The sequence below is a fragment of the Scyliorhinus canicula genome, chromosome 7 (assembly GCF_902713615.1).
Source record: "Scyliorhinus canicula chromosome 7, sScyCan1.1, whole genome shotgun sequence".
Lineage (NCBI taxonomy): Eukaryota > Metazoa > Chordata > Chondrichthyes > Carcharhiniformes > Scyliorhinidae > Scyliorhinus > Scyliorhinus canicula.
The window spans coordinates 27782860-27854948 of NC_052152.1; the positions used below are offsets into that span (position 1 = coordinate 27782860).

The 72089-nt window shown below is 47.6% G+C and overlaps 1 long non-coding RNA gene across 1 annotated transcript; it reads left to right on the forward strand.

Annotated features, from left to right (window-relative positions):
- Positions 1-21513: 21513 nt before the first annotated feature.
- On the forward strand, positions 21514-44747 carry LOC119968593. Its single transcript, XR_005461145.1, has 2 exons — positions 21514-21656; positions 44320-44747. It is a non-coding gene; the product is annotated as an uncharacterized LOC119968593 (long non-coding RNA).
- Positions 44748-72089: the final 27342 nt, after the last annotated feature.

Below are 72089 nucleotides of genomic sequence, written 5' to 3' on the forward strand. Positions count from 1 at the left end.
CCGTGATTTTCCCACCCGGCGTGGGGAGCGGAGAATCGCGCCCGTGAATCCTCAATTCCACTTTCCCACCTTGGCCACGATTCTCCCAAAGGGAGACAAACAGCTGACGCCGGACTGAAACCCGGAGTGTTTCAATCCGGCGCGGAGGCCACTCCTCGCCCCCTATTCACCCCCTCCCCCCCGGGGTCTAGGAGCGGCTGCGCGTGAATCTCGGGCGCTGGGCCTTGACGCTTGCGTCAAAGCGGCGCGCCGGGAATGACGCGGCCGGCGGCGCCTAAGTGACGTCAGCCGCGCATGCACAGGTTGGCCGGCGCCAAGCCGCGCATGCGCAGGTTGGCCGGCGCCAACCCGTGCATGCACGGTTGCCGTCTTCCCCTCCGCTGCCCCGCAAGACATGGTGGCTTGACCTTGCGGGGCGGCGGAGGGAAAAGAGTCTGTCTTTTAGAGACGCCGGCCCGACGATTGGTGGGCACCGATCGCGGGCCAGACATCTCATGACCACGCCCGTGGTGCTCGATCCTCCCTCCGCCCCCCACAGGCCCCAAACAAAGAGGTCGCGCGCTGTTCACGCCGGCAGCGACCAGGTATGGTTGGCGCCAGCGTGAACCGGTCGGGTTCGGCAGGCCGCTCGGCCCATTCGGGCCGGAGAATCGCCGGTCGCCGTGAGAAACGGCGAGCGTCGATTCTCCGAGCGGCCTGTCGAAAAACGCGACACACCATTTTGGGGGGGGGTGGGAGAATTGCGGGGGGTGCCAGGGCGGTGCGTCGTGATTCGCCCGGCCCTCCCGCGATTTCCCCCCCCCCGACGTGGGGTGCGGAGAATCGCGCCCCTTATCTCCACAACCCTTGATTTCCAAGTAGATTAATAATCTGTCTATCTCAGCCTTGAACATGCTCAACATCCCAGCCTCTACAGCCCTCTGTTGTAAAGATTGCCACAGATTCACTCCCCTCGAAGAGAAGAAATTCCTCCTCATCCCTGTATGAAATGGGTGATCCCTTACACTGAGATTATGCATTCTGGTCCGAGGAAACAACCTCCAGCATCTACCCTATCAAGCCCCGTGAGAATCCTATATTTCTCAAAAACGTTACCTTTCATTCTTCTAATCTCCAATGAGAACAGGCCCAACTTACTCAACCTCTTCTCATAAGACGATCGCTCTATGGTGAACTTTCTCTGGCATGCCTCCAGTATATTTTTTCTTAGATAAGGGAATTAAAGCTGCTCACAGCATCCCAGGTGTGGACTAACTAGTGCCCCTTGTATTGTTTTAGCAAGACGTCCCTATTTGTATACCCAATTCCTTTGAAATAAAGGCCATTTGCTTTACCAATTACCTGGTGAACTTGCATGCGAGCTTTTTGCGATTTACACACGAGGACCCCCAAATCCCCAGCTTTCTGCAGTCTGTCCCCATCTAAATATAATCCAGCTCCTTTATTCTTCCTACCAAAGTTCATAACTTCACATTTTCTTACATTTTATTCCATCTGTCGCGTATTGGCCGCTTAACCTGTCAATATTCCTCAGTAGACTCTTTGTGACATCCTCAGCACTTGCCTTCCCACCTATTTCTGTTCAACGAGAAGGAATATTAATGGAGAGGAGGAGTTAATGGAAGAGTGGGGGTGGACCAGATGACTCATGTGGCAAAAAAAATCAGTCCTATTTTATGGATTGAATGGTCTGTTCCTGTTGCCCAGTTCTCATTTTCAGAGGTATGGCCTGACTGGTTGCAAATGATAGATTCATTTTTTTTGGTAAACAGAAGCTACATCTTTCCACAATAGCAATAACCATGAGTAATTACTGCAGGGAGCCTGCCTATTTTGAACCCTAAGTGTTGGAAACCGCCCCCAAATGTTTAATCCTGTTGAATATTTTCTCATTAAAGCAACCCAGCAGCTAACGTCCCTCCCGTTAAGATTTTGTCTGAATAATGACAGGCAACAAAGATATCAATAAGCAGGATCATTAATAACGATCAGCTCAAACTGGAGATTAATAGTCATTTTCTCATGAGTGTTCAATGTTTAATTTAATGTTCATCCACGTCTCTACAAGTCGCCCTTACACCGCTGATCTGTTCAGTTAGCCTCTGCGGTAGCTTTTGTGGTTGCTGCTAATACTGCGGAGAAGTCATATTGCACAGTCAGCAGTTTGACATTGCAAAAGTTATGCGGGTGAAGAGCATAAACAGCTCAGAACGTGATCACATTCCAGTTGCCCACCAATAGTAATGTAAAAGAGGACACTGTTCAAAGCCGCAGCCGATTACCACTTGAGACAACAACACATTTAACATAGTAAATTGTCCCAAGGTAATTAGGCCAATGGAAAAAAATACTTGTTAGCTCCCTGTTAAAAAACAATCACGAGAAATTCTTGCAGAGTTTTGGACGGAGAAGCATAGCCGAAAGATAATAGGCGAGATTCTCTGTCCTGCCGCACCCGTTTTCTGGTGTGGCTCACTCCTACCGGCAGTGGGATTCTCCGTCCCTGCAGGCGGCCAATGGGGTTTCCCATTGTGGGCACCCCCATGGCGTCGGGAAATCTGTGGGCGTGAGTGCGCTCCTGGCAAAACGGGGGGTCCCACCGACGGAGGATCCAGCCCAAGGATTTAGAATTCCTCCGTGAGTACATCTGTGCGGAGAGTTTTATGGTTCCCCTGCAGGGTGGGTTTTCAGCTGGGGACAGGGAGGGTGTAAAATTCTCCAGGTGGCCTTCCCGCCCCTGACCTGTCTGCGATTTTATGTTGGGCAGACATGGTTGAGTGTGGCATGCCCGCTCGCCCACACCCTGAATGAGGCCCTCAAGTGACCAATTATTGGAAGAACATGTTGACATGTTCAATAAATGGAATTTACAGCATGGTCATAAATATTTAGACATCTGTTGGGTAAGGCTACCTACGAAGAGCAGATTTTGTCCAACTTGATGGGCTGGATTAAGGCAGACAGGCAACCAATATCTGGTTTAATTTTCTTGTTGCAATGCTTGATGGGTTTTAATATACTCAGAGGGAGGAGACTGTCATTCCTGGATTGGGTCCATATTAAGGCATCTCTCAAGGCAATTAGAAAGAGCATGATCAAACAAAACTTGACACGAGGACACATGAAAATATTTGGACAAGTGACCAAAAAGGTATATTTTAAGGAGCGTTTTGAAATGAAATGAAATGAAAATCGCTTATTGTCACGAGTAGGCTTCAATGAAGTTACTGTGAAAAGCCCCTAGTCGCCACATTCCGGCGCCTGTCCGGGGAGGCTGGTACGGGAATCGAACCGTGCTGCTGGCCTGCTTGGTCTGCTTTAAAAGCCAGCGATTTAGCCGAGTGAGCTAAACCAGCCCCCAGTTTTAAAACCAGTTTTAAAGATTAACAGAGAGATGGATTGGTTTCTGGAGGGAATACCTGTGCTTAGTACTGTGGTGGCAGTAGGCATGGCTGCCAATGGCAAAGAGATTAAAACCATGGATGTGCAAGGGGCCTTTATTTGAACCAAATTCAGGAATAACAGTTTCCTCCCTCTGACTGTAGCGAAACCCATCAAGCAACTGGAATAAGAAGGTTAAACTAGATTCTGGATGTCTGTCTGCCTAAATCCAGTCCATGAAATACGCTCTTTGTCAGCAGCCTTACCCACCAGATGTCCAAGTGTTTACGCCCATGCTATAAATGATATTTGTTTAACATGACAACATCTACGTCCAATAATTGGCCACTTCAGGACCTCAATCAAGGTGAGGATGAGCATATCACCCTTGGCATCACCTGCCCCACATAAAATTGCAGACAGGTCAGAGGCAGGAAGGCTACCCCAAAAATCCCGCAAACCCACCAGAGGGGGAACAATCAAATTCTGCGCACAGAATTGCTCATTAGCCCATGCAGCAACCCCAGCCCCCTTACCTTTCAACTATGCTCTCCTGTTAAACTTCAGCAGGAATTTCTCCTGACTTTTTCTTTTAACAGGGAGCTCACGAGTGGTTTTTTTTTTCTTTTACCTAATTTCACTGGGTCCATTGATTACATCGGAGCTGCACCACACACAGAAAAATAATCCGCCGATGCTTCTAATCATCACCGTAACACCGCTTCACACATCTTCTATCAATAATAATTGCTGGTGAAAAAAAAGAAGTCCTTTGAGATAAGCCCAACACATTTCATGTAAAATCGTTATTCATTTAAATACTCCGCGCTATGAAAGAGAAAAGCTGATCAATTTCCAGACCTGACCTGTCAGGCCACCCCCTTCCCCATCTCCCGCTTGCTTGCCCTATTGCTGGTTTGTTTTCAGATAACAGAATTGTTAACCCTTGGCTTAATAATTTACACTAATTGGTCACAGACCTTTATCACTGGGGATAGGGTGACAAAGGCCATGCACAGATTACCCAACTACTGCAAGAAGCGACCACATGTGGAGACTAGGGGCTTTTCACAGTAACTTCATTTGAAGCCTACTTGTGACAATAAGCCATTTTCATTTCATTTCATTCACCAGAGATGTAGCTGAAAATGAACCTGGTGTGAAAGGCTGGATGATGCACAGAGATGGGTAACCTAGGTTAATTGTGCTGCCTCTTAGAATAAGGCAAAGCACCTTCAAAAGTATTCCAAACAACATGAATGCTGCTTTCAATTTTTTTCTGTGTGACTATGTTGGTAGCCAACCCCCTCACCCCCAAAGCAGGATTCAGCAGATGCACTCGGCAGACATTAATCCAGACCATCAGCTCGGGAGCTATGGCTGCTGGGCCCACTTAATCACGGGAGAGGCCCTGCATCAGTCTACCAGCGGCAGCAAACGCTCCCCTGATTACGAGGGATGGTGGAAGGGGCTGACATGGGATTCATGGCCACTAGTGGCGGGTTGTCAATTCGGCTCACTCATGAACCAATTGATACCCATTGTTGCTGAGCCTACGACAATTCAGTGGTGTCTCAGTGGGATTAATGGAGCATAGCACGCCATTCCTACGCCTCCTGAAAGCCACCCATAACACCCTGTTGGGCACTTTGTGACACTGCTGCCGAATATGGGAGCTGCGAAGCTGTGGATACTACCATGAAGCTATATAACCACCTCTTTGGGCAATTGGACTGAATTGAATATATACATAACACAAGGCTTTTTACCTTGCTCCACACTGACTATCAAGAATCAAATGAATACACAGTAATAACAAGGCTACACAACCTGCTTAATGGAAAGCAGCAATTATTACTGTGTTCCCCCAGGTTCGTTCCCGGCTCTGGGTTACAGTCCGGGTGGAGTTTGCACATTCTCCCCGTGTTTGTGTGGGTTTCGCCCCCACAACCCAAAGATGTGCAGGTTCGGTGGATTGGCCATGCTTAGTGTCTTGGGATGTGCAGATTAAGTCATGGGGTTACGTGGATAGGGCGGGGGGGAGTGGGTAAGGGTACATTTGAATGTTCCGTGCAGACCTTATTCTGCACTGTAGGGTTTCTATGATTCTATGAATTAGCTGGAATCAAACTTTTAAACATTCATTTTTAAGAAAATCAACTAATTCAATGAATCGAGTAACAGGTACTGAAAACACTGCGAGACTTGCTCAAGTATCAAGAGATATTGTCAGGAAATAAATAGATTTATGTAAGTAATATTTGTATGTCTGGGAATAAGATTTGGCTTTAAGTTTAAGCTTAATTTATATTTGTGTAATTATGTGTTAAGGAAACTGGAGTTTTAGCTTCACTTTAAAAGGTTCCTGCATTTTACTGAGGTTATACGATGTTTAAAGTTGGAAAACTATGTTGTTGCCTAGCAATCAGGAGCACACAGAGAGAGTAAAAGTAGTTTGTTCAGTTGAACAGAAGGTGGCCCAGCTGGAAGCAGTTTACCCACAGAAACTGCTGGAGTGGGCATGAAGGGCGATTGCAGAGAAGAGGTGCCAAACTAAACAGAAACCTCCCAAAACCAGGGAGAGGGACAGAAGGAAGTCTCAAGAGTATCTTCTATTCAAAGGAAAAGAGCGAGAATCTGGAAAAGGTCCTGTTAAGTGAAGTTAAGAGTTAGGAGCAGAGGTTCCAAGCGAAAAGACAGGGCTGCAAAGTGCAGCCCCGAAATAATGTGGGCTTGTGAAAAGCCGGAGGTCCAAGGAGACCCAAAGGTTTGTGACTCCTTCTTGCAGGCCTGTGAAGCAGTGGTGTTCTGTTGGCATAGCTGGGTATCTGAAAGATTGCACGGAAGGTGAGGCATTCCAGAGGAAATAAACATCAGAAGGAGAGGTTGAAACTCTAGAGGTGGTTCCTTGGTGTAGACATCCAAGAGAAAGCATAACTTGGGAGAAGATTCCAAGACACGTTCTTCGAGAGCAGGGATCGGAAACCCTCGTGTGAAAGACAGAGTTCTCGTGCGACCAGTTGGCTCACAGTGTCACAAGCGTCCAAAGAAGTTGTTTTGGTTAACATTTGGTACTTGATTTCAGAGACAGAATTTCATGCTACACATGCAACCATGGCGGGAAGAACCAGAAGAGGCTGTTTTTGCCCGCTTCAGATCAATTCAAATCATGACATTACATTGACTGTCCACTTAAGTGGCAGCCAGTGTGATTTGTTTCCAGATCGGGTCAGCGGGATGAGCAGGGGCATCTGTGTGGCAGGCGCCGGGTCTAATGACGGCCTAGCACAAAGTTTAAAGGCGACGCCCAGAGGCCACTAAAGATAACGGAGGCGCCAGAGGAGCTAATGGTGGCAGCAGGAAGACATACCGGGTGGGAGGGAAGCTCAGGAAGATAGCAGTCTGCAAACCCTGGAGGAGGAGGTGACAGTCAGGAGAGATATCCTCATGCCAGGGAATGGAGGGAGGAGGCCGCCCCACCTCACCAAGAAAGCCTGGGAAGAGGTGGAGGCTGAAGTTCGCTGATGAGGAATTGTCTGGCAGATCTGATCCCGTGCTGGAAATGGTTCAATGATCTTCTGAGCTCAGCAAGGGCAAGTCCTGAGTGATGTCATGTGAGTGTCCCTTTAAGAAAGGTTTTTGTCTTATCACATGGCTTCAGTGATGTCATTGTGTGGGTGGGGCTGGGCTGTTGCTCTGTGAGTTTTTACTTTCGCTTTGAGTTTGGACTGGTTTTGAACTGCACAGGTTGAAAAAAGTGTCTCTCGATCTTCATTTAAAAAGCTGTTTCCAGACTACTTTTTAACTGAAAAGAAATAATTGCTTTCTGAAAGGAATTCAAACCTGCTGTTTGAAAAGGGTAACAGAGATTCAATAACAAGTCTTATACCAGTAAGTGTGCTGGGCCACACCTTTGAAAAGGGGTTTCTGGTTTTACTTGGATTTTGTTATTGAATTGGAACAGTTAAGGGGGAATTCATTATACAGATTACATAGATACATAGATTAGTGTAGCTGCCTGGTATCTCTATGTTTGTAGTTGAGAAAAATTCTTACTGTGTGTGTTTATACAAATGTTAACTAAATTTGTAGACTAAAGCTTGTTTTTTGATTAAAAGCACCTAGAAGTCTGTTGAATAATGAAATGAAATGAAATGAAAATTGTTTATTGTCACAAGTAGGCTTCAAACAAAGTTACTGTGAAAAGCCCCTAGTCACCACATTCCAGCGCCTGTTCGGGGAGGCTGGTACGGGAATTGAACCGTGTTGCTGGTCTGCCTTGGTCTGCTTTGAAAGCCAGCGATTTAGCCCTGTGCTAAACCCCTGAAAGGCAGGCTCTTGAGCTCATCGTAACCAAAATCAATAAACAATTATAGGTCAGGTGAACACCATAATATACTTTGGAGTTTTCTAAACCCTGGCCCATAACAGTGGGCATTGCCCAGTGTGAGGGACTGAGGAAGGCTGCCTGTTCATTGTTGCAATCAAGTAGCTGGGTGTCAAAAAGTCTCTGGCGCACACCTGTCCATGCGTCTCAAGGCTGGAGAGAAGATCCAAACCCCTGGGTCCATCAAAGGGGCAGGTGGCCAAAGGAGTGGGAATATTCTCAAGCCTATAGAGGGTGATCTGAGTTGAGGATCTGATCCCTTGCTGTATGGAATGTCGCTGAAGTTGGAGGGTTGAGTACTCAATGGAGCTTTGCATTTACCTGCAGGAGAAACAGAGACATAACAATAAGGAGAGATCCGCCACTGTGGCGGGCTGCCTAACCTGGCGCTCCTCACCAGTCAGGTGCTGGGAGCCCTGGAGTTCAAGTGCGAACGAGGAAGAGGTTATCAGGTCCAGAGAGGATGGGTGTCTCTGAGGAAGGGAAGAACCCAATGGGCTGAAGTGTGACAGGCTGAGAGTGAAAATAATGTACGGGTGTCCCATCCCTCATAAGGATGTCAGTGATGTGATGCCCCAATCGCTGAGCCCAATCAGCACAGAGTACCAGCACAGACACTGGCATAATGGGGGGAAATAGCACGTTGGTTCAGTTGATGGTGCGCAGTGGTGAGGACGCATCTCGCTCATTTGTGTGGAGGCAAGGAGTGCCTACGGTGTCACCAGTTGGAGGACTGCTGGGTACAAGGACCATGCTGAGCCCAAGGTGGATGATGAGCCTCTGGGGTCGTCAATCAGGTGACAACTGTTGGATGCCAGTGGGATGTGGTGGGAGATCCGGCGGAGATTCCTGTGGGTCTGTGTGCCACGGTCTCCGTCATGGAAGAGTCCCAGTGGAGCATGAGCACTGTGGTGACCCTGAGCTCAGAGTGCATAGCCTCATCCATTGAGAGAGTTGTGACTGTCATGGAGAGGCAGCTCCAGGAACCCACTGAGGGGTTCATGGGGCTGTATTCGGACCTGCAAACCCTCACACTGCCAGTGTGGGAGACGGATGGGGGCACCCAGTCTCTCCAATGGGTGCCCATCCTTCATTGGTTAGCAGGGTGGTGAGGGCAAACCTCACACTGACAGACAATGACAGACAAGCTGGCTGTTGTGTGTCACGGTGCCCCAGACTAGGGCAGCAGCTCCTTGGCCTCTCGGCCAGTCACTGTGCCATCTTCCAAGTCCATGATGACTGAGGAGTGCCAGGCCATGAAGCTGAGCGCACTCTCCCAGGCGCTGGCCAAGGGATGACCCCCAAGATCATCTGCGCCAGCAGGGTATCACAGTCAGCAACCCACCTCTAATGCCGCTGTCAGCGAGGGGGATGGCACCTAGATATAGCACCCGCAAACTTAAGCTTAAGACACAGTGAACAAAGCCATGAGTTTGCTCTTACTTGCCCCCCCTCAGAGAGCAAAACCATGTTGAGCACAGCGAACAATAACACTGAGCGACACTTGCTCAGATGGATACTAAAGGGCACCGCCGGATTGGTGCAGGCATCGGACTTATCTTCACCAGGACAATGGTCCTCTCCACCACCGCCTTTGTGGATACATGGCAATGATTCTATCTCTCCTCTGCCTCTGACCACAGGTGCCTGAGAGGTGTCATAAGCCATGTTTTCAAAGGATAACCTTGTCACCAATCAACCAACCATCGAGATGGGCTGGAGCCTTGACGCTTGTGAATGACATAGAATGTAGGCATTGTGGGAGCTCCCACGGTACCTTGTACAGATCTATAGAATCTGGGTCTTGTGGTCACAAACTATCTGAATGTTCATGGAGTCTAACACCTTCCTGTTGACAAAAGTGTCAATGGTTGGACCCATGGATACAATCAATGGCACCCTGGATCCGGGGGAACCTGCATCTGCCGCAAAGTCTCTGCCCGCTCAGCCAGGCTGACTGGCTCTCTGTCCTGAGATGAATGAATGTTCTCACCCGCCTGAACAGTGCGTCAGTCACCAGCTTCGTACAGCTGACTTTGAGACTCCGCAAAGATCACCCATTGACCCCTGGAATGATCCAGAGGCATAACGTTTTAGTGCCACATTGCCTTTGAGAGCCACTGGCATTGGGTGTCCACCCACACAATTAGAGGCTACCTCTGGCAGGTGGTCATGACAACGTCTCTTGAAAATAATAGCCTCCTGTGGCACTAAACCGCGGTCATGTTCAAGTAGTTGGTTCACTGCCTGTACACCCTGGCTGCTGGGTGGTGGTGTCTTCCTCCTTGCCCTCCCTGCTGGCCGTGAGTACCCTGTGCCCACTCCTCTGTCCAGCTGATGCCTGAGACCCCCTGGCCTGCTCTCTCTTTCTCCTCATGGGATGTGCTCCCTGCTGAGTACACTGTACCCATCTGTAGGGATGCAAATGGGACTGACTTGTGTATGGAGGGTAAGGGAGGATCCCAAATCTCTGATGTGAGATGTCAGCAATATCTTGAAAACTCCAGGCTACGCCAACCCCCCCCCCCCCCAACAGAATGCAGTGTTAATGCTGAAGATGCTCACAGCTAACCACTTACCTTGCTTCCAAAACCCCCTAACTCCTCAATCCTCCTTTGCTACAGCCTCCTTTTGTCCCGCCCTTGTATGAAAAAGATGCTAAAATGGATTGGCCTCTTGTCCATGTTGCCCATGAGACAACCTAAAAATTGCATGGACAGTGTAATACTGTGGCTGATTGGAGAGATAATGCACTCAAGGGGCTCCATGATTGCCGATGTACATGGTGACATTGGGATGCACACCCAATATCATCGCACACTATTTCACGTGCTTCTGGGTTGGGGGTACATGTGCCCACCTGGGACGCATAAAATTCTGCCGAAGTGTGGGGTGTCTGAGCCCATTGGTTTACACAGCCTGTGTCCTTACTGGGAACATCACAACATCAGATAGCTTTTGAAAATGTATTGTCCTGACATACCTGTCCATATCTGTAAAAGTATAGCTGGGGTGAAGGAGAATTGTAAAATAGTTCATCTTTTCTTGCTTAACAAATGTTTTATTCTTTTGTCAAAAGTTCATCAGCAGACTCCTGTGACTCTGTTCAGTTGCCACCCTCCACGTTACTAAACAAAAAAATAAAAGTTAGGATACAACAAACTCAATTCCACCCTGGGGTTTGACTTGTGCGGTAGTAAAAATATTTGTCATCTGATACGTGTTATTTATTAAAACAATTAAAACCGATTGCATTTCTACCATTTCCTATTTCTGATGAGGGATCGCCAACCTGAAATATTAACTCTCTCTTCACAGGTCGGATCTTTATTGTCTATAATTGAATACTGCTTATGGATTATTATTCTCCCGTTATTAGAACATAGAACAGTACAGCACAGAACAGGCCCTTCAGCCCTCGATGTTGTGCCAAACAATGATCACCCTACTCAACCCCACACCCATAACCCAACAACCCCCCCCTAACCTTACTTTTAAGGACACTACAGGCAATTTAGCATGGCCAATCCACCTAACCAGCACATCTTTGGACTGTGGGAGGAAACTGGAACACCCGGAGGAAACCCATGCACACACGGGGAGGACGTGCAGACTCCGCACAGACAGTGACCAAGCCGGGAACCGAACCTGGAACCCTGGAGCTGTGAAGCATTTATGCTAACCACCATGCTACCGTGCGGCCCAGAGAAACAGAGAATTCCTTCCTTGCATGATGGTGAACCTGACCCGAGTATACATTTTGCTAATCACTGTTCTGGCGGACTTGAGCAGACTCTCCTGCAATCCACATTTTAAAGCATGGAGGTTGGCCATTTCACATCGAATCATCAAAGCTCGCAGAAAGAAAGAGTTTTTGTGTTTTCGGTCAACTTAGATTCAGGTTCTGGATGTTTAGCATGAATCTGCCACATTGGTCAATTCGGACATATATTTTTTGCATTGTGTCGGTGGATCCGGTGATATTTTATTGGTATGGTGTCGATGCTTGGGGTGAGTTAATGGTCCTACGACAGCTCAGAAACAATAGGCTCTGAAATTTCTGCAGGATGAGAAATGAGGGGCTGGTTTAGCTCACTGAGCTAAATCGTTGGCTTTTAAAGCAGACCAAGCAGGCCAGCAGCACGGTTCGATTCCCGTACCAGCCTCCCCGGACAGGCGCCGGAATGTGGCGACTAGGGGCTTTTCACAGTAACTTCATTGAAGCCTACTCGTGACAAAAAGCAATTTTCATTTCATTTCATTTCATTTCATTTCAAATCAGGTAAAGTGATTCTTGGAGTTTAGAATTTGTCTTTATTAAAACAATCCAAAAAGTAACAAATAATCAACAATGATGTTGATTTGTGCTGTTTAATTGCCTCCTCTTCTGCATCAGGACATGGTAAATTGGGTAGCTTACAAGAAACTACATTGGCACCATTGTCGCTTTATGGATGAGGAGAGCGTTGGGCCATCAATTTCAGAAACAAATCAGTACTGGCTTCAGAAATCAGCCAATGTCAATTTCATTAAGGTGCATCAATGACCTTACTACCATAATTAGTATAATCAGTACCTCTCAATCTCTATTAATCGACTCGAGAAACACAGGCACACTTGACTCTTTAGACACTGTTGTTGTAGTAACATTCCTCTTTAGATCAAAAGACAAAGAGATCTCAGTATCTCAGGTAATTTCCAGAATAATGTGAATCTGTGCTTTTACCTGTTTCTCTATTGACGTTCCTGAATCACAGTTCAGTCTGGAAATTGCACTAAACTATACCCCATTGTTAATCAGAATTCCAAAGTGCCGCTTCATTGCAGGAGGGCTGGGGGTGGGGGGAGTTGAATGAGCATTTGCCCACGGGTTTCTGAGCAAAGCTATGGTAGTTTCCCACAGTTAGGAGGAAAGAGAATGAAAACACAAATCACTGTGTGTCGGTTCCAGGCACTTTCAAACAGCCAATTAAAACATATGATGTGGCAATGCCGGAGTTGGACTGGGTGAGCACAGTATGAAGTCTTACAACACCAGGTTAAAGGCCAACAGCTTTGTTTCGAATCACTAGCTTTTGGAGTACTGCTCCTTCCTCAGGTGAATGAAGAGGTATTTTCCAGAAACATATATATAGACAAAGTCAAAGATGCAATACGATACTTTGAATGCAAGTCTTTGCAGGTAATTAAGTCTGCAGGCCCAGGCAGAGCAACTGGAGAGGAGGATAATCACAGATTAAAGAGGTGTGAATTGTCTCAAACCAGGACAGTTGATAGGATTTCGCAAGCCCAGGCCAGATGGTGGGGGGTGAATGTAATGCGACATGAATCCAAGTTCCCGGTTGAGGCCGTATTCATGTGTGCGGAACTTGGCAATACGTTTCTGCTCGGCGATTCTGTGTTGTCGCGTATCCTGAAGGCCACTTTGGAGAACACTTACCCGAAAATCAGAGGCTGAATGCCCTTAACTACTGAAGTGTTCCCCGACTGGAAGGGAACATTCTTGCCTGGCGATTGTCACGTGATATCCTTTAATCCGTAGTCGCAGTGTCTTTATGGTCTCGCCAATGCACCACACTTCAGGACATCCTTTCCTGCAGCGTATGAGGTAGACAACGTTGGCCGAGTCGCACAAGTATGTACCACGTACCTGGTGGGTGGTGTTCTCACGTGTAATGGTGGTACCCATGTCGATGATCTGGCACGTCTTGCAGAGATTTCCATGGCAGGGTTGTGTGGTGTCGTAGTGGCTGTTCTGAAGACTGGGTAGTTTGCTGCAAACAATGGTTTGTTTGAGGTTGCGCGGTTGTTTGAAGGCAAGTAGTGGGGGTGTGGGGATGACCTTGGCAAGATGTCTATCTTCACCACTGACGTGTTGATGGCTGCAAAGAAGATGTCGTAGTTTCTCCGTTCTGGGGAAGTACTGGATGACGAAGGGTACTCTCTCGGTTGTGTCCCATATTTGTATTCTGAGAAGGTCGGTGCGGTTTTTTGCTGTGGCGCGTTGGAACTGTCGATTGATGAGTCGAGCGCCAAATCCCATTCATACGAGGGCATCTTTCAGCGTCTGTAGATGTCTGTTATGCTCCTCCTCGTCTGAGCAGATCCTGTGTGTACAGAGGGCTTGCCCATAGGGGATGTCTTCTTTAACGTGTTCAGGGTGGAAGCTGTAGAAGTGGAGCATTGTGAGGTTATCCGTGGGCTTGCGGTAAAGCGAAGTGTTGAGGTGACCGTCCTTGACGGAGATGAGTGTGTCCAAGAATGCAACCAATTCTGGAGAGTAGTCCATGGTGAGTCTGATGGTGGGATGGAACTTATTGATGTCATCGTGTAGTCGTTTTAGTAATTCTTCACCGTAGGTCCAAAGGAAAAAAATGTAATTGATGTATCTGGTGTATAACTTTGGTTGAAGGTCCTGTGCGGTGAGGAGGTCTTGTTCAAACTTGTGCATGAAGATGTTGGCATATTGAGGTGCGAATTTGGTCCCCATGGCTGTTCCGTGTGTCTGGATGAAGAACTTGTTGTCAAAGGTGAAGACGTTGTGATCCAGAATGAAGCGGATGAGTTGCAGAATTGCGTCTGGAGATTGGCAGTTGTTGGTGTTGAGTACTGAGGCTGTTGCAGCAATGCCGTCATCATGGGGGATGCTGGTGTAGAGTGCCGAGGCGTCCATTGTAACGAGGAATGTTTCTGGTTCAACTGGTCCATGGGTGCTGAGTTTCTGTAAGAAGACTTTTGTATCACGACAGAAGCTGTGCGTTCCTTCTATGATGGGTTTCAAGATGCCAGAGAGGTTCACATACAGGGTCCAATTGCCTGATACAATGGACAGCATGGTGTGTTGGCCTTGTATATTTTCAGGAGGCAATAGAAATCTCCAATGCGGGGAGTACATGGGGTGAGAGCACGCAGGGTGCTCTGAAGGTCTGGATCCATGGTCTTGATCAGTCTGTTGAGTTGGCGGGTGTGTTTCTTGGTCAGATCTGTGGGTAATTGGCTGCACTGTTCCTGGTTGTTGAGTTGTCAGTACACTTCTTAGCAGTACTCCGTTCTGTTCAGTATGACGGTGGCCCCTCCTTTGTCTGCTGGTTTGATGACGATGTTGCGGTTGGTCTTGAGAGCGCGGATGGCGTTGTGTTGTGCTTGGGTGATGTTCGGGGCTGTCTTGTGAATGCGACTCATGAATCTGGCATTGACGCAACTCCTGACGGCTTGAGCATACATATTGAGTCTAGGGCAGCGGCTTTTTGGAGGGGTCCAATTCGACTCTTTCCTCTTCAGTTGCCGCACTGCACATCTCTCTCTCTCTGCTGTTCTGGTTCATTGGTTGCCTCATTAGGTTCGCTGTCAGCCTCTTGTGGTCTGTGGAAGAACTCCCGGAGCCTCATTCGCCTGATGTATTCCTCCGTGTCTGCCGCAAGACTGATGGGGTCCATTTTGGTGGTGGTGGTGCAGAAATTGAGCCCTCTGGTGAGGACTCAATTACGTCTGGTTAAGGGTGTAGTCCGGCAAGTTGACAATAGATTTCCCTGTATTGTTTTCTGCTGTGATACCGGGGGTGGCTTGGTTGCTGCTGGTGGTGATGCTGAGTTTCTCAAGCTTCCTGTTCTTGGTGTTGTAGCCACCTGGGGTGGCCACTGCCCAACACAAAATGGAAGATTGCAAGGAATGCAGGGAAATTGGACATGTTGTAAAGCAAGCAGCTTGCAAAGCGCTTGTATATTCAGACTACTGCAGAAACCAGTTTTGACTGCTGCAGAAACCAGACAGCACTATGAAAAGAAAACAGTTAACATATTAATGAGGCGATACCGGGCGATCCCCAGGTACAATAGAAACAAGTTAACACTAATCGATACATTCAATGGAAGACCAGACCTTTCGGCGCCAAAGAAGCCCAAAACAACAAGTTCCAAGAACCGCCCCAGTGATCGAGATACTGTCCCTTTATTGGGGAATTCAAATCAATCGATTGGGAAGAGACCCAATCGATTGCGAGAGTATAGAGGGTCCGCCCAGGTGGGCGCGAGACCCTGAGAGGAGTATAAAACAGAGACCCCGACCCCAGCTCGCTCTCTCTGTCAGCCTCTCCTTGACCAGCCAGCCCTCCCAGCAGAACACCGTTGCAGCAGAAGAACCTTGTGGAGGAGAGGTCTGGACAGCAGCCGCCAACAAGTAAGTCACAATGCACGCTACGGGAATAAACACTCCTGACCCCTTTAGACCATAACTACTAGAAGCCTGCGGACCCAGGACAAAGCTAGAAGCCATTGTTCCCTGATCCGGCAGTCCCCTTATCCAGATAAGTATTTGGCCTATTAGTGGTAGGATTAGCCTAGTCTTATAGTTTTATATGCATGATTAGTAGATTACTGTAATATAATAAACGTGTCTTGTTTGAACTTACTAATTGGTGTATGGATTTATTGCTTTGAACTTGACCTTGAAACTTGTGGCAGTATCTTAACGATACCTGGCGACTCCAAAGCTAAGTAACGAAACAGAGCCAAATTGAGTGTTAAGCACACTCACCCAGAACGAGCAACAGTGTGCATATAGGTGGTGTAGCATTATTGTCTCATCTGTTTGGCGGTGTTCCGCAGCTGGTCTGCTGCGTCCTGAGCGCAAGTTGAGAATATGGATTCTAGCTTGGTTTCCAGGTTGCGGCATCTGCTGTAGAGCTGGTGTACGAGGTGGTTGAGGAGTGTGAGAGAGGTGCGACGGCAGATTCTCTCAGCTTGGTCTGTGTTGTAGGTCAACTTGAGTGGGTTTGTGATCTGTAGCCCTTTCGGGATCGTGTCTGCTTTCTTGCACCTTTGCAGAAACTTAATGTCAGTGTCTACATGCACGATCTTCTTGGAGATGCTCTCCAAGAATTAAATACGGTTTTGGGCAGCAATAAGGATAGCAATTGAATCTTGGAAGCAGGGACACACCTGCTGGTTGAAGAACTAACGGTTATCCTGTGTTCCCTCCGTTCAGCTAGGCCCAATGGAATTAACTGCCGGTCAGGCATTTGAGTGGACAGCATTGGGCCTTCCCTGTGACCCAGGACCCGGGGTCGGAAATCCCACCCATCAAGTGTTTCCGACCAATCAGAGGGCAGCAGCACTCCATTGGCCGCAGCACCATTGGCAGCAATGGCTTCTGTCCGCAAAGAACCCAGAGAGATGGCCAGGGCCGCTGAGGGAGCCAGGCCGCAGGTGAGTGAGGGTTGGATGGGTGTCATGGGGTGGAGACCACCAACTAATAGGGGGAAAGGAGGTCAAAAGAAAGGGCAAGGGTGGCTTTTAGTGTGCCCCTTCACCTCTTCCAGATATCATGTTCCTTGATTAAGCAATAAATGACTTTCAGTGAGGGACTCCCTGGGAGGAGGCAAGCAACTCTGAAATAAATATTCTCACCTTTCTGTCCTCGGCCTACTGCACTACAATGAAGTACAACGTAAGCTGGGGGAACGCACCACATTTTAACCTTTACACACCTCACAGCCTTCAGGACTCAACATTGAGTTCAGGAATTTCAGACAAAATACTTGGTGTCCGTCTTGTTTCCTTTCCTTTTCATATTCCGTTTTTTCCATTATGAGTTGCTTGCAGTCAGCAGCACAGCTGCTCTGGGCACATTTTTTATATCTTTGTTTCTTGTCTCGCCCCATCACCATTCTCTTTGACCCCAGAAGACTAAGGCTGGAATTTTCCCACCCAAGTTGGGAGCGCAGAGTCAGGAAAATTCCCAGCTCCGCAAACTCAACTCAGGAGGAAGTGCCCCACTTCTTCAGTACCTCACAGGAGTCAGGCCCACCAAACCCAGAAAGAGTTTGCAGGTAGCCACAAGGGCTGCCGGCGGCCCAACTGGGCTGCCTAAAAGGTCCATCTGGTGCTCTGGAACTCCGTCCCAGTTACATTAAAAACAACAAAACCAAAACTACTCTCTTGCCCTTGCACCCCCCTTATACCTCAGCCATCTTCACGGCTCCTCTTCCCCCAATGCCACCCTATGCCTGCCCACTCATCCCCACGGGCTGATATGGAAAAGTGCAATCCACCCTTGTTCCCTCAACGCGATGGTTGGTATTGGGTGCGGGAACGAAACATTCAAAATTAGGGTGACTAACTTTGCGCAAATGAAATAAAGGACACTTTGCTCTGATGGGATGCTGGCACGATCGGCTAGGGGAGGGTGAGGGGCTAGGTTCTGGCTATACTATGGAAGCTGGGGCTGGGGGGTAGAGCCCATGGAAATGGGATGGGGAGAATCACTCAACTGTCCAGAACATCAACCTGCCATGGCCGGTGCATGCACAGGCACTTTCAGAGATGGAAGAAATCCGGGACAAATTGCAGGTCTGACTCGGGCAATGAGCTGAAGAGCTGAATTACGGGACAGTCCCAGAAAATCTGACAGTGTTGGTCACCTTGTCTGAAATTGGGTCTCCGTCACCATCTTGGCTAAGGTGCGTCCAGGCGGAAATTCGGGTCCAAGTCTTTGGTCACTCGATCACTCTTTTCTCTCACCCTATCACAGACCTTCCTTTTGTCCTTCTCCCAACGACCCCTGGCTCAAAACCTATCACATATCTAACTTTTCCCGGTTCTGTTGAAAGGTCACACACCTGAAACATCTGTTTCTCTTCACAGGTGCTGCCATAACGTACTGAGTATTTCCAGCATTTTCTGCTTTTATTTTGATGTAAGGATCTATGTAATCAAGTATTGTTATTTATTATTTTTTTCTTTTTGACACTTCTGCAGTAATAAACTTCCAATTCACCCTCTAAACGTGACAGCAGGTTAACGACTGTCTTAGTCTCACTCCAGGCTATTTATCTCTAATATGGCACCAGAGGCCCTTTGCTTGGGGTGACTTATTGTGGGTAATAATGAGTTGACTTTCGGTGACCTCCATTGAATCCGCAGGCAATGACCCCAAAGGTTATCCAATCAGTCCCCTCCCCCACCCCGCCCCATAACCTCCTCCCTCACCATGGCAAGTTTAAGGGCAAAGAAACCCCAAACTGAAAGCACAAAAGCAAATGGGGAGGCGCTTCTCAAATGCACGTTTACAGTGGGAGAAATGTTCGGTGCAATAGACAATATGCACATGACATACTCGAGCTCAAACCTGGTCTAAAATCAATAACTGCACACGAGCCACTCTCTTACCATTTCACTTCAGAAAATTCCTGCAATTATTCTAAAGTAGTGCTTCCTGCCACGGTTATCCCAGTTCAATTGCCTCATATAATCCCGTTGTAAACATTGTCCTCTGTTTACTTTAAGCAGTTGAAAATGTAATCATTGGCACATGGTGTAATATGGAGTGTGTGTCCACAAAGCACGACCTTAGTGGAATGGAATAATGTAACGCTGTGAAATAATTTCAAAGGCATCAGTTCTTATTTAAGATTGCAGGAGCCCTTGGCTGCACAATTTATAGATGTGTTGTAAATCAATAAAAAAAATTAAGTTACCCCGAGTACGAATTTCCGTAACAAGTTAAATTTTAATTTAGCCATTTATTTACTAATGGACCCGATTCAAATTTACTCTGGCTTGACACTAATTAATTTATCGTAAGAAAATGAGACAAACCTTCACTGAATCTCCACTATGCTATTTCACTGCAATTTCATCTCATTTTGTTCCTGAGTAAATTTGAGTTCATTCGAGTTCGACAGTATTGTCAATCCGTAATAAGGTCATATATTTAAGGCAGAATAAAAAATTCAATCTAAAGCCGTGTGAAATTGAATCGAAAGGATGAATTTTCTCGTCACAGAAAAGAAGAACGGGCACTAATTGTAGTGGGACAGTTAAGATAGATCCTTTAAGGAGCAAGCCCAGGAACAATGGGCCAAATGGCCTCCTTCTGTGCTGTAGGACTCTATGAAATAAACCTCTCCTATTCACCTTTTAGAAAAGAATAATAATGAATGGAATGAGGAAAGGACATTAAAGTCCTTTTCTTCCATAGTCCATGTACGTTCTGACGGACCATGAACTCTACTTTTACCTCAGAAAGTTCGGTACGTATAAACTAAAAAAAGTGCAGAATGTTTACATCCCCACTATTCAGCTGTGTCCTGCAGTCCCTTCCTTGGGATCTACCATATCTCATTATGATTTCCACTATAGATAGAGTGGATGTTCAGCAACTTTTTATTCGGGTGGATGTAGCTGTTAGAAAGGGGCATAACTATAAGGTTCATGGTGGAAGACATAGGAGGGATGTCCGAGGTAGGTTCTTTACTCAGAGAGTGGTTGGTGCGTGGAGAACGCACTCCCAGCTATGGTAGTGGAGTCAGACACTTTCGGAACTTTCAAGCGGTTATTGGATAGGCATATGGAGTGCACTACAATGATTGGGAGTGGGATAGCTTGATCTTATTTTCAGACTAGTTCGGCACAACATTGTGGGCTGAAGGGCCTGTACTGTGCTGTACAGTTCTATGCTCTCTGTACCCACGCCATGCTACAATATCTAGCCAATTGGCCACCTGCTCCCAAATTTTGCCATTATTGTAATTGATTTAGAAGTTGTGCAAGGGTGGGGGGGGGGGGGGGGGCAGAAATTCCCTCTATCTTCTTTTGTGACTGAATTCAGGCCTCCCGTAGAAAGAATCTTCAATTCAACCATTGTTCTTTATTAACATACGCTGCTGTTTAATCTGTTTTTATCCTGTTATGGAACACAAACTGTATCATGTCATTTTTCAATCAGAAATTAAATCAAAGGCCCATCTTTCCTTGAAATGCTATTTGAAGAAGAGCAAGGACATTCTACAGGCGCCCCGACTAACGTTTATCTCCCGACCAACGTGACCAAAAACAGATTATCTGGTCACTTATTTGATTGCTATTCATGGAATCTTGTTCTGGGCTACTTGTCCACCGCAGTTTCCCACAAGACAACAATGACAAAAGTGTTGGATCAGTCAGGAAAAGCATTGTGAAAGACGTCAGCTTCACAGTCGCCTTTTCTCGCCTGACTTAACAACACTCTGTGAAATTTCAAAGTGCTGGTGAGAATCACACAGCCAGCTGGAGGGGAGGGGCCTAAACACACCAGCATGGCCAGGATTCTGAGATTGGGGAGATGATTTTAAAGAAAACCCCAATCTCAAATTTAATTTTAAGGGCCCCCCCCCTCCCCACTCCCCGCCACAGATCATGACCAACCACACAGATACCCGCTACGGACATTAGGAACCCTCCCACGAAGATCGGGATCTCCCCCAAGTATCGGGTCACCCCCACCTCCCCAACACAACGCCAATATTGGGCCACCACCCCCCACCTACCCACAGGCATCAGAGCTCTCCTTTCCCTTTCCCCAACACACATAATGGATGGAGGAGGGTAATCCCCTGCCCCGCCAGAACACCCTGCCAGTGCCCTCTTGGCACTGCCCCCTTGGGGACACTGCCAGGGGGCAATGCCAAACTTTGTCCCTGATCCCCGGAGACATACAGGTACCTCCGGCCCCCTGACGTGGTCATCACAACTGTTTTTTGCCTTTGAATACCAGTAGTGATTCGCGGCAGCATGACGTCATGCCATCGGGGGGGGGGGGGGGGGCTATGCCGTGGGCAGACGCTACGGTGTCAAGCTGAATAATCACATTTAAATTTATTTAAATATATGGAAATCAGGTCCACGCCCTTTCTGTGCGTGAATCTGATTATGTCAACAGTGGGAGACGGGAAAGATGTCAAACAGATCTCATAACGCAGATCCCGTTACTGGCCGCTTGCGAGATTTAGCGGCCACAACGGGACTTGCGCCTGTGGCTAACAGGGCCGGTAGATCGCGGCCGAACATTTTGAATATACTTCACTCTTTGTGAAGCATGATAGGTGGTCCTGAGAATGTGAAAGATATTCAAGGTAATTTTAACCCCCTGGATCAGTGGTGGAGGAGATGGATGGGGAGGATTGAAAATGTAAAATCAGAACCCTAATCCCTCACTTCACTTTCACCCCCCCCCCCGCCCCATTTCCATTTCCACCCCAGGCAGATTAGGGGTCAAACTGCTCTCAAGAGATGGGTAAATCAGAAAAATCTTTCTCCCCAATCTCTCCATTTTAACTTACTTTATTTTTAACAGCTGATGGATTCTGGGCCTTGGGGATCCTGGCAACGAAAGGAGGTTAAACAGACGATATAATATTTCTTGCAATGATGGATACATCAATTAAAATAGGTTTCTCGGCTATCAAGTAGACTGCTTAGGTGCCAACCTCAAGCAATCACCAGCTTCAGGACAATGTAGTAGTGTGCTTTGGTCATGGGGAGCCCTTTGATGAGAAAGACAATCACAGTAAATGGGCCTGAATTAGCTGAATAAATAATGCTACAGGAATGACAAGTCATTATGAACATGCAGATTGGCCAATAATTGTGGTTGCCTCAAGAATTGTGAATCACATATTGCTGCTCTACTTGCACCACCCCTCCATTAGCTTTGTGTAAATGGAATCCATCTGATCTTCATGAAGTTGCTGCGTTTTCACATCAATTGAAAATTAATTTCACCACATAGTTAAGCCTAGTAATTAATAGTGTAAGTACCTTTTAACAACGTAATAATCATTAATGTCTGCCACGCAAGGTCTCTAACCCAGATGTCAACAATTAAAAGTGCGATGTCTCATTCCTCAGGTAGTGAAGCACTGTTATTTATTAGCTGAGAATCTTAACCCGACAGCAATAACCTGCTGGTGGGAGAAGCATTCAGCCCGATGACGATACACTATGGGCGCAATTGAACGGCTCAGTGGCGCGACAGTGCCGTTAAATCTCACGGAAGGGCTCTTGCGAGATTTGCGATACTCGGAACGCCTCACAAGATCTTGCGAGACATCGCAATTTAGATCTCGCGCTAACTGGGTGTGATCCAGATTTAAATATTTAAGTGAGCAGTTCGGCTCACTTAAATATGTCGATGCCAGATTCTCCCAAGGCCGGGAACCAATGCCTGTCCTGGGGGAACCTCATCATGGCCCTATTTAGCACTGGTACGCACAAACATGGGCCAGGTCTAACTGCACCTGGGGGGGGGGGGGGGTCTCCTTATACAACGTAGTCAATGGGAATCAGGGGACGCCCCCTGCTGGTTGGAGTCATACCTGGCACAAAGGAAACTGGTTGTGGTGGTTGGAGGCCAACCATCTCAACTCCACTGCAGGAGTTTCTCAGGAGAGTGTCCTAGACCCCAAAATCTTCAGCTGCTTCAAGTACTTCCCACTTTCCACCATCATAAGGTCAGAAGTGGTGAAATTTGCTGTTGACTGCTCCATGTTCAGCAGCATTCCTGACTCCTCGGATAATGAAGCAGTCCATATCCACAAGCAGCAAGAACTGGACAATATCCAGGTTTGGGCTGACAAGTGGCAAGTAATATTCACAATAACCATCTCCAACAAGAGAGGATATAACCATAGCCTTTTGATATTCAGTGGTATTACCAACGCTGAAACCCCACTATCAACATCCAAGGGGTTACCATTAACCAGAATCCAAACTGGATTAGTCATATAAATACTGTGGCTGCAAGTGCAGGCTAGAGGCTAGGAATCCTGCGATGGGTAACTCCCCACCTGACTCCCCAAAGCTTCTCCGCCATCTATAAGGCACAAGTCAGGAGTGTAATGGAATACTCTCCACTTGCCTGGATGAATTCAGCTCCAACAACATTCAAGAAACTCAACACCATCCAGGACAAAGCATTCCCCTTTAGTTGACACCCCTTCCTCAAACATTCAATCCCTCCACCACCGATGAACAGTGGCAACAGAGTGTACCATCTACAAGATGCATTGTAGGAACTCACCAAGGTTCTATAGGCAGCACCTTCCAAACTCATGACCACTACCAACTAAAAGGACAAGAGTAGCAGACACATGGGAACACCGCCACCTGGAGGTTCCCCTCCAAGCCGCTCACCACCCTGACTTGGAAATATATCACTGTTCCTTCATTATCGCTGGACCAGAATCTTGGAACTCCCTCCCTAACAGCACAGTGGGTGTACCTATACCTCAGGGACTGCAGCGGTTCAAGAAGGCAGCTCACCACCTCCTTCTCAAGGACAATGAGGAATGGGCAATAGCCAGCGACTCCCACATCCTGTAAATGATTTTTTAAAAAAAAGATGGATCTGCCACAGTGCCCACATCTGAAATTCTTAAAAGGCACACCTTTCACAAGCTATGGAAATGCAGCAATTGCATTGAGATCTTCCAATTTTGACAGAAAGGATGAATCTGACTTCATACAATGAAAAGGTGAGCATGTAGAGTAGCCAATGTATTCCCCACTGGGACAAATATATAAAAATACTTTTAGAGTTTCAGATAGTCTTGGTGCTGTCAAGCAGAGGGATTCCAAGCAATTATTCAACATCTGATCAGTAGCAGTTCCTGACATAGATTCTACAGAAGCTTTACCCCATCAGAGCTGTTCAGAGTAATAACCACTAGTGAACATTTGATTCATATCAAAAAGTTCTGAACTGATAAATGCAATGAACAAACATGATCAGGAAGAAATATTTGCAATTTATTCAATCACTGATTACATAATGTGAAGCATAATAGTGGAAATTTACGAACTGATGTTTAAATAGGTAATCCGGCCATCTGATTTATTTTAGTTAATTCTACCTTGTAAATATTGTTCAATTCAATCTTTCATCAATTTGCCTGAAGTTATTAGTAATATGTGGACTTGCTGTAAAAATCTGCATACTGCATTAAGTGGTAAAACTGCAGTGATAGTGTTCACAGTCTAATTTTACCAATTGTGGCTTGAGCTCTTTCCCCTTTATCCTTAAAAACTTCCCCCTAAAGAATCATTGCAAGGTGATCAGGAGTGGGAGCCCTGAATTTTATTTCCTCTTTCCAACTATCAGGCACTGAGGTTAACTGTTGCAACCCGAGCAGAGATCAACCATATCATTTAATTAAAACAGTAAAAGGTATATACAAGGCCGACAGTACAAACACTAATTTTGTGTTGGAGAAACAGGGTACCCTCCCCTAAGTACCAACGTAAGGGGATGGGGGGATGGATACTCTGATTGTTAAAACAATTCACAACACAGTTGTACAAAAAACAAATGGTACAAGCACTAAACTTTGCGCTGGAGAGACCAGATACCCTCGCCTCTATACCAACAGAAGGGAAAGGAAGAAGTGTGGTGGGGAGAAAGGGGAAAGGAGGGTGTTGGGGAGGGCCCAATTGGACAGTGCCTGAACTATCCATGGAGGCAGAAAAACAAAAGAACCTTCAATTATGATGTGCCAGATTACGGGTGTCCCCCAGAGGGCGTGAGGAGCAATGGAATTTCAGGCACGAGTGAGCCCTGCACCCCACTGCAGAGAGCCTCATGTGCACCCTCCGCTCACGACACTGGACGGCTGACAGCCGTCGGAATCCTCCACCACACTCGAGTGCGGTGGGCGACACGGGCCTACCAACCAACCCGGAGCCTGCCTTGATCCCGCCACTGGGATCATCGACAGGCGGGATCTCCTCAGGCTCAAAATTGAATCCAAGAACTGTGGTCTTACTTCTGTGTTACACACAGCTGTTGCCAAGTGAGAGTTTCTGACCACGAGTTCCGGTATTAATCCTGTCCAGTCCTCTACCCTGCTGTAAAACGAGTCACTCCTCAATTGTAACTGGTGTTTCATCCCAGCACAGCAGAAGGAACGGCTCATGCACATCCTCATGACTCATCAGATGGTTGTGTTGTTTTAAGTTGCAACAGCATCAAAGAGGGGCATGGAATGGAAATGAGCAGAAATAAACAGGAGTGAAATTGGGTTCAGTGATGAAGACCAGAATGTAAAATATTCTGCATTCATTGACTGTTACCTTTTGCGAACAGCTTCAGATGGTCACTTAACCTCACCGGTATTAAGTCAGAACATTACACGTAGTTTCCTGCCCACCAATTAAGAAAACGTAAATAAAACCATCTCCATTAACTTCACAATAATATTTTAAAAGATAACAAATACACAAGAGTGATTGCAGGCTGTAATTTAGTCTCCAGTTCAAAGTACAGCGATGAACCCACCTTAAGTTTGGGTCTTGCGGTTTATGGTGTCACCTGAACCTCTTCATGAGCTCATTGCCATGTAATTGCTCATTATCCTCCATAAAATCAAAAGGGAAAATAATGTCTAATTCTTCCCTTAGGCTTAGTGTATGTAACAGGATAACCCTTGCTAGACTGTGTGGCAAACATTTAGTATGTATTTCAATGACCCTGGTTAGGCAGATCATTTGGCAGCCACATGATTTCGACTAATTCGTTTGATTGGATAATATATCATGATAGTAGAGAGTGTTTTCCCAATAATTAGTCCGGAATTTGATGCTTTTTCTATAGGTACTCAGTGTAGAGTGGCAAACAACATTTTGTTGGTGATAACTCTGGGTTTCCTGATTTCGAGCAGCCAACAGATATTGAGCAATTCTACGATTCTAAAGTTGTCAACTAATGTCAAGAATTAGGTTTGCAATGTGTGGTGAACACCACTAGTGGTATATTATATGTATTACAGCACCGCCCGTATATTAGAGGTACGTTGGTAAACCCCTGCAAGCTGGCTCCGCCCAGTAGGTGGCATATAAATGTGTGTGCTCTCCTGCGCTGCAGCCATTCTGGTTCCAGCTACAGGAGGCACAACATCTCGTTCAATAAAGTCTCGATTGTTCCACCATTCTTGTCTTGTGGTAATTTACGGTGCATCAATTTATTGAACAAGATTTTTTAAACGATGGATCTCCGCATCAAGCCTGACCACCTGCAGCTGAGCCCTCAAGCAGCCAACGCTACTTCCACCTTCGACCACTGGCTAGCCTGCTTCGAAGGCTACCTCAGAGCAGCCGCTAAAGAACCCTTGGACTCGCAGAAGCTACAAGTCCTGTATTCACGGGTGAGCCCTGACATTTTTCCCCTCATCCGGGACGCGCCCACCTACTCCGAAGTGATGGCGCTCCTGAAGGGACATTACGTTCAACCGGTTAATCAAGTATACGTCAGGCACCTCCTGGTCATGAGACAGCAACTCCCCAGGAAGTCCACCTCCGGGGTCTCGCTCCCCACATGGCTGGCAGTTCCTGGACCCGTCCTCCTCCGGAGGCATGTGCGGACCCATAAGTCGGACCCCTTCGTCAAAAAAGTCCACCTCTTACATGCAAACCCGTAGTACACCTACGTAGCACACCCTGATGTGCGCCAAGAAACAGTCTCCCTCCGGGACCTGGCACCCGCTGGATCCTCACCCACGACCCCCGACCTGACACCGTCCCCCCCCTTAACCCGGTTGCCTCATTCACCCCTGCAGTGACCAAGTCAGCCCCCATATCACCACCAGGACTGAGGTGATCGCGGAGGAGGGTCAAGGCCCCCGACAGACTTAATTTTTAATGTTTCCACTACCCCCGCCAGACTCTTTTTTTTAACTGGGGGTGAATGTGGTGAACACCACTAGTGGTATATTATATGTATTACGGCACTGCCCGTATATTAGAGGTACGTTGGTAAATCCCTGCCAGCTGGCTCCACCCAGCAGGTGGCATATAAATGTGTGTGCTCTCCTCTGCTGCAGCCATTCTGGTTCCAGCTACAGGAGGCACAACATCTCGTTCAATAAAGCTGCGATCGTTCCACCATTCTCGTCTTGTGGTAATTGACGGTGCATCACAATGTAAGGCTAGCAACTCACCAGTGACGTTACTGTACTGGCTAAAAAATTGATTTTTCCTATTTTGAAGAGCGGGTTGAATCCATGACCAAGAAAATTCATATTTTCTTGTAAGTCAGGTCAAGGTTTTGTTTCCACCGATCAGTATTGGCTCCAAACCTGTTCAATTTGTACACAAATGATCTATAAAAACTACCTCCCAAAAATTCATATGTGCTGACGACATCTGGCTTGCAACTCAAGCCCCCAGCTTCGACACCTTGGACCAGACCCTGAATGAGAACATGTCAAAACTTGAAAAATACTGCAACACGTGGCGACTCAAGCCAAGCTTTGCAAAAACAGTATCCAGCTTATTCCAGCTTTACAATGCAAAAGCCAATGAAGGGCAAACATCCAAATGAATGGCTACAAGATAAGTATCACCCAACTCCAACATACCTTGGAGTGACGTTAGATACGATACGGACCTTCCAGAAACCCCTAAAAACAGCAGCCAAGGTCAAGTCCAGAAACAAATTGATGACCAACCTAGTCCATTCAACATGGGGGCTGCTACCCCATTCCAAACCTCAGCACTCGCAATCTCATACTCAGTAACAGAATATACATCCCTGTTTGGACAGGATCATCACACCCACACACACACACACACACACACACACAGAGTTGACACCCAGCTGAATGCTATCATGCTTATTATTACTGCAACATTATGCTCAACGCCAATCCCTTGGTTCCCCTGGGTAAACATCACTCCTTCAAATATCTGCTGACTTGACTTCCGGTGGCGGCGATGGACTTCCGGTGGCGGCGATGTCCGAGTGAGCCGCACATTCGGTGGGCTCTCACTCCGGCCGGCTGGAACAGCTGTTTCCCCGCGATAGCGGGACTACGGAGGCGGCAGAAAGGCTGCCTGGAACAGAGGAGGAGAGCGGGCTGCAGAGGATGTAAGTGTGGAGGCCAGCAGGTGAGGAAGAAGGAGAGAGAGAGAGAAGGAGGAAGCTGACCTGCAGGTTAAGATGGCGGACCCACGGACCTTCCTTCCTCCAGGACAAAGGGAAAAAGAAAAAGTTTGGAGTTGCTGAGGAGGGACAGCTTGGACCCACTTCAGATGCCCAAGAGGTCAAATTGAAGGAGCTGGGCGAAGGAAAGCGGCAGCGGAGGCGCTGAGGAGCGGGCTGCGGCATATGGAACAGCGGGATTCCAGAAAGCAGAAGAAGAAGGAGAAAAAGGGACAGAGACAAGGACCGGAAGAAAATTACCTGGGACCTAAGATGGCGGACACACGGAACCCGGACTCAGCAATCCAGCTGGCGCTGGATAACATGCTCCAGGTAATGAAGTCCAGTTTTGAAGCGCTGAAGCGGGACAGCTTGGACCCAATCCAGAAAGCGGTGGATCAGCTGAACCAGAGGATGGACGCCCAGGATGTTAAAGTTAAGGAGCTGGGAGAAGCGGTGGAGGAGCAGGCGGATGCGCAAACGGTTGCAGCGCTAGAAGTGGACGGCCTGAAAGAGCGGCAGAGAAGACTGCTGGACAGAGTAGAGGAGCTGGAGAATAGAGTCCGCAGGAACAATCTGAGGATGGTCGGCCTCCCGGAGGGGGCGGAGGGAGCTGATGCTGCAGCGTTTGTAGCAGACCTGCTGAAGCAGCTGATGGGGGCTGAAGCCTTTCCGCGACCGCTGGAGCTGGAGGGGGCACACAGGGTGCAGGCAAGGCAGGGGCGGCTGGGCGGACCCCCCCGCCCGATGGTGATTAGGTTCCACAGGTTCGTGGACAAGGAGCGGGTGCTGCAGTGGGCAAAGAGCGCCAGGAGCAGCACGTGGAATAACAGTGTGCTCCGCATCTATCAGGACCTAAGCCAGGAGGTGGCTCGGCGGCGAGCAGCCTTTAAGAATGTCAAGGAGGTGCTGTTCAAGAAGCACGTGAAGTTTGGTCTGCTGTTCCCAGCTCGGCTATGGGTCACGCACCAGGGTCAACACCACTACTTTTCCGAGCCCGAAGAAGCGATGGATTTTGTGAGGGACCTGGGGAGGGTCCCGAAAGGAGGCCCTAAGGACACGAGTTAGGGCCCGAGGATTTCTGTGGGGAGGAACGCCGAATGTGCCTGGACTGCTGCTCAACGGTTTGCTGGGCCAATGGGGCCAAACGGAACATTTGAGACTCTTTCCTTTGTTCATGGACATTTATGTGCTTTTTCTCTTTTTTCTATGTTTTTTCCCTTTTTTTTTTTCCTGTTTGGGCTTTTTGTGCAGCTCGCGGAAGACACTGGAGCCGGCTTGCCCCAGTGGGTGGGGAGGAGGGCGGGGAAACAAGGGGAATGGGACAGGAAGGCGCCGGAGTGTTGAGTCACCGGGCTAGCAGATTGGCTAGTCAAGGAAGTCAGATGGGGGGGAAAGCTATAGCCAGTAGATGGCAGGGGTGGGGGTATCGGGGGATGGGGTTAGGGGAGGGGGGGGTTGTTCTGCTGACGGGAGAGGGACTTGAAATAGGCACTGGAAAGGAGGTCGAGGGTGGAGGCAGCTATAGGGCGGGCCAGGAAGGGCGCGACGCACGGGTCAGGGGCCGGCCCGAGAAAGGCTATGGCTGACCGGCGGGGTGGGGGGGGTGGGATGTGCCCCCCGACCAGGCTGATCACCTGGAACGTCAAGGGACTGAATGGGCCGGTTAAGAGGGCGCGGGTGTTCGCGCACTTGCGGGCCCTGAGGGCGGACGTAATTATGTTGCAGGAGACACATCTGAAAGTGTCAGACCAGACCAGGCTAAGGAAGGGCTGGATTAGCCAGGTCTTCCACTCGGACTTGGACTCGAAGTCCAGAGGGGTGGCAATCATGATCAACAAGCGTGTGCAATTTGAGGCAGAGGGCATATCCGCAGACAGGGGGGGCAGATACCTGATGGTACGGGGCAGGCTGGAGGGGAGAAGAGTGGTGCTGGTGAATATATATGCCCCGAACTGGGATGACGTGGACTTCATTAAAAGAGTGCTGGGGAAGATCCCGGACTTGGATTCTCGCAGGCTAATAATGGGAGGGGACTTTAACATGGTCCTTGACCCGACTTTGGATCGGTCGTGTCCCAGAACGGGTAGGCTCTCAGCAATGGCAAGGGAGCTGAAAGGGTTTATGGAGCAAATGGGGGCAGTGGACCCCTGGAGGGAGGGACAGCCAACAGGAAGGGGCTACTCGTTCTACTCGCACGTCCACAAAGTATATTCCAGGATAGATTTCTTTGTGCTAAGCAGGGACTGTAGGGGGGAGGTAAAGAACACGGAATACTCAGCAATTACCATTTCAGACCATGCCCCGCATTGGGTGGACCTGCAGTTCGGGGGAGCGAGGTATCAACGCCCGCAATGGAGGCTAGATGTGGGACTGCTGTCGGAGGAGGGGATCTGCGAGAGGCTTCGGAAATGTATAAAAAATTACCTGCAGGTGAATGACACTGGGGAGGTCTCAGCGGCGACCGTGTGGGAGGCGCTAAAGGCAGTAGTGCGGGGGGAGCTGATTTCAATTGGGGCCCATAGAGCCAAGGCAGACCGGGCAGAGATGGATAGATTGGTCAGGGAAATGGGCCGGATAGATGAAGAGCACGCGGAGTCCCCGGGGGAGGTTTTACTCAGGGAAAGGCAGAGGCTACAGGCGGAACTGGGGGCACTATCCACGAGCAGGGCCGTGGAACAGCTTAGGAAGGCGAGGGGAGTGGTGTACGAGTATGGGGAAAAGGCTAGCAGACTGTTAGCGCAGCAACTTAGGAGGAGGGAGGCGGCCAGGGAAATAGGTAGAGTGAGGGACGAGGGGGGGCACAAAGTGGAGGATCCGGCAGAATTGAATAGGGTATTCCGGGACTTCTATCGTAAGCTGTATACTTCGGAGCCGCCAGAAGAACCGGAGGGGATGAAAAGGTTTCTGGATGGGTTAACATTCCCAACAGTTGGGGGGGGGGCGAGTGGAAGAGCTGGGGGCCCCGATTAGAGTAGAGGAGGTATTGGGGGGCCTAAAGGCCATGCAGTCGGGGAAGTCCCCGGGGCCGGATGGATACCCAGTAGAGTTTTATAGGAAGTTCTCTGAGCTGGTGGGCCCGGTCTTGGCGAGGGTTTTCAATGAGGCAAGGGACAGAGGGACCCTGCCGCCGACGATGTCACAAGCCACCATATCTCTGATATTAAAGCGGGGTAAAGACCCGGAGGTGTGCGGGTCCTACAGGCCAATCTCCCTGATTAATGTAGATGCCAAGCTCCTGGCAAAGGTACTGGCGGGTAGAATGGAGGACTGTGTACCGGAGGTGATTGGGGAGGATCAAACGGGGTTCGTGAAAGGTAGGCAGCTGGCGGCCAATCTGAGGAGATTGCTCAATGTGATAATGATGCCCCCGGCGGGTAGAGAGGTGGAGGTAGTGGTGGCTATGGACGCCGAGAAGGCCTTTGACCGGGTGGAGTGGGAATATCTATGGGAGGTGCTCGGACGGTTTGGGTTCGGGGAGGGATTGGTGGATTGGATCAAATTATTATATCAGGCCCCGAGGGCCAGCGTCAGGACCAACAGAGAAGTGTCGGAGTACTTTAGGTTGTACCGAGGGACCAGGCAGGGCTGCCCGCTCTCCCCGCTGCTGTTTGCGCTGGCCATAGAGCCGCTGGCGATTGCGCTGAGAGCCGCAGAGGGTTGGAAGGGGATGGTGAGGGGCGGGGTTGAACATAGGGTTTCTCTTTATGCAGACGACCTGCTCCTGTACGTGTCGGACCCAGTGGCCGGGATGGGAACTATACTGGGAATGCTGAGGGAGTTCGGCCAGTTCTCAGGATACAAATTAAATACGGTCAAGAGTGAAATGTTTGTGGTACAGGCAAGGGGCCAGGAGAACAGATTGAGAGGGCTACCGTTTAGGTTAGTTGAGGAAAATTTCCGGTATTTGGGAATCCAGGTGGCGCGAGACTGGGGCAGGCTGCACAAGTTAAATTTGGCCAGGGTGGTGGAGCAAATGAAGGGAGAGTTTCGGAGATGGGATGCACTCCCGCTGTCACTGGCAGGGAGGGTGCAGACTGTAAAGATGACAATCCTCCCTCGATTTTTGTTTATTTTTCAGTGCCTCCCGATCTTTATCCCACAGTCCTTCTTCAAAAGAGTTAACGGGCTGATCATGAGCTTTGTCTGGGCGGGAAAGTCTCCGCGGGTGAAGAAGGCGATGTTGGAGAGGAACCGCAGCGAGGGAGGGCTGGCGTTGCCGAGTCTGGTCAATTATTACTGGGCAGCCAACATCGCTATGATAAGGAAGTGGATGGTGGGTACGGGGTCTATTTGGGAGCGAGTGGAGGCGGCTTCGTGCAGGGGCTCCAGTTTGGAAGCCCTGGTCACGGCTCCTCTACCGCTGCCGCCGGCCAAGTACACCACCAGCCCAGTAGTGGTGGCGACCCTGCGGATATGGGGCCAGTGGAGGAGGCATGTGGGGGAGATGGGGGCGTCTGTCTGGGCGCCAATCTGCGACAACCATCGGTTTGCCCCCGGCAGTATGGATGGGGGGTTCCGAGTATGGCGGCGAGCAGGGGCGGGAAGGGTGGGTGATATGTTCCTGGAAGGGAGCTTCGCGAGTTTGAGGAGCTTGGAGGAGAAATTTGGGTTGGTAGGGGGAAATGATTTTAGATACCTACAGCTGCGGGACTTTGTTCGTAGACAGGTCCCATCTTTCCCGCGCCTCCCGCCAATGGGGATCCTAGACAGAATAGTCTCTGGGAGGGACGAAGGGGAGGGTAGAGTCTCAGGTATTTATAAGGTGCTCATGAGGGAGGAAGGGTCCCAGACAGAGGAACTGAAACTTAAATGGGAGGAGGAGCTAGGCGGGGAAATGGAGGATGGGCTGTGGGCAGAGGCCCTGAGTAGGGTAAACTCGACCGCGACATGTGCAAGGCTCGGGCTGATCCAATTTAAGGTCGTTCACCGGGCCCATATGACGGTGGCTCGGATGAGCAAATTTTTTGGGATAGAGGACAAATGCGCTAGGTGCGCGGGAGGACCAGCGAACCATGTGCACATGTTTTGGGCATGCCCTGAGCTGAGGGGGTACTGGGAGGGATTTGCGGGGGTCATGGCCCAGGTGCTAAAAACAAGGGTGGTGATGAGTCCAGGGGTGGCAATTTTTGGGGTTCGGAAGACCCGGGCGTCCAGGGGGAGAAAGCGGCCGATGTGCTGGCCTTTGCTTCCCTGATAGCCCGGCGACGAATATTATTGGCGTGGAGGGACTCAAAGCCCCCGAAGACTGAGTGGTGGCTTGCGGACATGTCAAGTTTCCTGGGGATGGAAAAAATTAAGTTCGCCTTGAGGGGATCTGTGCAGGGGTTCACCCGGAGGTGGCAACCATTTATTGACTTCTTTGCGGGAGAGTGAGCGTCAGCAGGGGGGTGGGGGGGAGGGGGGGGGGGTAGAGTAGAGTAGGAGGGAAAATATGGCGGGTAGTACGGGTGGGAGGGGAGCGGGCTTGTGCAATACGGTATGATGGAAGTATTGAAAGTACGTGGATGTTTGCACATTTTTGCCTTTTTTGCTTCCTTTCTGATGATGTCTGTAACTGTTTATAAAGCCAAAAACTACCTCAATAAAATTGTTTATTAAAAAAAAAAAAAATATCTGCTGACTTATAATAACCCATAAAATGATAGGAACAGTTTGCAAAGCCCACCCTGCCACTCCATGTTGATCTATTCAGCCCACCTAAGGTACGACTCCCATCAAGAAGGCCGACCTGTAAAAACCCTCCCAAAGCAGGTCTGCAATGCAAATTCCACTGGGACAAATGAATGGGAATCATTGGACCAGGCATGAAAACTGCCTGGTTTTCATCGTCCGAGGAAAGAGTGGCCCACCCTTAACAGGTTCGAGACCGGCCAAGGCCCCTGCTTGATCAACCTCCACAGATGGGGCATTAGTGTCAGCCCTCTATTTGCCTGTGGGAGAGAGCAAACTATGCACCACATCATAGAAGAATGTCCAACCCACAGACTCAGCAGAGGCTTAACTGCACTCAACACAGCAGGATCGTATGAAACAGCTTGTCTTACGGACTTTCCATTCGCGAAATAAATAAATCAAATTCCACTGATTCAGGTGCACCTGCATGCAAATTACTACTAGTTCTTTGAAACAATAGCAAACTCTAAAATAGCGACGACAGCAGAAACGCATCAGTTTTAGAAGAAGAATCTAAATAGAAAAGTTGTTGTTAAACCAGCCTCTCTGCAAAGCACACACTGTTAACCAGATTATTGTCAGAACAATCCCTGCTGTGTAAACTCAATCTTATTAATAAGTAGCCAGTGTATCTACGATGTGCCCAGGGCCAGACTTAGACATGCTGAGGACCTAAGCTATATTAAGCTTAAGAGGCCCCATAGTATTACCAAAAAGGTATATTATTCTAACAGAAAGAACAATGGAAATTGAAGTATTAAAGCATTATATTTACATATATACATAAGTGAGACGCAATAGAAAATGAATAATCTAACTAAAACATACATCTTGCAATATGTCTATTGCATTATGAAAGACTTACAGATTTTTAAATTAGCATGCATGAAAACCTTCAATGTAGAGCAACACAAGAACCATTACACAGATCAGCACTTACTAAATGGAAGCAGCACATCAGCCTGCGCAAAACTTCAAACATATATCTGTGATTTCCGGGCCACAAAGTTACTGATGATATCCTCCGATGATAAGTTACAAAGTTTATCATTTGCTATTGTTTAGTGCAGACAGCCTTTCTTGCAGCATCGTTGTCCGCAGTTCATTTTTGATGTTTCTCAATCGCAAGAATGACCTTTCCCTTGAGCAGTTTGTTATCATTAGACTGCAAAAGAACCACAATATTCTTTCTACATGAGGGAAAACTCAGCTGAGGACTTGATACAGGTCCTAGTGGCATAAGGTTCCCTTATCTGAATAATTTTCCTTGATGTAAATTCACAAGTGCTTTGTTGAGATTAACAATGAGATTAATCTAGAGATCGTCTAGAACGAGAGGTCACAGATATAGGTTGAGAGGTGGTAGATTTAAAACTGAGATGAGGAGGAACTACTTCTCGCAGAGGTTGGTGAATTTGTGCAACTCGCTGCCCCACAATGCAGTGGAGTCACTAAATGGTTTCAAGAAGCAGATAGATATATTTCTGATTTTTTAAAAATGGGTTAAAGGGATATGGGCAACAGGTAGGGAGGTGGATTTGAGACCAGGAAGAGATCAGCCATGATCTGATTGAATGGCAGAGCAGGCTCAAAGGGCTGCATTGCCTACTTCTGCTCCCAGTTCCTATGTCCGTATGTTAACATCAACATCGTTAGGATCATTTTTAATCAGAAGCTTTACACCTTCACGCAGCTGTTTTTCTGAGGAACATAAAATAACCCAAAACAAAAAATTTTTGCAATATATTCGTATATGATTGCTCTTTTCTTCAAGTTGGTTTCAAGTCCATCCAACATAAGGAGAAAGGATTTCACTCGAAACTGAATCAGAGAAAATGTTTCATCAGCATTTGCTGCAACACAAGACTTTTTTTTCTCACTCTTTTCCTTTTATTCATGCACTTGTCATCAATATCAGGCAGGTTTTCTTTTGCTTTGAGTAAAATTTCATCAAAATGTCTCAGGTTTCCTTGAAGAAATGAGAGAATGAGGTGTAAAACTTTGCACATCGACTGAAGGCTATCTGAAATGAAAATTGAAAATCGCTTATTGTCACGAGTAGACTTCAATGAAGTTACTGTGAAAAGCCCCTAGTCGCCACATTCCGGCGCCTGTCCGGGGAGGCTGGTACGGGAATCGAACCGTGCTGCTGGCCTGCTTGGTCTGCTTTAAAAGCCAGCGATTTAGCCTTGTGAGCTAAACCAGCCCCTGTGGATCTGTGGATCCTGTAGGGCCTGGCTGGTTTGGTGGAACTGATCTAACAAACAATTCCACAGATCTGACATGAACATAAACTCTAATTCCTCCAATTTCTCCTGCAGAATGCCAATCGCTCCTTGTCTCCCCTCTTTCATTGTCATCATAGAACATAGAACATAGAACAGTACAGCACAGAACAGGCCCTTCGGCCCTCAATGTTGTGCCGAGCCATGATCACCCCACTCAAACCCACGCATCCACCCTATACCTGTAACCCAACAACCCCCCCTTAACCTTACTTTTATTAGGACACTACGGGCAATTTAGCATGACCAATCCACCTAACCCGCACATCTTTGGACTGTGGGAGGAAACCGGAGCACCCGGAGGAAACCCACGCACACAGGGGGAGGACGTGCAGACTCCACACAGTGGAGTCAATATGAAGATGAGTAAGACCATCATTAATTGAACCATAACTGTCAGCAAAGGCTGAAGTATCCTTTGCACCTGTTTCCTACCTAGTGTCAGAGAGATGTTTTGGTACAATGGAATTAGGACACAAAAATGATTTGAGAGACCATGCACCATTTTGTAGAGGCAGGGGAAGTGTGTGTATTTGATGTATAACAGCAAAAAGTATTACTGTGTCTGGGCAGCAATCAACTGCAACATGCCTAACAAGATTCAATGAATGCCCAGCATATGGCATATATACCATATACTTATTTTTCTTTTGAGATTTTTGCTGCATGCATTATACTTTACTGCCATGTTAGCCACATTATCATATAGCTGTTGTCCACACTTACTGAAGTTAACCTTACAGTCATTGCCTAGATAATCCAGCACTTTATTGAATCCATGTTCTCCATTATGCTTTTGTAATTCAAGGAAAATTAGAAAGCGCTCAATGGGAAAACCATCATCAGATGACCCAAATGCTGATTATAACAGTAGCTGATTAACATGTGAAAGATCCAGTGCAGAGTCAACAGCCAAACTGAAGTATCCTGTTTTTCTCAAGTCATCCAAAATAGATCCTCTTACTTCATCGGCCAGAAGCTGGATGAGTTCATCACATATTGTTTGAGACAACTATGAAGAGTTCCCAGAGCCACTGCTTCCATAATGTTTCAAATGGCTGGCAAGAAATGAATCAAATTTAGCACTGTGTTCTATCAAGCCAAGAAAGTTCCCAGTACGTGGCGAGTCAAACTTTTCATTTCCTCCCCAAAAAGCTAATCCAAGTTCTGCTAATGTACATACAACTGCAATCGCACATTTACACACATTCAAGTACATGCCTCCAGTACTCATGTTCCTTTTTCCTTTTTTTGTCTGTTCCTTCAGGTGTGAATCGAAGGTTGCCTTGTCAGATATGTAAGCAAAGTTTTTCTTTGCTCCTCAGAGTTTGCATGATTTTGGATTCAAACAGAATTTCACCAGTCATTAAGGCCATCTCTAGCCAGTGCTATCGATGATGTTCAGTAGAGTTTGCAGGCAAAACAGGCAAGGGAGGCAGTGACGAGTAGTATTGTCATTGGACTAGTAATCCAGAGACCCAGGGTAATGCAGGTTCAAATCTCGTCACATCAAATGGTGAAATTTGAATTCAATAAAATCAGGAATTAAAAGTCTAAAGATGACGATAAAACCATTGTCAATTGTTGTTAAAAACCCACCTGGTTCACTAATGTCCTTTAGGAAAGGAAATCTGCCGTCCTTACCTAGTCTGCCCTACATGTGACTCCAGACCCACAACAACGTGATTGACTCTGAAATGGCCTGGCAAGCCACTCAGTACAAGAGCAGTTAGGGATGGGCAATAAATGCTGGCCTAGCCAGTGACACCCACATCCCATGAATGAATAACAATACAACCAGTTGTTGGGAAGTATACTAGCCACTCTCAATTGTGTGTCTCACCATTAACTTTTGCTGAATGAAATAGACCCTTTGAACAATCTCTAATTTGCTTTATGAGTGACTACTTCGGTTTCTCAAGTGGGCCGTCCCAATGTTGATACCTTTCTGTGTACAGAATGAAATATCACCCTCAGTCAAGGCAACCCAGAGACCAAAATCACAGAACTGCTATGGGCCAGAAGGAGACCATTCGGCCCATCATGTCGACACTGACTCTCCAAATGAGCATCATGACTGAGAGCCATTCTTCTGCCTTTTCCCCAGATGCACGATCAATAACACAAAGACGAGAGTTGGATGCAATTGAGGCTTTATTACACTAAGATGTGTGGTCTCCTACAGCAGCTGGCGAAATGGCTGCTGGATGGGGAGCACACATATTTATACTCCGCCTACTGGGCGGAGCCAGCAGGCAGGGAACTACCCCTATACCTGTAGTACAGGGCCTTACCATAAAGCACCTGCATCGATATCCTCTATATACAATATATACATCAGTGGTGACTACCACATCACCATACCCGTGCACATTGTTTCTATTCAAATTATCACCTAATGCCCTCGAGTACCTCAATTGAACCAGCCTCCACCACGCTTCCAGGCAGTGCATTCCAGACACGAACCACTTGCTGTGTGAAAAAGATTTCTCACCACATTTGCTTCTTTTGCAAACCACTTTCAATCTGTGTCCTCTCGTTGTCGATCCATTTATGAGTGGGAACAATTTTTCCAATCTGTTCCGTGCAGCCCCCTCATGAGCATCTCTATCAAATCTCCTCTTAGCCTACTTCGTCCAAGGCGAGCAGTCCCAACCTCTCCAATCCATCCTCATAACCAAAGTTTCTCATCCCTGGAACCATGCTTATAAACCTCTTCTGTACACTCTCTCCAATGTGTTCACATCCTTCCTATAGTGCAGCTACATGAACTGTAACACAATATTCCAGCTGAGGCCTAGCTAGTGTCTTGTATAAGTTCAGCATAACTTCCTTGCTCTTGTACTTTATACCCTTATTATTAAAGCCCCGAACACTATGGGCAGGATCTACCAGTCGCATTGTGCCATCCTGCTCTTCAGGCGCAACGCGACCGGTAGATGTCGGGAGATCCCACTTCGGGGTTCTACCCAACTCGCTGCATCTCACGAGATCTAACGCGATTTAGCGAGACGTCACAAGGTGAATCCTGCCCATTTCTGGCAAATCTGCATATTCGCGTGAGACAGCTAGTAGCCTCTAATTAGTGTTCCCGAGATCTAACCAAGGCGTGGGAATTAACTTCCTCGCCTTAGAGTCCTCGGGCGAGCGCCGTTCAGCACTGGTCTCAACAAATGGGAGACCAGACAGATCGGCATGGGTGGGGGTCTCCCAGGGCATTAGAGGCCCCCAGGTGCATGCCCACTGGGCAGGGTTGTACACTGGCACTGTTGGTGCCACCTGAACACCCTGGCATTGCAATCCTGGCACCCAAGTGGCACTGTCAAGATGGCATTTTTTGCACGACAGTGATCAGGCCAGGGTGTGCCCTGCGCAGGTGCGGGGCTAACCTGGGATCTCCTTATAGTGAGACCTGGGCAGGGGGTTGGGGGTCACATCGGTAACTCGAGAGATCAGGACTGTACTTAAAAATGGCATCCTGATCTCTGGCTGAGGGCTTCCGGTGAGTGGAGCTCGTCAGTGCAGAGAATGGGGCTAAGTGCGGCCTCGTCAGGGAGTTCCCCTTTCCCCAATCTACCCAGATGGGAATTAGATAGTGGGGTATTTCTTGGTGCTCCATCCACTGGGAAATACCCGCCTAATCTAGTGCGTTACGGGACTCTGTCCCCATTCAAATAGATTGTGCCCAATGTGTTTTGTTAACTTCTCTCTCCATCTGTCCTGCCAGCTTCAATGATCTCTGCACATATACACCCAGGTCCCTTTGTTCCTGAACCCCCTCGGAATTGTACTCTTTATTTCATATTGTCTCTCAATGTTCTTCCTACCAAATGCATCACCTCACACTTCTCCATATTGAACTTCACCTGTCACCTGATCTGCCCACTCCACCAACTTGTCTGTGTCGTTTTGAAGTTCTGCATTGTCATCCTCACAGTTTACAATTGGATGTTTTGTATCTCTACCCTTCAGCTTGGATTTTCGTTCTGTATTATTCTCAGGCGGGGTAGTCACATTCACATCTGTATCATCTATCTGAGTAGAAGAGGTGGTTGCTTGTGGTTGCTGTGGGCCAGGCTGACTCTCCTGTGGATAACTCCTTTTTCTGCAGTTAAATAACTATCAACTTTGGGCAATTGTCTAATCCGCCCTTCAAGCTGCTGTTTCTTTTTTTCTCTTCTGACATCCACTTTCTAAAGTTCTTTTCATTTTAAACAGGCTTCTTTATGATAATGAGACAATTAAACCTTAGACAAATTCTTTGAATTAAATCCTTTTTGTTAACAAGTAGAAGTAAAGAATCAATACATATATTTCAATAATACATATATTGACTTGGGGTCCAGGGGTGAAGGGAATTCCTCCTGCAATTTGGACCAGGCACAAGTAATGTTGCCGCGCAAAAGTTTCTGAAGACAACTGTAGTGCGGGTTACAGCTACATCAAGTGAATTTTTCACACTTTATTAGTTTTTAGAATTTATTTTAAAGGATGATATTTTAAAATGAAAAACTTTTATATTTATTAGTATCCTGAAAAGACCATACAAGTCATTTTTGTTCAGTGATCAAAGTGTCTAAATGGATCACATGACTGTCGGAGGTCAGGGTAAACAGTGGCACCAAGAATATGAATCTCTGTTACTTCCGCACAGATTTAGAAACTCAATCTGACAAATAATTGTGCAACCACATAAGTATATTTTTATCATTTCAGAACCAAAATGTCTGGAAAATATCGCAAGATATTTCGCGGGTAGTGTCAGTATATCGCGGGTAGTGTCAGTGGGGGTTCTAGGGGGGCGGGGGTGCTGGGGGAGGGGAGGTCCAGAGTTAACTGGTTTACTCACTGTGTATTGGGGAAATCTTTAAAAACAGTGCCCCAACCCGCACGCTTCTAAGTTGTTGGTAGGGAGCACTAATCAGAGGTTGCTCGCCAGCAATACATCGTGGGACCCGATCCTTGAGGGTTTTTTTTTCAAAACTGCTGCAGTGGAGAAAGCTGCCATTCCAGTTGGCATCCTTACCGCCACTTTTCCCGCCCGCCATCAGCTTTTGCTGATTTCCAGGGAAATCTCACCTTTGCCTTTTCCTTTCATTTTTGGAGGCCCCTCAGAATGTGAGGCCCGAAGCTGTAATTTACGTTGTTCATTAATCCGGCACGACATGTGCCACACCCTCAAATTGCCGGTATATATCTATCTGTAAGTGCAAAGTCACTGTAAGGTGGCGTATATTGTAATGCGCAATGACCTGAGTTTGTGATGAAAATTCTGTATGTGCCAAAAGTGTTCCATATCTGAAAGGGGGTAACAAAATCCCAGGCCCAATAGGGGCGACAGACATATTGGGGTAGAAGTGACCTCAGGTGGTCATGTAAAATGGGCAATAGTGAATTGATGTTCTGGTGGAATGAGAGACAGGATATTCTACTATCTCCCACTCAGCACAACCAGTTACGTCAGATCCATACCCCACAATATATCTCCAACCATCCCAGCTGACAAAAATGTCCCTAACCCAGAGCAGTGGGGGAGAGCAGTGGTGATTTTAAGGGAAGGCAGGGAAAGTGAAAAACAACATGCCAGCAATGAAGGCTTTACTTTTGGACTTCAAAAACCAGCCTCTTGCCACACAGTGTAGCTGCAATGTATACACTAAACCCATGAGGTTGTGGCATCTGCAGCTGTCAGTAATCATAATTAGTTTGAGATTAAATACACAAAAGAGTTTGAACACACAGACATGAAAGGAAAAATATTCTCCTGCTTTTAGCCTTAACTCCAGCACAAAGAAACTGAAGCTAATTGGCTGCGATAGCTTATTCTTAGCTCAAGTAGCAGTTGCTTTCTTTGGCGGCCTTTGACTACCTGAAAAGTGCTATAGCGCAGGAAGGAAATTTTTGTTGAGATTAAGCCATTATTGTTTCCTGTATAACCGACTGCATGGAGAATTGAAAAAAAGAGTCACTGCACTGGGGGAGGAAAGGATTGAGCACTGCCTGTTCCGAATCATCCCTAAAATAGCCTGTTCCCCCCCCCCCCCCCCTCTCCCCCAGTTTCCTCGGAGAAGTGGCTGAACAAGCCAATAGTTTTATTCAAGGCTGCCGTGCTGATGTCAGGAGTAATGATTAATGGCGAGCTTAGCTCAAATGGAAGCGAGGCGCACATGAAAGTACTTTTTTTGCAAGCTCAAGAGGAATTGAAAGGAAAAATAAGACACTTCTGTCATTTAGCCAAAAGAATATGTTTGTGTCAAGGTGGATGTTGATGTTAGTTTAAAAGAAACACTGAATGGCAACTAACTCAGTGCATAAACTACCTGAACCGATCAAATTAACTATTAAGTGCGCGGGTTTCTTTCAGAAAATGTAGGCTTTGATATATAAGCCTTGTTTTAACTGTGATTTAGTGCAATATTTTCCCCAAACTCCTTAAGACTGTAGCTTGAAAGAAGAAATTTAAATTTACACTAGTTTTAAAAGGCAGATTCTGGAGATCTGAAAATAAAAGCATGTGGGCATATAAATTAAGAGCATGAGTAGGCCACTCAGCCCCTTGAAACAACTCCGCCAATCAATAAAATCATGGCTGATCTGATTCTAACTTCAACTCCAGCCCACCCCCGCTAACCTTTCATTCCCCCGGTTAATCAAGAAAAAGAGATATGTCATAAGTTCATAGGTTATCATAGAATTTACAGTGCAGAAGGAGGCCATTCGGCCCATCGAGTCTGCACCGGCTCTTGGAAAGAGCACCCGACCCAAGATCAACACCTCCACCCTATCCCCATAACCCAGTAACCCCACCCAAAACTAAGGGCAATTTATCATGGCCAATCCACCTAACCTGCACATCTTTGGACTGTGGGAGGAAACCGGAGCACCCAGAGGATTAGCACTGTTGTCTCAAAACAGCCAGGGACCCAGGTTCGATTCTGGCCTCGGGTCACGGTCTGTGTGGAGTCTGCACATTCTCCCCATGTCTGTGTGGGTTTCCACCGTGTGCTCCGGTTTCCTCCCACAGTCCAAAGATGCGCAGGTCAGGTGGATTTGCCACGCTAAATTGCCCGTTAGGGTGGGGTTGCAGGAATAGGACGGGGGATCGGGAATAGGTAGTCATTCATATGGTCAGTGCACACTCGATGGGCCGAATGGCGTCCTTCTGGGCTGTAGTAATTCTATGATACTACCCTATGATTCCATGTACCTCAAAATGTTAATCCATTTTTTCACTTGAGCAATGTTAATGAACCTGCTGTATGTCGCCAATATTATAGGCGGGATTTACCGACCAACCTGCCGAGTATTTTTTGACGGCGGACACGGCTCACCAGCGGTATTTTCTGGTCCTGCCTTTGTCAATGAGGATTTCCCATTGACTGCACCCATAGCGCATGGTTGGTGGGACTGGAATATCCCGGCGGCGTGAACAGCTATCCAATTCCGCGGCACCGTAGCACAGTGGTTAGCACTGTTCCTTCACAGTGCCTGGGTCTCGGGTTCAATTCCCGGCTTGGGTCACTGTCTGTGCAGAGTTGGCACGTTCTCCCTGTGTCTGCGTGGGTTTCCTGAGGTGCTCCAGTTTCCTCCCACAAGTCCCGAAAAATGAGCTTTTAGGTAATTTGGACATTCTGAATTCTCCTTCTGTGCACCTGAGCAAGCGCCGGAGTGTGCTAACTAGGGGATTTTCACGGTAACTTCATTACAGTGTTAAGGTAAGCCTACTTGTGACAATAAAGATTATTTTTATTGTACCTTGGATATATATCACATTTTATCAAGTTACTCAGAAATGTCTAAAACACGTCATGCACAAAGGTACTGAGAACCTGAAGGATTAATCCCATCTTTTTCTCTCCGCAGATACAGCTTGACTTGTTAAATGTTCCAACATTTTGTTTACATTTCAAACACAATGAACTACTTCAAGGTGCAGTGACTGTTGTCATAGAGGCAAATAGGACAACAATTGTGCACTGGCATGGTCTGCCACATACCAATGAAAAGAACAGCGAGTTTAATCTGTTTTCTACTGTGATTGCTCGGACAAATGATGACCAGGAAATAGGGAAAACAAACTCTGCCACCTTTAACGTCGATCTGACAGTATCAGTCAATTCAAGTTCTGAAACCAATGCTCAAATTTTATGATTCACAAAAACTAACCCAAGTTAGCCCAAAATCTAATCGACAACATTAAATCACTTTGTACTTCTATCCAATCTTCAACTGTATTTTATGATGTCAACATTCAAAAATAATAACAGCAGATGACTTCTGCAGATGTTAAATTGAAGGTGGTGATGTGTGTGCATTGGAAGCCGTCCTGGACTCAGATCGATGTCAAATGATAAATTTATTCCTTTAGGAGTCATATTGAGATGTGGTTCCTTTGCAAACTGTGCAAGACAATTATTTTGCAATGTTGGAGAATATGAACCCCGCAGACTAAATTTAGATCTTTACAGGCGCTCAAAGTAAAACTAATAAAAATGAAAATTGACAGCTTTTTCCTAAGGTGGTGGGGCATTTAAAAAGCTCTGGAAAATGATTACTCTTAGGGCAGTGCTTAATCAACCTCTGGTTTTAATTTATCTCCTTGTTTAACAAAGGTTAATTGTCACATCTTTAAACATGTAACTGGATTAAATTCTTGGCCTCTTGCAAAGTGATTGTTTAGTTGCGGGCAGGCGGTGGCATAGTGGTATTGGCACTGGACTAGTAATCCAGAGACCCAAAGTACTCTGAGGTCCCAGGTTCAAATCCCACTGCAGATGGTGAAATTTGAATCCACTAAAGATCTGGAATTACAAGTCGAAGGATGACCATGAAAACATTGTCGATTGTCGTAAAAACCCATCTGGTTCACTAATGTCCTTTAGTGTTAGAAATCTGCCATCCTTATCTGGTCTGGACTATATGTGACTGCAGACCTACAGCAATGTGGTTGACTCTTAACTGCCCCCTCTAGGGCAATTAGGAATTAGCAATAAATGCTGGCTCAGCCTGCGATGCCCACGTCCCATGAATGAATTTTAAAAAGTTGCAACAAGTTGTTATCTCATCAGAGGATTTGGATTCATGTGATTTAACTACTTAGCAGCTTGGGCAGTCCCAAGGTTTGCAATGAATGTTGAAAAGCTAATGACAATAATGTTCTCCTTTTACTTTCAGTGGTAAAAAAACATAAACAATGTTACAATGGTTCAAAATCGATGAATCATTTTAGAGATGCCTGTGTTTAAATTTTGCCACGGATGCAAATCCCATTATGGCCACGAACTGTTGCGTGAGGGTTTCAGATTGCTTTTCCAGCCTGATCAAGCACGGCCTCTTATGTCAAAATTCAATATAAATTGCGGTGCAATTTCATAATTATCCACTTCAGTCTGTTTTTATATTTGTTGATGTTTACAAATGTCCCGCATATTCTCTAACAAAATGAATGTTTATATGAGGGATTATAACTAACATTAATAAGTTTGCTATGATGTTAGTCACGTTGTCAAAATACATGAAAGAATTCACTCCCGCCAAAGCTGAAACCTCGAACAGCTTTCGACTTGGCTCTAGTGGCTGGAAAACCGAGCTCTCTATTGGCAGTAGTTTTGGCACCCCCGGTACCATTTTAGTACCAAAATGACACCCCCAATGCTTCTGCTCACTTCCAGCATGGCCAGTGTCAAATGGCATGTTGATTAGCCAGCAACCAAGCATTGTGAGCGTGTGTCGGAGGTACACACAGTAGTCAGTTCATGATGCCCATCAATGTTTAATGCTGATTTGATGTCAGCACTGCCATTTTGGACCGTGATGTGGAGATGCCGGCGTTGGACTGGGGTGAGCACAGTAAGAAGTCTTACAACACCAGGTTAAAGTCCTACAGGTTTGTTTCAAACACAAGCTTTCGGGGCACTGCTCCTTCGCCTGAGGAAGGAGCAGTGCTCCGAAAGCTCGTGTTTGAAACAAACCTGTTGGACTTTAATCTGATTTTGGACCATGCCACTCTAGTCAATGGCCTCTCTTAAAAACACTCAGCTAAGTAAGCATTCAGTAGCAGAAAGGATCACCCACCATGTTATTTGAAGGGATCATCAGCAACTTACAGGTTAGTTGATGATTACTTACTCCTGGTTCTGTTTGAGTTTGTGGAAGTCTTGGGTACTTTGATGAGTTGCTTACAATTGGTGAAGTGAGTGTTGCTACACATGGGGAAGGTATTTCTTGTGATCTCATCACTTGGTTTCCAGCCATTGTAGAAGTAGCTCTTGGGCCTCAGTACAAGAGGCAGATGGTGCAGCAGCAACAGATAAGAAAGCAAGCATAAAGAGAGTCCGAGGAGAGGGGAGGAAAACGCTGTCCACAGGAGGCCTTATCCATTTAGGGTCTTCCCGCACTCCACCAGTGACATATAATGGCAGCAGTGGGTACGATCAACAAGATGCATTGCAGCAACTCACCAAAGCTCCTTCCAAACCATGGCCTTTACAACATAGAAAGACAAGGGAAGAAGCTGAATTGGAACACCTACAAGTACCCCTCGAGGCCACACACCATCCTGACGTTGCTAGCTCAAGATCCTGGGACTCCCTCCGTAACAGCACTTTGGGTGTATCTGCACTAGATGATATTTAACAGTTCAAGAAAGCGGCTCACCACAACCTTCTATGACGGAAGACTAACTAATGTTGGCCTAGCCAGTGACACCCAGATCCCATGAAAAAAGTGAAAACAAACAATTCAATGCACTATGGAGTGAGGTTATCTCCAGCTGACCTACCCTGACCTTGCTATGCTCTGTGGTTTCGCACTGACAACCTTCATGAATGTTAAGCACAAGAAACGAACAGGCCGGCATCAAGGTAATCTCATTCTTTTTCTGCTTTAACTCAGAATTAGTATCACCTTCCTTGTCTCTGAGCCCCAGAACTGCAGAACGTCACGTACACAGGGAGTCTGGAATAGATTGCTGCAAGTCCAGATAAGCTGAACACCTTTCTAGTCAGAAATAGTCCAAGACTCCGTGCACCAAGTCACACACTCATGCAGCTACAGATCTTTTTACAGAAGCAGTTAGAGTTTGTCAAGGCTGAAGCCACGTCTGCATCATGCCCTGTACCTCTGTGGTTGGGATTTTTTTTAAATGTAGAAATCTTTGAACTAATTGAAACCAAATACTTGTTTCAAGACAAGCTGAATAGATGGTGGTCAAACCGCATAAACTCAAGCATCTGAACCACAAACGTCTTACTTGTATTTCTACCACATTTATTTTTAACGTTCATCATTTTCCATGTGAATGTGAGGGAGTGACACAGTTATTAATTAACCTGAAAGAACTCCAAGTTGGAACCTGACTCAAGTACATCAGATCAAACTGAGTTTTCCAGTCTCCTTCAGAGCTGTTATGCTGGGCCGAATTCTCCTGACCGCATGATGACAGGGGTGGATGACGTAAAGACTTAGGAGCAGAAGTAGGCCATTCAGCCCATCAACTCTGCTTTGCCATTCAATGAGATCAGGACTGTTCTGATATGATAATCATCAACTCCACTTTCCCACCTTATCCAATAACCCTCGATTCCCTTACTAGTTAAAAATCTGACTATCTCAGCCTTGAACATACTGAATGACCCAACCTCTACAGCTCTCTGCGGTAAATAATTCCACAGATTCACTAACTTCTAAAAGAAACAAATTCTCATCTCTGCCTTAAATGGGTGATTCCTTACTCTGAGATTATGCCCTCTGGTCCTACACAAGGGGAAACAACATGTACACATGTACCCTGTCAAGGCCCTTGAGAATCCTATGTGTCTATAAGGACACCTATTATTCTTCTAAACTCCATTGAGTACAGGCCCAACATACTCAATCTTTCCTCATAAGAAAATCCCTCCATACTCGGGAGGAACCTAATGAACCTTCTCTGGCCTGCCTCGAATGCCAGTATATCTTTCCTTGGATAGCATATTCCACCAAGGGGAATGTTTTCCATTTCCTTGTCTGCACCAACTGGGTGGGAAGCCAACTAAGCAGATTGCAGACTCTGAACTTGAGGGCACACAGGCATTTCACACACAGGCAGAGTATCTGAGTATGTGAAGTGACTACCACCTCTATGGAAATGGCCCTCTGTGCAGGTCAGGGAGCCATTGGAACTGGAGGCTCCATACCCTAAAGAGAGGACCACCAACTAGAAAGCGGTTTCCCCTCTGCTCACCCCAAATAATTTTAACTTTAAACACATGCCTAAAAGGAGCCTTTGTGTTGGGGCACCCTCACGATCCCAACCTGCTACCGCAGCCTCCACTTCATGTCATCCTCATGAGGCTGCCTCCAGAAAGGCTACACTCTCTGGCGTCTTGCCAGTAAGCGTGGGCTTGGGATGTCCCATTTAGTTCTGACATTGTAGTCTTGAAGCCTGCGGAATAACCCAGCCTGCTGTGTCAGTATTCTTTCTTCACCAATCAGTTCATCTGTCTGGGGTCCATGGTTATGTAGACCGCCTCTTCCATTCCCCCTCCTTCTTCTCCTCTTTCTGAAGTGGTCGCCGAATCCATGGCAAGTGGAAGGCCCCCATGATGGTTATGAAAGAAGCGGCAGACCACCAAGAATTAGGGTGCTCCACTGTGTACGGAAGAGCTGGTCCAGAGTGATCCAGGCAGTGGCACGTTTGCTTCTGCACCCCAATAGTCTGTTCAATGTTGTTTCTTGTGGCAGCAGGGAGCTTGCTGCATGTGTGCTGGCCACAAATCATTGGATTGCCTAAAAAAGGCATGAGCCAGGTGTCAAAAAGCTGGCACTTGTCACCCAGCAACCTCTGGCTTGATGTGGTAGTGTAGAGATTGCTGGGACATTGGACTGGCATAACATGACTGCACCAAGCTTGCTAATCAGCCTTGTTTGCTGTTTGTGGTCATGAACCAACTATGGCATCAAGAAGCTCTGGCAAAACTGAAGTCAATGGGAATTGGGGGCAAATCTCCACTGGTTGAAGTTCCTAGGACAGAGGAAGATGGTTCTGGTTGTTGGAGGGGGAAACGAGGGGGAGCCACTCGATGTGGTATATTTGGCCTTATAGAAGGTGTTTGACAAAGTCCTGCATAAGGAATTATTGTGGAAGATTAAAGCACATGGGAGTGGGGGAAGTGTATTGAGGAGCTTAGAAAACTGGTTGGCAGAGAGGAAACAAAGGGTAGGAATTAATGGGTCATTTTCAAATTGGCAGGCAGTAACTAGTGGGGTGCCACAGGGATTGGTGTGGGACTCCAGCTATTCGCACTATGTATTAATGATTTGGATGAGGGAACAAAATGCAACATCTCAAAGTTTGCAGATGATGCCAAGTTGGGTGGGAGGGTGAACTGTGACAAGGATGCAGGGGTCCTACAGCATGATCTGGACAGGTTGGGCAAGTAGGCAAATCAATGGCAGATGCAGTATAATTTGGATAAGTGTGAGGTTATTCACTTTGGAAGCAAAAACAGGAAGGCAGATTACTACCTGAATGGTTGTAAATTGGGAGAGGGGAGTGTGCAGGTTCAGCAGGCAGGAAAGAAGGATAATGGTATGTTGGCCTTCATTGTGAGAGGTTGAGAGTGCAGCAGCAGGGATTGTTCTTGCAATTATACAGGGCCTTGATGAGGCCACACCTAGAATATTGTGTGCAGTTTTGGTCTCCTTTTCTGAGAAAGGGTGTTCTTGCTCTCGTGGGAGTGCAGCAAAGGTTTACCAGACTGATTCCGGGGATGGCTGGGCTGACGTATGAGCAGAGGTTGACTAGGTCAGGATTGTTTTCGCAGGAGTTCAGACGAATGAGGGGGGATCTCATGGAGACTGATAAAATTCTAACAAGACTAGGCAGGGAAGATTCAGGAAGGATGTTCCCAATGGTGGGTGTGTCCAGAACCAGGGGTCACAGTCTGAGGATTCGGGGTAGACCATTTAGGACAGAGATGAGGAGACATTTCTTCATCCAAAGAGTGGTGAGCCTGTGGTATCCATTACCACAGGAAGTAGTTGAGACTTAGACATTTAATACATTTAAGAAGCGGCTAGATATGGCACTTGAGGTGAATGGGATCAAGGGTTATGGGGAGAAAGCAGGATTAGGCTATTGAGTTGGACGATCAGCCATGATCGCGACAAATGGCGGAGCAGGCTTGATGGGCCGAATGGCCTCCTCCTGCTCTTATCTTCTATGTTTCTGTGCTCCTTACCGGCTTTGGTATAAATGTGACTCCAAGCAGGTTGACTTGAATTGCCCTCTGAAGTGGTATGCTCTTGTATGCTCCTAGTTGTCAGCCGTGGCTCAGTTGGAATTATTCTTATCTCTGAGTCAGAAAGTTGGAGGTTCAAGTCCCGCTCCAGAGAGGGCAGCACGGTAGCATGGTGGTTAGCATAAATGCTTCACCGCTCCAGGGTCCCAGGTTCGATTCCCGGCTGGGTCGCTGTCTGTGTGGAGTCTGCACGTCCTCCCCGTGTGTGCGTGGGTTTCCTCCGGGTGCTCCGGTTTCCTCCCACAGTCCAAAGATGAGCGGGTTAGGTGGATTGGCTATGCTAAATTGCCCTTAGTGTCCTAAAAAATAAGGTTAAGGGGGGGGTGGGGGTTGTTGGGTTACTGGTATAGGGTGGATACGTTGACTTGAGTAGGGTGATCATTGCTCGGCACAACATCGAGGGCCGAAGGGCCTGTTCTGTGCTGTACTGTTCTAAGTTCTAAAATTTGGATTTGACAGTCTGTCCGATGAGAAATTAAACCAAGTCTCAGCCTGTTTCTTCAGGTGCATGTAAAAAGATCCCTGGTGTCCTGACCAATATCTAAACCCGAATCAGCATCACTACATGCCAATTATCTGTTGATTATAACATTTCTGTTTGTGGAAGCCTGCTGTGCACAAATTGGTTGTGACATTTCAACAACTATACTTAGAAAGTATTTTGTTGGCTGTGGGACATTGTGCGGTTATGAATGGTACCATTTCCTCTCTTTCTTTGCATTAGGCAATTAGGGAGGCTCAATAATGTCAGAAATATCCACTTGGTCCCATAATCTTGCCAAACAGAATTCTATCAATCTGTTTTCAAATTTTGAAATTACTCCTAAACATCAATGGTTTCTTTGAGGAGAGAGAGATCGAGATTGCCACAATTTGTGTGAAAATAACACTCCGAAACCCTGAATGGCTAGCTCTGATTTTAGAATTCTGCCCACCAGAGGAAATAGTTCCTCTTTGTCTACCCTATCAATTCCCATCATTATAGAACATAGAACATACAGTGCAGAAGGAGGCCATTTGGTCCATCGAGTCTGCACCGACACACTTAAGCCCTCACTTCCACCCTATCCCCATAACCCAATAACCCCTCTTTACCTTTTTGGACACTAAGGGCAATTTATCATGGCCAATCCACCTAACCTGCACGTCTTTGGACTGTGGGAGGAAACCGGAGCACCCGGAGGAAAACCCACACAGACACGGAGAGAACGTGTAGACTCTGCACAGTGACCCAGTGGGGAATCGAACCTGGGACCCTGGCGCTGTGAAGCCACAGTGCTATCCACTTGTGCTACCGTGCTGCCCTGTTATCCTAAACATTTCCCAAGAATGAATATATTTTTCAAAATTCATGACAGGTTCTCTTTTCATCCTGAGGTGAGGCATTCATGTATCCTGAAAATTAAAAGCTATTATAAAGTGGAGCTTCCAGTCAAGAGAAAGAAGGAAGCTTACGTAAGGTTGAGGAAGCATGGATCAGGTACGGCTTTAGAGGGTTACAAAGTAGCCAGGAATGAACTTAAAAATGGACTTAAGAGAGCTAGGAGGGGGCATGAAAAAGTCTTGGCGGGAAGGATTAGGGAAAACCCCAAGGCGTTCTACACATCTGTGAGAAATAAGAGGATGATCAGAGTGAGTGTAGGGCCGATCAGGGAACTTGTGCCTAGAGTCTGAGGATGTAGGGGAGGCCTTAAATTAATATTTTTTTTCAGTATTCACTAGAGGAGGGACCTTGTTGTTTGTGAAAACAGCATGAACCAGGTTAATAGGCTCGAACAGGTTGATATTAAGAAGGAGGATGTGCTGGAAATTTTGAAAAGCATCAGGATAGATAGGTCCCCTGGTTACTACAGAAAGCAAGGGAGGAGATTGCTGCGCCGTTGGCAATGATCTTTGCGTCCTCACTCTCCACTGGAGTAGTACCAGATGATTGGAAGGGGGTGAATGTTGTTCCCCTGTTCAAGAAAGAGAATAGGGAAATCCCAGAGAATTACAGACCAGTTAGTCTTACGTCTGTGGTGAGCAAAATACTGGAAAGGATTGTGAGAGATAGGATTCATGATTATTTAGGAAAACATAGTTTGATTAAAGATAGTCAGCATGGCTTTGTGCAGGGCAGGTCATGCCTCACAAGCCTCGTTGAATTCTTTGAAGGTGTGACGAGACACATGGATGAAGGTTGGGCAGTGGATGTGGTGTATGTGGATTTCAGTAAGGCATTTAATAAGGTTCCCCATGGTAGGCTCATTCAGAAAGTCAGGGGGCATGGGATACAGGGAAATTTGGCTGTCTGGATACAGAATTCGCTGACCGAAAGAAGACAGCAAGTGGTAGTGGATGGAAAATATTCCGCCTGGTGGTCGGTGACCAGTGGCGTCCAACAGGGACCTGTTTTGGGACCTCTGCTCTTTGTTTTATTTTTTTGATTTTGATTTGATTTATAGTCACATGTACTGAACTGCAATGAAAAGTATTTTTCTGCAGCCGAGGGAACGTATATAATACATACATAGTAGACAAAAAGAATAATCAACAGAGACCATTGACAAATGGTACATTGGCAAACAGTGATTGGTTACATTGCAGAATAAGTCGCCAAAGCAAATACATGAGAAAGTGCAGCATAGGGCATCATGAATAGTGTTCTTACAGGGAACAGATCAGTCCAAGGGGGAGTCATTGAGGAGTCTAGTAGCTGTGGGGATGAAACTGTTCCTATGTCTGGATGTGCGGGTTTTCAGACTTCTGTACCTTCTGCCTGATGGAAGGGTCTGGAAGAGGGCAAAGCGTGGGTGCAAGGGGTCTCTGACAATGCTGTCTGCCTTCCTGAGGCAGCCGGAGGTGTATACAGAATGAATGTGGGGGTGGCAAACTAGTGCGATGCGTTGCGCTGAGTTCACCACACTCTGCAGTTTCTTGCAATCGTGGGCCGAGCAGTTGCCATACCAGGCTGTGATACAGCCGGATAGGATGCTCTCTATCGCACATCTACAGAAGTTTGTGAGAGTCGATGCAGACATACCAAATTTCTTTAGCTTCCGTAGGAAGTAGAGACGTTGTTGGTCTTTCTTGACTGTTGCATCAATGTGAGTGGACCAGGACAGACTGTTGGTGATGGTGACCCCCAGGAACTTAAAGCTATCGACCATCTTCACTTCGGAGCCATTGATGCAGGTGGGAGTGTGTGTCATGCTACACTTCCTGAAGTCGATGATCAGTTCCTTTCGTCTTTCCAACATTTAGAGAGACACTTGGATGAGGAAGTGGAAGGATGGGTTAGTAAGTTTGCCGATGACACAAAGGTTGGTGGAGTTGTAGATAGTGTTGAGGGCTGTTGCAGGTTACAACAGGACATTGACAGGATGCAGAGCTGGATTGAGAAGTGGCAGATGGAGTTCAACTGAGATAAATGTGAAGTGACTCATTTTGGAAGGTCGAATTTGAATGCTGAATACGGGGTAAAAGGCAGGATTCTTGGAAGTGTGGAGGAACAGAGGGATCTTGGGATCCACGTACATAGATCCCTCAAAGTTGCCACCCAGGTTGATAGGGTTGTTAAGAAAGCATATGGGAACGGAATTCCCTCCTACCCTGCGGGGCGGGAGGTCCCGGCGGGATGGAGTGGCGTGAACCACTCCCGCGTTGGGCCGCCCCAAAGGTGCAGAAGTTTCCGCACCTTTAGGGGCCAAGCCCTAACCTTGAGGGGCTAGGCCCGCGCCGGAGTGGTTAGCGCCCTTCGCCAGTCGGCAGAAGTCCGCGCATACGCCGGAGAGTCAGCGGCTGCTGATGTCATTCCCGCGCATGCGCAGGGGAGGGGGTCACATCGTGAAGACTATGGCGAACGCGGATGGAAAAGAGTGGGCCCCGATCACGGGCCAGGCCACCATGGGGACACCCCCCGGGGCTAGATAGGCCCGTGCCTCCCAGGACCCCGGAGCCCGCCCTCGCTGCCTGGTCCCGCCAGTAAGGGAGGTGTTTTGATTCACGCCGGTAGGACCGGCATGACAGCGGCGGGTCTTTGGCCCATCGCGGGCCGGAGAATCGCCGGGGGGGAGGAGGGCCTGCCGACAGGCGCGGTGCGATTCCCGCCCCTGCCGAATCTCTGGTGCTGGAGACTTCGGGAGACGTCGGGGGCGTGATTCATGCCGACCCCCGGCGATTCTCTGGCCCGGCGGGGGTCGGAGAATCCCGCCACAGGTGTGTTAGCTTTTATTAACAGGGGGATTAAGCTAAAGCGCTGCGAGGTTTTGCTGCAGCTTTATAAAAATTGAGGGAACTAGGACTTTTCTCACTGGAGTGAAGAAGGAAGAGACGTGACTTGATAGAGGTGTACAAGGTGATGAGAGGCATGGATAGAGTGGATAGTCAGTGACCTTTCCCCAGGGCGGAAATGGCTGTCACGAGGGGGACATAATTTTAAGGTGATTGGAGGAACGTGTAGGGGAGATGTCACAGATCAGTTCTTTACACAGAGAGTGGTGGGTGTGTGGCATGCACTGCCAGCGGAGATGGTGGAGTCAGAGTCATTAGGGACATTTAAGCGACTCTTGGACAGGCACATGGACAGCAGTAAATTGATAGGGTGTAAGTTAGGTTGATCTTAGATTAGGATAAATGGTTGGCACAACATTGTGGGCCGAAGGGCCTGTACTGTGCTGTACTGTTCTATAGAAACACAGTTGCAAACAATTGTTATTCTGTGGTCTGCTTTTGCATTAGGAAACATGAATACAGTTGCCGGGAACAGATTTTGTATAGATTTCAGTGAATTCTGCACTTGGATCCTTAAGTCTCTCTCCTCAATCATGGTTCCGAGCTTCCCATCATTTAGAAAATAATGTAACTTTCTTAGCTCTAAAGTGTGTGACCTCACATTTTCCTGTGTTGAACTCCATCTGTTACTATTTTGCCTAGCCACTGAATCTATCAATGCCCTTTTGCAACTCAATGCACATGTCTACACTATTAACTGTGCCACCTAACTTAATCTCTTAAGCAAACTGAGACACACAACTCTCAACTCCTTCATCCGAGTCATTTATAAGTAGAGTGAAATCTTGTGATCCCTGAACAGCTCGCTGGAGGATTGAGTCACATCCTATCAATTTGAGTATAAACCTATTGCGTATAAATCTCCCACACATATTCGAAGCATTTGTCTGTCCAGGTTACAGGCAAGTTCATGTCATTGATAGGGCTTGGCCCCTAAAGGTGCGGAAACTTCTGCACCTTTGGGGCGGCCCAACGCGGGAGTGGTTCACGCCACTCCATCCCGCTGGGACCTCCCGCCCCGCAGGGTAGGAGGGAATTCCGTTCCCATATGCTTTCTTTTAACAGTCTCTTCTATGGAACCTTGTCGAATGCCTTCTGGACGTCCATAATATCCATAGCAAATCCCTTATCTACCACGTTAGTCATTTCCTCCACAAATTAAAATAAGGTTGTTAGACCTAATTTGCCCATTAAAAATCCATACTGGTTCTCTTTGGTCACCTCATATTCACTCAAGCCAAACTTTACTATGGGCGGAATTTTCCCGAAAAACAGCAGTGTTGGGTTCCGACTGAAAACAGGCATGTTTCCCCCTGGAGAAACAGCCTGGTTTTCTCTCCCGATATTTTGACATTGTGTCAAAACAAAACATTGGGACGTATTTTGGACGATCACTCTGGTGGGGCGGGGCCTCATAGAGCCAGCAAGCCTGGCTCCACGGAGATCAGGTACCGTTTTTGATGGGCGGCAGGATCTCAAAGTGAAACTAACCCCCCCCCCCCCCCCCCCCCCCCCCACCACCACCACCAACATCATTGGCATCGGGGCTTAGTGGGAAACCTGACCCCTGCAATGTGGTTCCCTGGAAGTCCTGTCCCTTGGCCCACCCCTGGCCCTGTCCCCCGGGGCCCCACCCCCGGCACTGCCAACCTGGTACTTCTGGGTTGGCATTGTGAGGGTGGCATTGCCAGGGGGCAATGCCAGAGCACTGTTCTGCCATGTCCCTAACCACCAGGGCCACACCGGCCTCCGCATCCCCGACATGGTCATCTCGGCTGCTGGATGGCAGGAGTGATTCCCGCCGATGTGACAGCATGCCAACAGGGGGAACATATGATGCCCCCAGAAGATGGCCGTTACGCGACTGATAGAAATGAGGCTATGACAGGTGAGGACCTTGAGAGGATTGTTATCACTAAGGAGGGAGTGATGGGCAAGCTAATGGGGCTAAAGGTAGACAAGTCTCCTGGCCCTGATGGAATGCATCCCAGAGTGCTAAAAGAGATGGCTAAGGAAATTGCAGATGCACTAGTGATAATTTACCGAAATTCACTAGACTCTGGGGTGGTCCCGGTGGATTGGAAATTAGCAAACGTGACGCCACTGTTTAAAAAAGGAGGTAGGCAGAAAGCAGGAAATTATAGGCCAGTGAGCTTAACTTTGGAAGTAGGGAAGATGCTGGAATCTATCATCAAAGAAGAAATTGCGAGCCATCTGGGTAGAAATTGTCCCATTGGGCAGACGCAGCATGGGTTCGTAAAGGGCAGGTCATACCTAACTAATTTAGTGGAATATTTTGAGGACATTACCAGTGCAGTAGATAACAGGGAGCCGATGGATGTGGTATATCTGGATTTCCAGAAAGCCTTTGACAAGGTGCCACACAAAAGGTTGCTGCATAAGATAAAGATGCATGGCATTAAGGGTAAAGTAGTAGCATGGATAGAGGATTGGTTAATTAATAGAAAGCAAAGAGTTGGGATAAATGGGTGTTTCTCTGGTTGGCAATCAGTAGCTAGTGGTGTCCCTCAGGGATCCGTGTTGGGCCCACAATTGTTCACAATTTACATAGATAATTTGGAGTTGGGGACCAAGGTCAATGTGTCCAAGTTTGCAGATGACATTAAGATGAGTGGCAAAGCGAAAAGTGCAGAGGATACTGGAAGTCTGCAGAGGGATTTGGATAGGTTAAGTGAATGGGCTAGGGTCTGGCAGATGGAATACAATGTTGACAAATGTGAGGTTATCCATTTTGGTAGGAATAACAGCAAACGGGATTATTATTTAAACGATAAAATATTAAAGCATGCCGCTGTTCAGAGAGACTTGGGTGTGCTAGTGCATGAGTCACAGAAGGTTGGTTTACAAGTGCAACAGGTGATTAAGAAGGCAAATGGAATTTTGTCCTTCATTGCTAGAGGGATGGAGTTTAAGACTAGGGAGGTTATGTTGCAATTGTATAAGGTGTTAGTGAGGCCACACCTGGAGTATTGTGTTCAGTTTTGGTCTCCTTACTTGAGAAAGGACGTACTGGCGCTGGAGGGTGTGCAGAGGAGATTCACTAGGTTAATCCCAGATCTGAAGGGGTTGGATTATGAGGAGAGGTTGAGTAGACTGGGACTGAACTCGTTGGAATTTAGAAGGATGAGGGGGGATCTTATAGAAACATTTAAAATTATGAAGGGAATAGATAGGATAGATGCGGGCAGGTTGTTTCCACTGGCGGGTGACAGCAGAACTAGAGGACATAGCCTCAAAATAAGGGGAAGTAGATTTCGGACTGAGTTTAGGAGGAACTTCTTCACCCAAGGGTTGTGAATCTATGGAATTCCTTGCCCAGTGAAGCAGTTGGGGCTCCTTCATTACATGTTTTTAAGGTAAAGATAGATAGTTTTTTGAAGAATAAAGGGATTAAGGGTTATGGTGTTCGGGCCGGAAAGTGGAGCTGAGTCCACAAAAGATCAGCCATGATCTAATTGAATGGCGGAGCAGGCTCGAGGGGCCAGATGGTCTACTCCTGCTCCTAGTTCTTATGTTCTTATGTTCTTATGTACACCATTTAGGCATATTTTAAAGTATTCAAATCATCCGATTATGTCGTTGGCAGGGGACAGGGAATATATCATTCTGAAATTTCCCTGGCACAAATCCCATTATGTCCCTCTTGCAAGAGTTAGCACTGTAACAGGATTGGGTGGTTGGGCCAGGAAAACTCCCCCCTTTAAGGGGATGAGTTCCTGGAATGTCATGTGACCCAATCAGCAAATAATTCTGGAGTGCATGAACCCTGGGGGCGGAGTGTGTTTTTCCCAGTTAGTTAGGAATTTGGAGTCTTGGAACATGGTAACGTTTCATCCCACTCTCTGCATATAGTTATTACTTTAATATACAGGAATGAACCAACTGGGTGGTGGCTTGTCTGTCAGGATATTGCATTACTGCTGCAGGAACCGGGGGAGCAGACCATGTTTGAAAGCCTTTCCTTGAATCAAACTCATCCAGCAGGCTATGACTGAAAAATGTCTCTATGTGGCAAATTGGAACCATTCAACCCCAATACGGAGAAGTGGGGCCTATAGTGAATGCCACATCTATTTTTTTAAGGTCTATGAAACTGGGGTGGAGAAAAGCAGAGGCTAATCCTATTGACAGTCTGTGAACGCATGCGTATTTCCTGACTAGGAGACTGACTTCCCAGATGCCCCCCGACTAAAAATCGTTTGAGCTTGTGGAATTAGTCAAGGAACATTATCACCCAAAGCCATCAAGAATAATGCAACTATACAAGTCCAATTCGATTAACAGGGCCCCAGGGGAGACAATTCCAGTGTTCATAGCAGCCTAAAATAAACAGCTGAACAGTGTGAGTTCGGGTCTGCACTTAACGACATGTTGAGGGGCAGACTGGTCTGTGGTGTTAACGACACGGCCACAGTTAAAAAATTGTTTTCAGAGGCAGATATTATCACAAAGAAGGCATTAGAGGTCACCCAGGCTATGGGAAGTGCTGAGAAGGTTGACATGAAGTTACAGAGCATGCAAGCAGGTGAGGTTCACCAGGTTTGGCGGGAAGCTGCTTGCAGCCGCGGTGCCAAAGATGAAGGTGCAGAAAGTAATGAACAAAGGGGATCAGGGCAGAAGAGGGCACAGAGAGACAGAGAATTTGGTCACAGACCATGAGCAATGAAGAATGCTATCGGTGGGGACGAGACCATCCCAGGAAAGATGTATATTCAGGGAAGCTACATCTCATGTCTATAATAAGAGAGGGCAGATTAGGAGGAAATGCAAGACTAGGCAAAGCCCACAGGGGGCTATCAGAAAAAAAAACTCAGATTCCAGTACACAGTGTTAAGAATAACCCCAAAAATTGGTCTGTTGTACACAGTTTAAACACTGTGACACCCCCAGTGACAATTATACTAATGGTAAATGGTCAGCCGTTCAGAATGGAGGTGGACACGGGACCTCCGCTCCAGTTGGACATGAACAAATATGTTACTATTTGCACGATGGGGCCCAGCACCTGAAGTTAAAAGGCACGATGGCCAGGCTAGCCACATATGCTGGGCAAGCTTTAAGAATCCAAGGAACAATCACAATGCCCGTAAGCTGCCGACACCAGTCAGCTCAACTGCCTTTAATGGTAGTGGGAGCGGGTCAAAGGCTAAATCTGATGGGCCAGGATTGGCTTCGCTAAATTAAATTAAATTGGCTGGAAATCTTCAATATTAATGAAGGAGTTCTTCATGATGTTCTTAAAAAATGTTCTTAGGTGAGAAAGAGGGCCTGGAAGCAAAGATTTATGGGATCTTAAGACCACACCTAAGTTTTTCAGAGCCTGACCCACCCCCTAAGCCTTAAACGAGAACATAATGAGTCTGAACTCAAGCGACTAGGGGAATTAGGTATCATCAAACATGTACTGTTTTTGGAGTGGGCGGCTTCAATCATGCCAGTGGTAAAGCCAGATGGAATGACCCAATACCAAGAATTGAAGTTTAATAAGCATAAATGGCAGGAGGCTTAACTTATACAAAACTTGATATGAATCATGTGTACCAACAATTAGAATTAGACAAAATATCCTGGGAATTTGTTACGGGAGATGCCAACCAATATACCTGGCTACCTTCAGAGTCTGTTCTGCATGTGCAATTTTCTAACGAAGGATGGAAGGTTTACAACAGGATCTACCCAAGGTGATTGTTTATGTAGATAATGAGAGAGATGTAAATTCCAAGCTCCGGAAGTGATGCATTTAGGATTCAGAGTGAACGCCAAAGGGTTGCACCCTATGGAGGAGAAGATCAAAGCAATAAATCAAGCACCAGGACCCAAAAATACATCAGAAATGAAATCCTTTTGAAGAATGGTGAACTATTATGGTGAACTATGTTTCCTAATCTTTCGACATTGTTGGCACCCTTACACACACAGAAGCACCAGAGGTGGTTTCGGAAACAGCATCAGAAAGAAACCTTTGAATAGGTCAAATTAGCTTTACAGTCATCCAGTCCCTTCGTCCATTTTGACTCTTCAAAAGAGTTCATTCTTATTTGCGACGTGTCCCCTTTTGGAATCGGAGTGGTTTTGGCCCATAAAATGGAAGATGTGCAGAAAGGAATATTGTGGCTTCACAGCAGCAGGTTCCCAGGTTCGATTCCCCGCTGGGTCACTGTGCGGAGTCTGTAGGTTCTCCCCGAATCTGCGTGCGTTTCCTCTGGGTGCTCTTGTTTCCTCCCACAGTCCAGGTCAGGTGGATTGGCCATGCTAAATTGCCCTTAGTTTCCAAAAAGGTTCGGAGGGGTTATTGGGTTACGGGGATAGGGTGAAGTGAGGGATTAAGTGGGTCAGTGCAGACTCGATGGGCCCAATGGCCTCCTTCTGCACTGTATGTCTATGTTCAAGGGAAAAGGTTAAAAAAACACCTGGACCATCTCAGGAGGAGAAAACCACACACAGAACCAATGGCACAAGCTGGCCCTTATAGGCTTGTCGGTGAGATGGCTACGAATAGAAGTGTGGCCGCAGCAAGCTAACCTAAGGTCGAATCCAGTAATATTCCAGGGAAACTGAGGCAACTTCGCAAATTGAGAGTCAGCCCGTTGATGTTCGAACTGAAGTTATCTCTACTGCTGAAGCACCCATCGCTCTCAAAGGATCAAGAAGTCCCCTGACTTTCTTACCTTATAAGCGACTGTTTGGAGAGACACTTCTGTGTATTTTTGTAAATAATTCCTTTGTTAATTGAGAATTTCATCAGGAACTTAAAGGGGGAGGGATGTGGTAGAGTGGCCCTTTAAGAGGGCGAGATCTGGAGTGTCATGTGACCTGATTGGCCAATGGAGCCAGAGTGTGTGAACCCAGAGGGCAGAGTGCGGTTTCCTCAGTTAGTTAGAAGTTTGGAGTCTTGAAACATGATGTTTCTCCAGTTGCCGACAGGATTCTTTGATTGCCGACATCGAAATCGTGTTCGGCAATCGGCCGGAGAATCCCCTCTTTGCGGTGAAATTGGGGGCGGCGCGTTTTTCTGATGATCTGCCCCCACAAAGACGGCGTACTCGAGCAAGCCATTGGGATTACCTCAAGACGTCACCTGAGGCCCTCCCCCGATGCTCCGCCCCCGATGGGCCAAATTCCTGACGGTGTCGGTCGCGTGTCCTCCCAACTTTCCCAAATCTAGCGTGGCGGCTGCGGACTGTGTCCAGCGCCATCACAGCCGGTGGGTGGGGGGGGGGAGGGGGGCAGCCGTTCTGCTGGCATGGGGGGCTTCGGCGGGGGCTGGGGGACTGGTGGGAGGTGGTCAGGGATGGCGAGGGGGGGTTACTATGGGGAAGTGTTTGGCAGGCCGGTTCCACGCGCAGCCGACGCCATGTTGTATGGTGCGGCCGCCGCTGGCCACCGCCGTGCGCATGCATGGCCATGGACCCGGCCATTCTGCATCCGTGTTGGCAACTAAAGCTGGGGGCTTTATGGGGTGCAGTTGCTGGCCCCCCACCGGACAGAGCATTGGTGCAGGGGTGGCGCCGGCGTTTTGGTGATAAGACCAGACGCATCGCCCGGACATAGCTGCAGAATCGGGGAATCCAGCCCGGTAGCTTTTATCTCAGGCTCAGAATGCAGTTATTACTTTAAGAAACTGTTATTCATTAATCAACTTGGTCGTTGCCCATCTGTCAGGATATTACATGTAAATAGTCCAAATTTGTCAACTGCAAATGCCAAACTCTCTCATACACAAGCTCTTATCTCCAAATGTAAATGTACTTCAATATAGGTTGAAATATAGCAAAGTAATAAAACATGTGCCTCGTTCATTACGGTAGCTTTAAGCAGGCTGGGCTAAATCTACCATTCAGAAAAAAAAGTACATTCACTTGCCATGAGGAGCTGCAGTCAGATTTGATACTGGCTGGCTATTTTGGTCTGAATGGGAGCTGAATGTTTCCTGTCTGCTGAAGGCGTTCACTCATTCCTTCCACAGCTGTGTATACAGAGTGGCGGCACAGTCTAACATTTAACCCAGCACACAGCCCTCGATATTACTGTGAAACTGGAGCCAAGATCACTTGCGAGCAGCAGCACGTCATTTCCCCACTCTGATTGCTTCCTACACCCGTAACTGCTCTGTCATATTTTGGCTTTATTGAGGGATAGAATTGAAAACAAGTTATACTGAGCTTATTACACAAAACATAAACTTCCATCGTAGGCGGAAGTATTATGGTTTATGAAAAGCGAATTGGACACCCAAGCAAATGGTGTTGGCGTGAAAGAAAGCAGTTGAAGCTGTTTTGCTCAGTTTAACTCTTTGCATCGCCGACAGTCATCCAACTTTTTTTTAGCAAACCGATTACTTTTCTTAAAAAGATATTTTTATTCTGCTCCTTTTCCACATTTTCATCAAATTTACACCCACCGACAAATAATCAACAATAACAAATACAATCCCCTGGCCAACAATCCCTTTATGAATATTTCCCACACTCTCTGTCTGTCAGCTTTGACAAAGAGTCATCAGACTCGAAACGTTAGCTCTTTTCTCTCCCTACAGATGCTGCCAGACTTGCTGAGATTTTCCAGCATTTTCCCTTTCGTTTCAGATTCCAGCATCCGCAGAAATTTGCTTTTAATCCCTTTATCCCCCCCCCCCCCCAAACAGCCCCCAACATTTTAAATACAGAACACAAAAGAAAAAGGATCAGGAATCCACCATCAACCCATACATAATCACCAATACCTTCCAAACCCAACCCCAAACACCCCTCCTAATGTTCAATGTATTCCAATTCTTGAAAATGCATGATAAACAATGCACATGAGTTGTCGAACACTTCCATCCTTCCCCTCAGTTTGAACTTTGCTTTCCCGAGCATTAGGAACTCCAGCATGTTTCCCCACCACGCTGAGGCAGAGGGTGGAGAAGCTGACCTCCACCCCAACAGGACCCGCCTTCGGACGATGAGTGAAGTGAAGGTCAAGACATCTGCCTTTGCACCCACTTCCAACCCCGTCTGATACAACACCCCAAATATGGCTTCTAGGGGACTTGGTTCGAGTCTCACGTGCACCGCCTTCAAGATTACCCTGAAGACTTCCCTCCAATAACTCTCCAGTTTTGAACAGGGCCAAAACATATGAACGTGATTTGCAGGCCACCACACCCCTCCCCCCCCCCCCCCCCCCCCCCCACAGGTTTCACAAACATTCTCCACCCCGCTCTCAAAGAGTCGGCTCATCCTCGTTCTTGTGAGGTCCGCCCTATACACCACCTTCAGCTGTACCAGCCCCAACCTCGCACACAAAGTTGAGGCATTCACCCTCCGGAGCACCTCACACCACAACCCCTCCTCAATGCTCTCTCGCAACTCTTCCCCCCACTTCGCCTTAATCCTCTCCAGCGATACCTTATCCTCCCCCAGAAACACTCCATAACTCGTCGACACCATCCCCTTCTCCATTCCCCCCGTTGTCAGTACCTCCTCCAACAGAGTGGGAGGCGGCACAATCGGAAAGCTCTGTACCTCCTTCCCGGGGAAATCTCGGACCTGCGTATATCTGAACATCTCCCACTGCCCCAACCTGTTTTTCTCCCCCAGCTGCGCCAGCCTCACAAGCAAAACGATAACTTAAGGGCATTGGCCAACTGCCACTCACAGATTTTTCTATTAACTTTCACTGGGGCTTTACAATAAAACCTGATGTTTTAGATATTTATCAACAACAACAAGGGATAACCAGCAAAGATAGTTTTAATCATATTATTAGATGTTCTAGGTCATGACTGTGGCAATGAAATAGACAGATTTGAGTTTCTATCCTTCTGAGTGGTCCATCCAGTCTAACATGCACCTAATGAAGCTCATTGTAATCGTGGTAGCAGATTTAAGATACAGGCACCTTGTAACTGTAAGGCAGAATGGGTTCAGGGAGCCGCATTCCCTAATTCTGTCCATACTTCTGATACTCTTATGTTCTAAGACTATGGGCGGAATTCTCCGCAAGGCCCGACGCCGTCGTGAAACCTGGAAAGGTTCACGACGGCGTCGGAAGCCTCTCCCGGCCTCCTATTCTCCTTTACCCGGGGGGGGATAGGCAGGCCATACCGGGAATCTCGGCGGCCAGGCCTTGTCCCTGGCTTCAAGGGCCGGTGCACCAAGAATGACGCCGCGGCGGAGCCTAATGACGTCAGCCGCGCATGCGCGGGTTGGACAGCTCAAACCCGCGCAAGAGCGGTGGCCGTCTTTCCCCTCCGACGCCCCGCAAGATGTGGTGGCTTGATCTTGCGGGGCGGCGGAGGGGAAAGAGTGCGTCCCCTTGAGACGCCGGCCCGACGATCGGTGGGCACCGCTGGCAGGCCAGACCCCTCCCGAGCACGGTCGTGGTTCTCGATCTCCGATCCGCCCCATACAGGCCCCACACTTACCTGGCGCGCCATGTTCACGACGGCAGCGACCAGGTGTGGTTGCCGCCGTCGTGAACAGGTCGGAAACGGCAGGCCACTCGGCCCATCTGGGTCGGAGAATCGCGGGCCGCCGTGAAAAACGGCGGCCCGCGTTTTTCCGAGCGGCGTGTGGGAAAACCGGACATGCCATTTTGGGGGGGTGGGAGAATAGCGGGAGGTGCAGGAGCGGACCTCCCGCTATTCTCCCACCCATTGTGGTTGCGGAGAATCGCGGCCTATAAGTGGTAACTGAATTTCTGGTTCAGAAAATAAGTAAATAAACAGATAAATTATGGCCCTGACGTCTGTTATCATGAAATGCCTTGAGTAGCTAGTCATGAGACGGATCAATGCCAGCCTCACAGATGGTCTCGATCCACTGCAGTTCGCCTACTGCGGCAACCAGTCTACAGCAGATCCTATCTCTCTGGCCCTACAATCAACACTCGAACATCTCGACAAGGATACCTATGTCAGTCTGCTGTTCACAGCCTACAGCTTCGCCTTCAATACCATTATCCCAAAAAGACCTATAACCAAACTCTTGAAGGGCGGCACGGTGGCACAGTGGTTAGCATTGCTGCCTACGGCGCTGAGGACCCGGGTTCGAATCCCGGCCCTGGTTCACTGTCTGTGAGGAGTTTGCACATTCTCCCCGTGTCTGCGTGGGTTTCACCCCCACAACCCAAAGATGTGCAGGTTAGGAGGATTGGCCACATTAAATTGCCCCTTAATTGGAAAAAATGAATTGGATATTCTAAATTTATTTTTTTTTTAAACTCTTGACCCCTCCCTGTGCAGCTGGATCCCTGACTTCCTCACCAACAGACCACAATCTGTCAGGGTAGGTAACAATACCTCCTTAACAATAGTTACCAACACTGGGGCCCCGCAAGGATGTGTGCTCAGTCCTCTATTGTACTCCCACACATACGACTGTGTGGCAAGATTCAACTCCAATTCAATCTGTAAGTTTGCAGATGATACAACTGTGGTGGGTTGTATCTCAAACAACGATGAATCAGACTATAGAAGGGAGATAGATCACTTGGTTGCATGGTGTACCGAAAACAACCTCTCTCTAAATGTTGGAAAGACCAAGGAACTGATCATCGGCTTCAGGAAGCGTAGCATGACACACACACCTGTCTGCATCAATGGCCCCGAAGTGGAGATGGTCGATAGCTTTAAGTTCCTGGGGGTCACCATCACCAACAGTCTGTCCTGGTCCTCTCACGTTGATGCAACAGTCAAGAAAGCCCAATAACGTCTCTACTTCCTGCAGGAGCTAAAGAAATTTGGCATGTCTGCATCGACTCTCACAAACATCACAGATGTGCGATAGAGAGCATCCTATCCGGCTGCATTACATCTTGGTATGGCAACTGCTCGGCCCAAGATCGCAAGAAACTCTAGAGTGTGGTGAACTCAGCCCAACGCATCGCAAAAGCTTGCCACCCCCACATTGATTCTGTCTACACCTCCCGCTGCCTCGGGAAGGCAGACAGCATTATCAGAGACCCCTCACACCTAGGCTTTGCCTTCTTCCAGATCCTTCCATCAGGCAGAAGATACAGAAATCTGAAGACCCACACATCCAGGCATAGGAACAGCTTCTTCCCCACAGCTACTACTCCTCAACGACTCTCCCTCGGACTGATCTGTTCCCTGTAGGAACATTATTCATGACATTCTGCGCTGCTCTTGTTTGGCCCTTGTTCCGCACTGCAACCAATCACTATTTGTTGATGCATTCCTGTCAATGGACTCTTAGGATTATTCTTTTGTCTACTATGTACGTACTGTGTACGTTCCCTTGGCTGCAGAAAAATACTTTTAACTGTATTTCGGTACATGTGACAATAAATATCAATCAATCAATCAAAAACTTCCACGGTGGATGGCTCAATAACCAGGGCGCATGGATGTAAGGTAAAGCGCAGGAGGTTTAGAGAGGATATGAGGAACAATGTTTTCTCCCAGGAGATGGTTGGGATCTGGAACTCACTGCCTGAAAAAAATGGGAGAGATGGAACCCTCACAACATTTAAGAAGCATTTAGAGAAGCACTTGAAATGCCACAGGTGCAGGAAAATGGGATAAGAGTAGATAGGTGCTTGATAGCTGGCCTGGGTACGATGGGCCGAAGGGCCTCTTTCCATGCTGTAAAAACTCTATGATTCTAAGATAAGCAAATATTAATAAGAAAATGTCTTTCTGGTCAATCACATGCATAACTTCCAGAAAGCATGCTGATTTTGTCCTATGGAATCTATCCAATGGAGTCAGTCTCCTGAGGTAGGTAATGTCCAGGAAAATAAAACTGTGTCAAAACCTCCATTCTGAGAACAATGAAACAAAATCCCAGATTGATAATTGAACCTTACACCCACACTTCCAACCCTGACCAACTGCATTCCACAGTGACTCATCCATGGCTCCAGCAGACACTGAACATGATGTTCCATAAACCAGAGTCTGTGCTCATTCCTCTTCTTAAGAATGAATTGCCATACAATTTATTCTTTTTGTTGGTGTGGTGAATCACAGTAGCATAATTCACACTGTATTACACATGTTGTACTATGTCTCTGTAAGCTCGGCACACGAGCAGTTGCGCTGTTCTGCCACTAGGGGGAGATGTACTGGGAGTGTACGGGAGTTTGTACTGGACTTCACCCTTGGCTCCACCCACGGCTCCTCCCCCTAACTGGAAGTATAAAGGTTGATGCTGAGAGCCTGCCTGCCAGTTCATCTGGAGTTCATCTTGTCACAGGCAGGCTCTGTTGTAAGACGATTAAACCACTGTTCACTTCTAACCACGTGTCGCGTGAATTGATGGTCTCATCAGTTGGTAACTTACTTCTGCCAGGGCCGGAGGGAGTAGCGGAGGGTGGCCGGGAAGTGGACTGTGGGGTCCAGGTGGACAGGCATGGAACACCATTGACGCAGCGGTAAGGCAGCCATGCACCTGTGCACGCCGCTGACAGCCCACTTTGAACTTAGTGCCACAGGTCGTATAGGTGTCCACCCAGGGCACCCCCCCCCACATGCCCGCTGGCCCCAGTTGACCCATCAGCTGTATGGGCATGCTCCAACACAACCAGTGCCACCTTGTTGGCTGGGATGAGTGTGTGTGGGGATTGTAATGTGTATGAGCGGCTGCAGCTTGTCAGCCTCCCGAGTGTCAATCACGGACCTTTTTTCATTGGAATCGATTGTGTTCCACGTGGCGCCGGTGCTAGCCCCTCCACAGTTGCTGAATCGGTTCAGCAGGTTCGACTCAAGTTTTGCTGTCGTTAAAGTCCACAAATTCTGCCCCAGCACCAACACCAAATTCTCAGGAATGGAGAATCCTGCCCCCTATTTACATTCTCCATTTCCCGGACGCTGATTTTGTAATCAGCGATCGGGCGGAGAATCCAGTTTTACGACCGAATCACCTGTTTAACGCAGGTTGCGAATGCTCCGCCCCCTGCAAAATGACATCATCGCGGTGCACGCTGCACGCCATTAGGTCGGCCTCAGTACGTTACCGGAAGGCCTCCCCCGATACTCCACCCCCGACGTGCCGGGTTCCCGACCGCGGGGTTGACGTGTGCTCTCAGCGGTCGGGAACCCGACGTGGCGGCTACGGACTGTGTCCAGCATCACCACAGTCGGGCAGGAGCAGTACTGCTGGCTGGGGGACTTCGGCGAGGGCTGGGGGGACTGCTGGGGAGTGGCCAGGGGGTGGCGATGGGGGTGTCCTATCTGGCAGGTTGGGCCACACACGGCTGGCGCCGTCATAGAATTTACAGTGCAGAGGGAGGCCATTCGGCCCATCGGGTCTGCACTGGTCCTTGGAAAGAGCACCCTATCTAAGCCCACACCTCCACCCTATCCCCGTAACCCACTTAACGTTTTTTGGACACTAAGGGCAATTTATCATGGCCAATCAACCTAACCTGCACATCTTTGGACTGTGGAAGGAAACCGGAGCACCCGGAGGAAACCCACGCACACACGGGGAGAACGTGCAGACTCCGCACAGACAGTGACCCAAGCCGGGAATAGAACCTGGGACCCTGGAGCTGTGAAGCAACTGTGCTACCCACTGTGCTATCATGTTGTACGGCACGAGCGCTGCAAGTCGTCGCCCTGCGCGTGCGCGGCCACGGAAATTCTCCGGCCGTTTATTTTGTGAAGGCCATACGTTCTACGTGGTGCGGCTGCTCGCCCCTCACCGGTCGGAGGATTGATGCTGAGGCAGCGCCAATTTTTGCCACATAAAGCACCACGGATCCTCCGGATATAACCTCAAAGTCGGAGAATCCAGCCCATGGTGTTCATACCTCTCCTCATTTTGTGGTACCGCATTACATTAATTCTCAGCATTATTTCATTGAGTGTGTCTTCACTGTGCATTTCCTGCCCTCCTTGTGAACAGTGCTATTCTGTGATTCGATCTAGTTGAACTTTCTCTGAAATGCCTTCAAGGTGTCAGTGTTCTTTGGAAAATGGAGTGGTTAAAAATACACATAACAGGGATGCCAAAAGCTCAAAATGGTCAATAGCGAATGTCACGCTGTTTTATGCTACGCTGGATTCTCCTTCCTGTGTATACCTACACCACATGGACTGCAGCAGTTCAAGAAGGCAACTCACCACCACCTTCTCAAGGGCAATTAACGATGGGCAACAAATAGCGGCCTTGCTGGTAGCGCTTAAATCCCATGACCTATTATTTTTTTTAATGTCCACATCTTCTGCTTCCTGCATTCTCCCAGCAGCCACGCTGCCAGTGTGGGTACCTGCCAGAAATATCCAACTATGGTGGCCTAACCCTGACCGCTTATACTCTGGTGGGGTCCTGAGTGCAGTTCAATGGCAATTGCTGCGCTGTATTTCTGCCAGGATAACGGGCCTGAGGAACGTGTGAGCAATTACCTTGTCTCAGCACAACTGAACATCTGGTCCTGTGGATGAGGTAACCCACCCTGTAATCCTGCCTTATTATTTGATCCAAAATGAATCAAAGTTGAATATAGATTTACTGACCCGGATTAGCTGGAGAACAACCTACCCAGCTCAATACCCAAACAATCAAGGGTCAATTTCTTCAGCTTCAAAACAGAGCCTGGAAGGCAAAAAGAAAAACCAGAGTGAATTTTAAAACTTTGACTCTTTCACAGCGAAGGCGACTGGCCGCACGAGGCTGACAGCGTGACAAGGGCAGGAAAGGTGTGTGGCACGTCACATTCGAACGTAAAGCCCCACGCTCTGGGCAGAATTTTCCCAATAATTTGCAAAGTGTTATTTTCGATGTGAAAATCGGTGTGATTCCAGTCGGCCTCGGAGGCACAATCCGAACACCAATTTTTAGACACTTCGAATTGTTTTTCCCCCACGTGACAATCTGATTTGCCCGCCCCGAGGATCATCTGAGCACTTCAATGAAGGCAGTGCGACATTTAAGCAGCTCCACGGCACTTGCTCTTATTCAAGTCAGGAGGATGGCAGCTGGGAAGCCTGTTGCCGGATTTACGGAGTCATTTGCGGAATGCCGTGGAGGAGGGGTGGGCTACACACAATATACCCGTACACTGGCAGGATTAGGGTTAGGGTTAAACCGAACCCTCCAGGCGATGAATCCACAGGTGTGCAATATTGGTAAAAGATTTAGAATCATAGAATTAACAGTGCAAAAGAAGGCCATTCGGCCCATCAAGCCTGCGCCGGCCCTTGGAGATGGCACCCCCACTTAAGCCCACACCTCCACCCTATCCCCGTAGCCCAGTAACCCCACCTAGCCTTTTTTTTGGACACTAAGGGCAATTTAACACGGCCAATCCACCTAACCTGCACATCTTTGGACTGTGGGAGGAAACCCACGCAGACACGGGGAGAACGTGCATACTCCGCACAGACAGTGATCCAAGCCAAGAATCGAACCTGGGAACTGCTGGAGCTGTGAAGCAACAGTGTTAACCACTGTGCTACCATGCCACCCACTAAGATGAATGATCTACTCCAATAAGCAAGGGTAAGTGCTCCTCGTCTCCTCCCTGTTCCGTCACCACGGAAGGGAGTGGTGGAAGGGAGTGCCTGCTGGAGGTGTGGTGGGAGTATCTTGCATTGTGGGTGAGGAGGATGGTCTTTAGATGGACTTTGGGGGCAACTCCCTTAAGGAGTTATCCCCTTGGTCCACCATGAGGACCACCATGTTAGGGCCACGCTGAGAAATATCTGTAATAAATCCTGCCACATGATTCCAGGCCCAGAGGACTAGACAATCACCCAGGCCTGGTGAATATGGTGAACGGCCCTTTAAGTGGATGTAAATGGTTATTAAGACCCACTTACATCCTCCCACTGGCCCATGGGGATGAACCTCAATCCCCGCCAGTTTCTGAGGCTCTGGTCAGACCTTATTTGGAATATTGTGAGCAAAGTTTGGCCCCTATCTAAGGAAGCATGTGCTGGCCTTGGAAAGGGTCCAGAGGAGGTTCGCAAGAATAAACCCTGGAATGAACAGCTTGTCATAAGAGGAGCGGTTGAGGACTCTGGGTCTGTACTCGTTGGAGTTTAGAAGGATGAGGGGGGAATCTTATTGAAACTTACAGGATACTGAGGTCTACACAGAGTGGATG